This window comes from Nannobrachium achirus, assembly GCF_963921795.1.
Source record: "Nannobrachium achirus genome assembly, chromosome: 7".
NCBI lineage: Eukaryota > Metazoa > Chordata > Actinopteri > Myctophiformes > Myctophidae > Nannobrachium > Nannobrachium achirus.
In genome coordinates this window covers 17,468,008-17,540,096 of record NC_137816.1, presented here as the reverse complement: position 1 = coordinate 17,540,096, position 72,089 = coordinate 17,468,008, and the positions used below count along the sequence as shown (strand labels likewise).

Sequence of the window (72,089 nt, the reverse complement as noted above, 5' to 3'; positions counted from 1 at the left end):
TGGCTATTCAAAAATAGCTGATCTACAAGCTCACAGCGCCTTGCATTGTGATGTTGTGAGCTTGATTACAGGACTTTTACTTGTAATAAGTATAATTGTACCTCCACATTATGGTATTACTACTTTTACTCCAGTAAAGAATCAGAGTACTTCTTCCACTACTGCACTACAGAAATTATAATCCATGTGCTTTAGCTATACATGTACTGTACAGGACCCTCTGGGTCGTACAGGTGCAAATGTACCCCTATGGGTGGAGTTCAATTAAGATTCAGGGTTTTAATGTGTAGTCTGGCAAGTTCACTGAACTTGGTTTATTTACTGCCATCACCACAACTATATACAACAATAATTACTATAAATAATGACATTAATAAACAATAATACAATGAAAACAATATTAATCACTGGTAATAAGACAACAAAGAATGCATAATACAATACAACAATCAAATGTAATTATATACAGTATATACAAGTGTTTCAGTCAATTATTTGCTAATTCCGCCTGCTACTGCGGCTGGTCAGCCATTTCCACAGTGATCCATACAATCTCTGACCTGGTTGGCTGGAGTGTCGGGAGAAGAGCCAGGCCTGAGGCTGTAGATTGGCTATCTGTCCTGTCCTGTTCCTGGGAGGTTTGGACAGTGCTGGTGTGTCGTCCAGGTGAAGAGGTGACTTCATTCTGTCCTGGCTCACCTCCCAGATGTTACTCATCCACTTCTGTTTCTCTTTCACACTGGAGGCTTTAAGTAGAGTCTTGTGAAAGGGTGGAGTCCTTCCTGATCCTGCCCACAGAATGAACGTACCGGGGTCCCCTTCATTGTGCTCAGTCACCCATAAGTCACCAGTCAGTACTTTATTGCTGTACTGGTATCTGGTTCTGTCAGTGGAGTCTTTGATCTCCTTGCAGAAGATCAGTGACCTCTCAAAGAGGAACAGGTGGCGGTAGTGACTATTCCGCTTGAGAGACTTGCGGACGTTATGGAGGACAGAGTTGGGGTTCCACACCTGAAAACGGCCATGAAGCATCAAGTCCCCCTGGACATCCACATCATCACAACCCTCCAGCAAGGCGATGGTCATGGCATCATTTGCTTTCTTGAGAAAGCGCAACATCACCTCCAGGCCAGCCTTAATGTCTCCTCCCTCTCCCTCATCACAGCAACACAGTAGGTCCTTTAGGAGGAGCTGGTACTTGGTGAGCCTCTGTACTGGCTTGATGAGGAAGGTGTCAATAGAACTGGCCCGGCCCAGACCATGTTTCTGCTGGATGAGGTCAAAGTAGCTTCCAGCGTGTTCCCGAATAAGTTCACTGGAGTGAGGTTTGTTCATGAAGTAACTCACATACATGTTGAACTTGTCAGCCCAGGTCACAAAGCACTGTCCCACATCTTCCGGTAGCTGACAGTTGACCAACTCCTCCATGAAAATGTTGCTGTGGAAGTAACAGATATCCTGGATGTTGCCAAAGACAACCTGTTCCTTGTTGAGGATGCCAACAGGTATGTCCTCCAGCACTCCACTGGTCATCTCCCAAAAGTATGTATCCAGGCACTCCTGCAGGTCTCGGGTGTAGGCTTTCTCAGTTTCTAACAGTTCAGCCATGATGCTGTTCCATTCCAAGACAGACAGAATCGCCAGAGTTCATAACATACTCCAACGCCTACTAATCTTTAGGATCATTTTACACTTGACTGCCCCTTTCTTCTCTGCAACCCAGTCAGTTAAATCTACAGTGCTAAAAGCCATAGGCGGCTGCCCACTCTCACCTGGTCTGCAGTGCGGTTGTAGGCTACAGCTTTTGCTGGGTGGAGGTCAGCTCAGTGAGACGTTTTCTTTTTGTCTCCTCCAGTTGGTCTCCTCTAGCCTGTGGTGTGAACAGAAAACCAGGACATTTACTCATTTTAGTTACCAATGAAAGTCTGAGCCTGATCTACATTTTGGACTGTAAGGTAGTGCAGACAATAAAGTGGTTTTCAAAGTGTTCTCCGGGGACCCCCAGGAATCCTTGAAAGGGCTCCCCAGCTACATTAGTTGATATTAGCATCACAAACAGTTTAAATAGCTTTAACCCTAAATACATTGGCTGTTTGAAAATAACCGATCTACAAGCTCACACCACAACGTATTGTGAGCATAGATCTGCCGTTTTGAGAAAAGGTTATTTTTTTTAATAAATAAGTAAGTAAATGTATGGGGGTCCTTGGCAGAAATCTTTTCAGATGAGAGTTCGCAGCCAAATGCATACCAATTTGGAGGTCCTTGAAATGAAAAATACAATGTGCTGTTCCACTAAGCTTATACGTTGTTATGCATAATTGTAAACATTTATAACCAGTTATTTAAATGAGTGCATTATAGACCTTTAAGTAAAGTGTTACCTCAGTTTCCTTCACAGCAGAGCCCTGGTGGTCTGCACACCATCAACAATACTAAGGGAATATTGGTATAATGAGTCATATAACAGTTTATATAATAGTCCTTACATACCAGGCTCCATCTCTAATGGATTCTTTTGGAGGGGATACAACCTTGCACAACAGTTGTTGTGGCTGGCATCTCCTTGGACGTCTGCTGGAGTGCTTTGGTTTCTTGTGGTGATTTCTGTAACATGTTAGTTTTATCAATGGATTGCTCTTGGTCTGATCCCTAATACCCTTTGAGCTGTCCGGCATGATGGTAGCACCTGCCAGAAGCTTGGGTCATTGGGTCATTAGCTTCTCCGCCACTACACGGCGGCAATCCATCGGAGAAGTCCCAATTTAGTCGTTGTCAATTCCCAACTGTCCCCAAGTGTCCTTTCAGTCCTTGTTGCTGCACTAACACCTCCACAGCTGGGGATGTATAAACTACTGTGTGCATCCTCCCATATACACTTGCCAGTAGCTTCTGCAGTGCAGCAAAAAGAACGGTCACTTGATCCAGCCAGCTTTCCACCCCAATTTTAAGTTGCTCTGGGTTAAGAGCGTCTGCTAAATGCTCAATTGTAAATTGTCTAAACACGGCCAATTGTGTTTAGATTGATGGTGCGCCAGGCCAAGCTGGAGGCATCGCAGTTACTGCTGCGGTGGTGGGAAGAGTGCTTTTATCTCTACCACACCCAGGTGCTCCATAGACAGACAGGCTCAGGTGCAAGACGCTACCTAAAGCCTGGCCCCGCAAGACGCCAAGGCCAGTCACCATCACAGGGTTGAAGGGCGGCTCGAGCAAGCCCGCCAGGCCAACAGAGTGGTGATGACACATACTGCACGCAGGACAGACTCCCCAAAGGGAGAGGATGAAGCCACGTCAGTAGAAACCTGTGAAAATACATTAGATAGACAGACACTTTTTTTTGGTTAGTTTTAGTTTTGTGTTTTTTTAGTTTTAGTTTTGTACAACAACAACTAGTATACATATATTTCTAATACCTACAATTATTACTTGGAAGTTAAAAATCTAAACCCTATAAAGTGGTGAAATTCAGTGCTATAAAAATGATAATGAGATCTTAAACAATTATTTCTAATACCAAGTAGGCCTAGTCAGCCAACACAAAACATATTGTTAATATGACCATTACTACTTCATGTAAAACAAAACTATATAAGGTAACAGAAAACAGTAAATGTTCTTACCTCAGCTCAGGTTACACAAATAGCCTAGTGTTTTCTTGCAGCCACAGTACAGCCCATCTATGCCAACAGTCGTTCCCTTTCTGGATGCAAGTCCACACGCACCAGGAGCGATCAGGAGGGAGGCTCGACTGACCAACTTCAACTGGGGGGGACCTCCACCTCAAGTCCAGGGAAACTCCAGCACAGTCCACAACAAACAGACAGATTTTTGTTGATTTTTTCCCCTTATCTTCACAAAAACTATTTCTAATATATATGACAATTACTACTTCATGTTAAACTTTAAAAACCATATAAGGTAACATAAAAAAGTAAATGTTCTTACCTCAGCTAAGGTTACACAAATAGCCTGTGTTAGTCGTTCCCCTTCCTGGAAGCGCGTCCACACGCAACAGTAGCGATCAGGAGATAGGCTCGACTGACCAACTTTGACTGGGGGGACCCGACCTCCAGTCCGGGGAACCTCCTGTGTGGTACACGACTGACAAGACAGACAGATGCATTTATGTATGTGGTTTCTTACCCGTTCGCCACACACCGACCTCTGACCCTACATGGACATCAAGGAGGAAACTCCAGCAAGCCTCAACTCCACTAACCCGGTCTCAGCAGCTCCCGCTATCCAGACTCGGCTCCCCGCCGAGTCCTACACTCTTCAAAGACTTTGTATTTAAGCTCTGCCTTCACCCACATCCTGAGGGATCTTTCCCACAAACTAGCTGCATATTAAGAAATAGGATCTCCCTGGCGAGCCCAGAGCTGTCACCGGCTGGGTCTGCGTACGCAGCTGGTCAGCCATTTCCACAGCATCGGACGTGGACCTGGACGGCTGGACTGCAGCGAGGCCTGAGGCTGCAGGTGAAGAGGCTCCTTCAGGGGTGTCATTCTCTCCTGGATGTTCTTAACCCACTCCTGTTTGGCCTTCAAGCTGGATGCCGTAAGTACAGTATGGTTGTGAGAGGCGGGGGTCCTTCCTGCCCACAGAGCAAACTTACAGGGGTCCCCTCGAATGTGCTCTGTCACCCCCAACTCGGATGTCAGTACTTTATTCACATACCTGTACTTAGTTCTGCCAGCTGAGTCCCTGATCTCCTTGCTGAAGACCAGCGAGTTCTGGAACAGGAACACGTGGTGGTTGCGAACCTTCCGGATTAGAGTCTTGGGGTTCCACACCTGGAAACTGCCATGAACAATCAAGTCCCCCTGGACATCCATGTTGTCATCAAAACCGTCCAACATGGCGATGTTCATGGCATCATTCGCCTTCTTAGGCACACTCAGCATCAACTCAAGAGCATCCGCAAGCTCTCCTCCCTCTCCATCCTCACAGCAAGACAGCAAGTCCTTGAGCAGTAGCTGGTACTTGGTGATTCTCTGCACAGGCTTGATGAGGTAGGAGTCGATGGAACTAGCGAAGCCCAGGCCATGTTTCTGCCGGATGTCATCAAAGAAGGTTCCAGCGTGTTCCAGTAAGAGTTGACTGGAGTCAACTTTGTTCTTACAGTAGTTCACATACATGTGGAACCCATCAGCCCAGGTAGCAAAGCAGTGTCCCACATCCTCTGGTAGCTCACAGTTGGTCAACTCACTCAGGAAAATATTGCTATGAAAGTCATATATCTCCTGGATGTTACCAAAGATGATGTGTTGCTTGTTGCGGATGCCTGCAGGTACCTCCTCCTCAAGCCCACTGGCCATCTCCCACCAGTATGTCTCCAGACCACGCAGATCTCTCACGTAGGCCTTCTCTGACTGCAACATGATGAACTTCATCTTCCGGGCTGCCTTCCCCTTCCTCTCGTTGACCTCCATGTTGCAGTTGCGCAGCTCGACTTTCTGGTCGTCTGTCAGAAGAGGCTGGCATGGATGTTGTTCATGGAGCCTTGAGTAGGCGGCGACTGCGTCCTGTGGCTGGGTGTTCTTCATTGTCAAGTACTTCTTCAAAGTGCTTCTTCAAACCACAACAGTGTACTCAAACCAAAATATGGTTGAAAATGACCCACAACTGTTGCAAACAGGCCTCTGTGTAAATTAACGACAAACAAGCCCCTGTGTGTGTGTGTGTGTGTGTGTGTGTGTGTGTGTGTGTGTGTGTGTGTGTGTGTGTCGTTAACAAGAGCAAACTTACTTACCTGAGTTCAGTTGGTCAAGCTGAAGACTAGGGATCCAAAAAGAAGTGTTATCAAATGTTTGAAAATATCAAATTAAAAGTTGAAATGACCGGTGAAACAACAGCAACAGATGGACGACAGGCGTCGATGTAAACAAGCAGTCAGCAGTAGTTCGTCAGTAACGTCTCTGGTGGAGCCGCTAAGATGCACGTCTGTTCTCAATGAAGTCCAGATGAGCACTGACGTTCTAACGTTATCATCCGAAGAACACCTGTTTGAAACAGGAAGGATGCTCGAGCGCTGTCCCTATTGGTCCGCTGCCGAGCGCAGCGGACCAATAGGAACGCTGCGCGACGCTGAGGCATTTTCATTTGTAAACAACTCATCCTCGCGAGAAAGCCTGGTATCGCGAGGTTATATCCAAACGTGCAAGAGCGTACTTATTATTATTGTTATTATTTGTTCACAAAATGTCCTAGTAGATCTATACTATTTTCCAAAAACGTAACAATTATAATTAATAATTAATAATGTATTTTTGTAGGATTCTGCGCCAATCATTTGCTTCTTCCAGAGTAGTGACCACCGGTCAACAGTAGAGGGCGCTAGAAGCTTGAATGGTGAATGCTTTGTATAAGGTATTTTCCCCCCTTCATAACAACAGGTAGGTCGCGAATAACTTTTGGCGGATAAGTTTGATAATATATAGGAATGGTCCTAGAATATTGGGCTTCTAGTCAGAAATGCATAAAAATGCATTATGTTGAGATGGTTATGTTAGTTTTATTAGGGTTAAGAGAGGATTTGTTTAAGCCAGGTCTTGTGTACTATGGGAAAAGAGCACCTTATGTCCACAGAACAGTCAGTCAGCCTCTGTGACTGGACTCGCAATGGACATAAGGTTGCCTACTGGAAAATAACCATGAATGTAAGCAATCTATGACTTTCTGAAGAAACTTTCAGTGAATTAATTGAGTTTGGAAGTCGTTTTTGCGTGCCATGCACATATTACACACAATCACCACCATCAAGAACAGGGACGTGTGTGTTTAGTAGCCTAGTGTTTGTGTCGCATCATGTTTCCATCATGTGTAGGCTACATCACCTGACAACATTTTTAGGTAAAAACACGTAGGACTGCAATGTTTTTTTATGCACGTGTATTTATCACTGTGCGAGGAAGTTGAATTTATTGTTATTTGTTCACCTCTCTCTCTCATCTGCAGTGCTGCAGAGTATTTTAGATGTATACTAGACATCTGTTGGATCAAACAAGATCAACAGCAGTAAGCTGGTCTTCAAAAGGAGGTAGACTATTATTTACTGTATAGTGTAGCCTATAGAAACCCTTTTACTGTTTTCCTTGGAGTAGCCTAATTCTAATTTAAGGATTTCTCCTACACATTTGGAAGCAGGACAAGCAGAACAAAAAATTACATCACATTTCAAATGGCTATAGTGGATTCACAACACAGCATATATGCAGCCATCATTCACATTCTTATATAGAGGCGACACAGGCTGATCTGATGACCTCTCTCTTTTGTACACACATACCCTCTCTAATTCTTGTTCTCAGGCAGAAACCTTGTATTCAACGTGCTATGTTTTCATAAATGAATGCCCTACTTCAGTGGTTCTCAATCTTTTTTGGCTGGAGTAATCCCTTATACTGATTTCTGAAGCCATGTACCCCCTTCCCCTGACTACTGCAAAATTGACATCAAAAGTCCAGTTCCGATGCCAATATGTTCAAAATAAAACAGCATAATGGCAAATAAATGGCAAATAAATACTGCTTTCTATTAAATAACTGTTACTACTAGTAAAGGTATTGATGTTATTTGGTTTAGAAATGTACAGATGAGCAGGTTCACACAAACTCTGTCAATGTTTTATCATTAACCATAATAGTAAAGTACTAATTCCCATTTTCTAGTTTTTCTGACGTACTCCCTGCGGGGGTCCAACCTATGTTCCCCAGGTTCTATGTTCCCCAGGTTCTATGTTCCCCACTTTCTTACCACCTAACCCTAACCTCACTAAACTAATGCTGTTAGGTGGAATAGATAGAACCTGGGGAACATAGAACCTGGGGAACATAGGTACGGTCCCGCCCTGCGTACCCCTAGGGGTACACGTACCCCCATTTGAGAAACACTGCCCTACTTCATCATACAAGTGTTGCACAAAAGTAGTGAAAATAGCCTATCTACAAACTCACAATAAGGCACATTGTGAGCTTGTAGATAGGCTACTTTCTCTGTATTTTATATATATTTTTAAAGGTAATCAACAGACTGATTGCTCACTGCATTGTTCCCTGTCTCCCCCCACAGCCTTCCAGGGATGCACAGCGGCTGATGACAAGACTGCAGCAGTGGAGGGTTTTCTGCACTACCTGTATGGTGCCATGGTCCGTGATGCCATCTGGCAGTATACTAGCAAGGACCAGTTGCAAGATGTCCAGATGCCTATCGAACGCAGCATTATGAACCACATCTTCAAACTGGCCTTTTACCCCAACCAGGATGGGGATATTCTCAGAGGTAAGTCTAGACCAGCAGTGCCATGCTGATTCAGTCTGTCTCAATTAACAGTGATTCAGTTCCCTCTGCAACTCTTCCTGGCAGAAATGTGTAAAGGTAGCCACTTAAACCCACTAGACCAGGTGTAGGCAACCTTAGGCACAACAATGGCACAGGGGAGGGTGATCACTGGCACACTGCCAGAAGTGTGAGAGAGAGGGTTTTTATTTTAAAATCACATGTTTTTTTTTATGTGGTCAATTAAATTAAGTCACATAATTTGCACAAATTACATCCTGCACATAATTCTACATTCACTAAAACCCTGAACTCTCGAGATAGATGGGTTATTGCTTGAGTCTATAATGATCATTATAACAATTTCCTGACACTCAAAATGTGTCTGAATTTTTGATGGCGTGTCATTAAACATGTTGACATGGCACACTGACTATCTAGAAAATAAAAACATGGCACTTCATTTCAAAAAGATTGCTGACCCCTGCTCTAGACTTCCCTACATGGGCCGCTTTCTTCCATCTACACCAACTTTCTTTGCCTAAAATAGCACATATAAGTTCTCAACTTGTTGCATTGCAGCTCACTGTGAGCTTGTAGATCTGCCATTTTTAGTAATGTTCCCCCCAGAATAGGTGTGTTCAAGTGGTTTAGGCCATGGCTACACAGAGCTGGATATTTCTGAAGCTAGACATTTTTTGTGCTGTTGGGGCTGCAGCCACATTAAGCTGGATATTTCGGCCGCAAAGCTGGATATTCTCTGGATCTGTGTAGACACGGTACCCGGATATCTCTTAAGACTTAACTGTGTGTGTGCTTGTCCCCCAGTGGAGGTCTGGGGACTCAGATTATTTTAGACCTAGATATCTTTCTCGTGTGGACCTAGATATTTTTCTATCTGGATATCTGAAAAACCGGGATATATGAAAAATCCAGCTCCGTATAGCCATGGCCTAAATAGCAGGAGCTGTGTCCTGCATTATGTGTGAGAAAAAAAAATATTTTCAATACAGCTGCTTTTCTGTTTGAATGAATGGCTGTCAAGGGTTAGATATTAAAAATAGGATCTAAGAGTTGCACATTTACACATTTTATAGCTACACCTCTTTTAAGTTGAAATGTGAGAAAGATATTTTTTCCACGTTCATTAGAGGTATTGCCATTCTTTATTTTTGCATTAAATGTGTACTGATAATTCGATATATTATCACTGTAATAACTATTGAGTTTATTATATTATATTGTTGCTGTCGGGTGGAAGCATTTTAACTCCAGAATACTTACTTTTTAGGAAAGGAAAGAACCTGTGTTACAATGGATCCGGTGTACTTATTATTTAGTGTAGCGATGTTTTAAACTTGGAGATGTCAGTTAACAAGTATGCATGTCTTTTTTTAATGTCTTCAGACACACATGGAAAACCCCAGTGGTGACAGAGGAGAAGATCATCCATACTGTACGCCCCCAGAGAGCACACAGCCCTACAGATGATATGTCCCACTCCCAGAGACCTTACTAATTTCCTTCACAGGTCTTACCACGTACAGTACACTAATTAACCATTAAAACTGGTAAAGCATCTATGGGTGGAAACCTCATGTCCAAAACTTTTCAGGATTATAATTCTAAAGTAGCAGATCTAAAAGCTTGCAATCTGCTAATTTTATGGAAAACAAAACATAATATGGAGGTAAGGTTTCTGCCTAACAACGATACATAGCAACATAGGTTTTTTCTGAAAACCGTTTTATTAGGCTTTTGTAGAATCAACCTCACGTCTTAATAGAGTACTGACGTCACTGGTTCATCTCCTGGGTCACGGAAGTTCATTTTCTATGAGAATAACATTGGGTCATCTTAGAATCGTCTCATATAAGAATTGTGGTCCCATCGTTATTGTCAGGGAGGTGGCCCCACAAAACACCCACCAAACTGTGAAAAGATGATGACTCATCACTAAACCATCGTTTTGTGGGGCCATTTGTAGCCCAAGGAATGTTTTTTTTTGTGCAAAACAAAGGCTTGCAATGGATTCAGAATCATGACAAACCTCTAGTTAGAACCCTCACATCCTACTTAAAGCAGATTTTTTTCTGGGTATTTTCCTCCTGTATAGAAAGTCGATAGGAGCCCAACTTGATTTGGCCACTGTGGTGACCCCAAAGGTTGCAAACTCGGGCGCCCTAGCTAAATCATGAGCATGTACTACTGGGCTACATCTGTGCAAAATTGGGCACTTTTAGACTGATTTGCAGGAAATGTATATTTTCTCCCCTTAAGGCCCCCGACTATCTCAGGTTCTGTTCCATTTAGTGGTTCTCAAACATTTTAATTTCAAGGACCCCCATAACTCTTGAGTGTACCAATGGAACCAATTGTACCTGAGTTACACACCCGTAAGGGAAAGGGCCATATTTGAAACCTCCTAAAGGAACCATTAGTGTCCCTGAACTGAAGCCCTTTTCTTTCCAATATGGCTGCTGTGCATAGAGAATATTGTATTGTGCTTAAACAGCTGTTGCCTTGCGTGTTGATGGTTTGGAGAGAGACTGTCGTTTAAGCACACTTTCACTCTGCAAAGGTTTTTCCATTAGATTTTCTGTAGTACTTTCTTTCTATTTTTATCAACATTATTACATCATTTGGTTATCACATTTTAGTCCATGTCAGACATTTGTGGTGTCATTCTGTTGGGTTTTATATTCAGTCCATTTCTCCCTTTTCTCAAGGAACAGTTCTTCTTGTATCCTGAGTTTGTGTGTAAATCTCTCCATCACATATATTTCCTCCACAATGCACAGCCACTGCTCACAAGTTGGAGGGTCACTTTTATACCACAATCTTGTTGCTTTTTTGCTGGCTACCAGCAGCACTTTGGAAGGAAGTGTATCTGACTGTAGAACTATATCTTTACAGTATTAGCCCATATACATTTATACCAATACACACACATTATGAATGTCATGTCAATGTATATGGAACTGGAACTTTAACTTTACATTACAGGGTAAAAAAAGGTAAAAAAATAATCAGTATTATCCCCTGGTCTACATGGGGTTACTATAGCCCCTATGGAATCCTCAAGACTGAAATCAGTCCCCAGGACTGAGAACTTTAACCCCTGTACTATACAGCAAGGGGCAACTGTTGACTTCAGTCAAGACACGTGCATGATGAATTTAAGGTCCAGAGCTGTTGCATCATTTTGGATATGTCAATCCATTTATTTAACATATTACCTCTATGGAGGGCACACATTCTTAGGAGATACATCAAAGAGAGCATGTTGTAACAAACTCTTACCTTTGTCTCCTGCTGTGATTTAAAATAAAAAGTTGAACCGTTTCATAAACAAAGAATGTGTCAAGATGATTAGAGTGTAATAATGACAGCATACTTTCTGTACAAAACATGACTATACTGTTGAAATGCATTTAAAACAAAAGAGGAAAGCATTACTTACATTACTGTAAAATAAAGGGTGACTGGTTGTCTAAGACTAAGACCCATCTCGCAGTGGTGTCCGATAAGAACTTAACAAAAATATCTAAACCTTGTAGTGAAGTAAATAGGCTACTAATATTCTACTAAGTACCGGTATTCAAAAGTACAAATTACAAAGTACATTATCTTTTAAGACCAATGCATACCAAAACATTTAAAGAATCAAACTATATAAATAGTACATTTTCAGTCCCTTCCTAGAACTGTAAAAGTAAAACATTTCAGTTTAAATAGTGGAGTGAAAGAAGAGTGCAGGCAAAAAAAAATAATAATACTTGAGTACACAAGTAAGCATCCTTGGTTACTGTTCATCAATGCCAGTGTGGCTCAAAACAAAAGTATCGAAGTCCCGAGGTAGTTGGAGATTCTGGAGAGGCTGAGCGATGATTGAAGGAAGGCGCTTGGCAGACGACCTTCATCGTTGGCAGGGTCAAGGTCTCTTGGTGGCGAATGCGATGCAGGCAGAAGGTGGTCTCTGTGCCTGGAGAAGAAACACAGGTGTTAGTATCAATGTCCAGCCCTGTCTACACTACAATACATACATATCTTGCTAATTAAAAAAAACACATGAATAAAGCATACATAGAGTAAGTTATGTCTCGCCACAACTAAGATAGTTACATACTACGTATTCAAACAAAATAATTATTCATTTTATAACTACAACTCAACATTTAAGCTATTGTATACTTATTACATTATTATTTATTTTAATTTGATCAAGATGTGCAGATACAATACATAACAATAATACTTATGGCTATCACATCATGTTTTTTCTGGTGCCTGTATACTTCGGTAAGCTCTCTCCTTAATGAAATAAAAACAGAAAAAAATATCAAGGATAATATTTAATTTTGAATTGTAGTTATAAAATGAATAACAAATTAGACTATTTGGTGGTTTACACATTGTTGGAATACACCATTTGAGTACAATGTAACTATTAACTATGTTACTTATAGTGAACCCACATATCGTCACTGTCAAGCAGAAACCTCGTATCTCGAAGTTTAAAATGTGTTCATTTTTTCGCAAAGTAAAGCCCTACTTCATCATACAAGGCCGTCGCACAAAAGTAGTGAAAACAGTGAACTGTGAACAACAGTGAACTGTGAACAACGCCTCACACCGTGAGGCTGTGTGCTTGTAGATCTGCTATTTTCACTAGTTTAGTTCATTTTTAAAACGATAAATACAAAACAAAAGGTCTTGGACATACTGTACAAGGTTTCCACTCGACAACGATATGCACATGGAGGTTGGTGGTGGTAAATGTAGGCTACACACATATACCATATCACTGGTCAATCAGTTCACTTCAACAGACAACACCATTTTTGTGCGGTACTAACCGCTCCTATGTCTGGCTTTGTGTGGATGAATGAGTGTCCGTATTGAGTGTCCTGATGAGCACGGGGCAAGCTTTCGGGAAAAATAGAAATTATGCATGCTCACAACGCGTCACGTTGGGAACTTGTAGATTGGCTAATTTTGATGAAGAGATTTAATGCAGAGGGGGGAAAAAAAGAGATCTGGACCTGTAATAAATGTGTACTTACCAGAAAGTGGTGTTTGGCTGTTGGTGGCCTTTCCTGTTGGCAGGCATTCTCCTTTGCAGGTTTTTAGTTTTGGCCTCCCGTGCTCGCCCAACGCCGTACTTTGGCAGATGTATTGGAGGAAGCCTTGCATACTCCTGCAAGAAAGTGTGAGATGGGAATAAGCAAACTAAAGTTAAATAGTCACATAAATACAGTACAGAGAGAACAATGTAGTGCCTCAAAGAAATTCCAGGTAAAAACAACGAACCTAGGTTTGTTGTTTTGTCATCTATTTATACAACATGCTATCATATCTAATAAAACATTCTTAAACATTTGTGGTCAACAAAAATGTACTATGTATTAAAATAACAAACCCATGAGAACCATGAGAACAAGTGACAAGTGAGATGTATGTACATACTTCCACCACTCCATCATGGGTCCTCGCTCCTTCTTGGTGACGGTAACCTTCTTCTTGGTGGTGACCTGCACTGGGGAAGGCGAAAGAGAGGAGTCAGTTTGAATCGTCGGTCAAACACGGAAACCAACTCACCTGTGGCTGTTGGGATGCTTCTCCCGGTGAGGCATCCTTCACTGGCAGTCTGGCACCCTCCCCATGTCCCCAGTATCACCCAGGGATTCTGGGGGTCGTCGACCACGGTGCACGTCCAGTTTTCTTGAGTGTCCTGTGTAAGGAAATGTAGATTTCTAACTTGAGCTAATTTCCTTCAATAAATGAAACTGCAGGAAATTGAAGAATCACAGCAGTCACATTATTATTATACTCATTGATTAATTGATGCTGATTGATATTTTGATTTGTTGTTTGTTTAATAATAAAACTATTTTGTCAAAATTACACCGTAGCCGAAATATATCACAAAGTATTAGTATTGTGACCAACAAGTTTCAAATAATAAGTTTGAGTGAATTCAATAAGTGAATGAGAAATAATCTAATAAGTGGAAGATACTGTACCATCAAATATGGTACCTATTACACCACTACAATTACTTGACAGACAGCTTTACTAGTTGCTCTGCAGATTTAAATTATAATTAAAAAACATACCCAATTAAGGCCTATATTATACTTTGGCTATTCAAAAATAGCTGATCTACAAGCTCACAGCGCCTTGCATTGTGATGTTGTGAGCTTGATTACAGGACTTTTACTTGTAATAAGTATAATTGTACCTCCACATTATGGTATTACTACTTTTACTCCAGTAAAGAATCAGAGTACTTCTTCCACTACTGCACTACAGAAATTATAATCCATGTGCTTTAGCTATACATGTACTGTACAGGACCCTCTGGGTCGTACAGGTGCAAATGTACCCCTATGGGTGGAGTTCAATTAAGATTCAGGGTTTTAATGTGTAGTCTGGCAAGTTCACTGAACTTGGTTTATTTACTGCCATCACCACAACTATATACAACAATAATTACTATAAATAATGACATTAATAAACAATAATACAATGAAAACAATATTAATCACTGGTAATAAGACAACAAAGAATGCATAATACAATACAACAATCAAATGTAATTATATACAGTATATACAAGTGTTTCAGTCAATTATTTGCTAATTCCGCCTGCTACTGCGGCTGGTCAGCCATTTCCACAGTGATCCATACAATCTCTGACCTGGTTGGCTGGAGTGTCGGGAGAAGAGCCAGGCCTGAGGCTGTAGATTGGCTATCTGTCCTGTCCTGTTCCTGGGAGGTTTGGACAGTGCTGGTGTGTCGTCCAGGTGAAGAGGTGACTTCATTCTGTCCTGGCTCACCTCCCAGATGTTACTCATCCACTTCTGTTTCTCTTTCACACTGGAGGCTTTAAGTAGAGTCTTGTGAAAGGGTGGAGTCCTTCCTGATCCTGCCCACAGAATGAACGTACCGGGGTCCCCTTCATTGTGCTCAGTCACCCATAAGTCACCAGTCAGTACTTTATTGCTGTACTGGTATCTGGTTCTGTCAGTGGAGTCTTTGATCTCCTTGCAGAAGATCAGTGACCTCTCAAAGAGGAACAGGTGGCGGTAGTGACTATTCCGCTTGAGAGACTTGCGGACGTTATGGAGGACAGAGTTGGGGTTCCACACCTGAAAACGGCCATGAAGCATCAAGTCCCCCTGGACATCCACATCATCACAACCCTCCAGCAAGGCGATGGTCATGGCATCATTTGCTTTCTTGAGAAAGCGCAACATCACCTCCAGGCCAGCCTTAATGTCTCCTCCCTCTCCCTCATCACAGCAACACAGTAGGTCCTTTAGGAGGAGCTGGTACTTGGTGAGCCTCTGTACTGGCTTGATGAGGAAGGTGTCAATAGAACTGGCCCGGCCCAGACCATGTTTCTGCTGGATGAGGTCAAAGTAGCTTCCAGCGTGTTCCCGAATAAGTTCACTGGAGTGAGGTTTGTTCATGAAGTAACTCACATACATGTTGAACTTGTCAGCCCAGGTCACAAAGCACTGTCCCACATCTTCCGGTAGCTGACAGTTGACCAACTCCTCCATGAAAATGTTGCTGTGGAAGTAACAGATATCCTGGATGTTGCCAAAGACAACCTGTTCCTTGTTGAGGATGCCAACAGGTATGTCCTCCAGCACTCCACTGGTCATCTCCCAAAAGTATGTATCCAGGCACTCCTGCAGGTCTCGGGTGTAGGCTTTCTCAGTTTCTAACAGTTCAGCCATGATGCTGTTCCATTCCAAGACAGACAGAATCGCCAGAGTTCATAACATACTCCAACGCCTACTAATCTTTAGGATCATTTTACACTTGACTGCCCCTTTCTTCTCTGCAACCCAGTCAGTTAAATCTACAGTGCTAAAAGCCATAGGCGGCTGCCCACTCTCACCTGGTCTGCAGTGCGGTTGTAGGCTACAGCTTTTGCTGGGTGGAGGTCAGCTCAGTGAGACGTTTTCTTTTTGTCTCCTCCAGTTGGTCTCCTCTAGCCTGTGGTGTGAACAGAAAACCAGGACATTTACTCATTTTAGTTACCAATGAAAGTCTGAGCCTGATCTACATTTTGGACTGTAAGGTAGTGCAGACAATAAAGTGGTTTTCAAAGTGTTCTCCGGGGACCCCCAGGAATCCTTGAAAGGGCTCCCCAGCTACATTAGTTGATATTAGCATCACAAACAGTTTAAATAGCTTTAACCCTAAATACATTGGCTGTTTGAAAATAACCGATCTACAAGCTCACACCACAACGTATTGTGAGCATAGATCTGCCGTTTTGAGAAAAGGTTATTTTTTTTAATAAATAAGTAAGTAAATGTATGGGGGTCCTTGGCAGAAATCTTTTCAGATGAGAGTTCGCAGCCAAATGCATACCAATTTGGAGGTCCTTGAAATGAAAAATACAATGTGCTGTTCCACTAAGCTTATACGTTGTTATGCATAATTGTAAACATTTATAACCAGTTATTTAAATGAGTGCATTATAGACCTTTAAGTAAAGTGTTACCTCAGTTTCCTTCACAGCAGAGCCCTGGTGGTCTGCACACCATCAACAATACTAAGGGAATATTGGTATAATGAGTCATATAACAGTTTATATAATAGTCCTTACATACCAGGCTCCATCTCTAATGGATTCTTTTGGAGGGGATACAACCTTGCACAACAGTTGTTGTGGCTGGCATCTCCTTGGACGTCTGCTGGAGTGCTTTGGTTTCTTGTGGTGATTTCTGTAACATGTTAGTTTTATCAATGGATTGCTCTTGGTCTGATCCCTAATACCCTTTGAGCTGTCCGGCATGATGGTAGCACCTGCCAGAAGCTTGGGTCATTGGGTCATTAGCTTCTCCGCCACTACACGGCGGCAATCCATCGGAGAAGTCCCAATTTAGTCGTTGTCAATTCCCAACTGTCCCCAAGTGTCCTTTCAGTCCTTGTTGCTGCACTAACACCTCCACAGCTGGGGATGTATAAACTACTGTGTGCATCCTCCCATATACACTTGCCAGTAGCTTCTGCAGTGCAGCAAAAAGAACGGTCACTTGATCCAGCCAGCTTTCCACCCCAATTTTAAGTTGCTCTGGGTTAAGAGCGTCTGCTAAATGCTCAATTGTAAATTGTCTAAACACGGCCAATTGTGTTTAGATTGATGGTGCGCCAGGCCAAGCTGGAGGCATCGCAGTTACTGCTGCGGTGGTGGGAAGAGTGCTTTTATCTCTACCACACCCAGGTGCTCCATAGACAGACAGGCTCAGGTGCAAGACGCTACCTAAAGCCTGGCCCCGCAAGACGCCAAGGCCAGTCACCATCACAGGGTTGAAGGGCGGCTCGAGCAAGCCCGCCAGGCCAACAGAGTGGTGATGACACATACTGCACGCAGGACAGACTCCCCAAAGGGAGAGGATGAAGCCACGTCAGTAGAAACCTGTGAAAATACATTAGATAGACAGACACTTTTTTTTGGTTAGTTTTAGTTTTGTGTTTTTTTAGTTTTAGTTTTGTACAACAACAACTAGTATACATATATTTCTAATACCTACAATTATTACTTGGAAGTTAAAAATCTAAACCCTATAAAGTGGTGAAATTCAGTGCTATAAAAATGATAATGAGATCTTAAACAATTATTTCTAATACCAAGTAGGCCTAGTCAGCCAACACAAAACATATTGTTAATATGACCATTACTACTTCATGTAAAACAAAACTATATAAGGTAACAGAAAACAGTAAATGTTCTTACCTCAGCTCAGGTTACACAAATAGCCTAGTGTTTTCTTGCAGCCACAGTACAGCCCATCTATGCCAACAGTCGTTCCCTTTCTGGATGCAAGTCCACACGCACCAGGAGCGATCAGGAGGGAGGCTCGACTGACCAACTTCAACTGGGGGGGACCTCCACCTCAAGTCCAGGGAAACTCCAGCACAGTCCACAACAAACAGACAGATTTTTGTTGATTTTTTCCCCTTATCTTCACAAAAACTATTTCTAATATATATGACAATTACTACTTCATGTTAAACTTTAAAAACCATATAAGGTAACATAAAAAAGTAAATGTTCTTACCTCAGCTAAGGTTACACAAATAGCCTGTGTTAGTCGTTCCCCTTCCTGGAAGCGCGTCCACACGCAACAGTAGCGATCAGGAGATAGGCTCGACTGACCAACTTTGACTGGGGGGACCCGACCTCCAGTCCGGGGAACCTCCTGTGTGGTACACGACTGACAAGACAGACAGATGCATTTATGTATGTGGTTTCTTACCCGTTCGCCACACACCGACCTCTGACCCTACATGGACATCAAGGAGGAAACTCCAGCAAGCCTCAACTCCACTAACCCGGTCTCAGCAGCTCCCGCTATCCAGACTCGGCTCCCCGCCGAGTCCTACACTCTTCAAAGACTTTGTATTTAAGCTCTGCCTTCACCCACATCCTGAGGGATCTTTCCCACAAACTAGCTGCATATTAAGAAATAGGATCTCCCTGGCGAGCCCAGAGCTGTCACCGGCTGGGTCTGCGTACGCAGCTGGTCAGCCATTTCCACAGCATCGGACGTGGACCTGGACGGCTGGACTGCAGCGAGGCCTGAGGCTGCAGGTGAAGAGGCTCCTTCAGGGGTGTCATTCTCTCCTGGATGTTCTTAACCCACTCCTGTTTGGCCTTCAAGCTGGATGCCGTAAGTACAGTATGGTTGTGAGAGGCGGGGGTCCTTCCTGCCCACAGAGCAAACTTACAGGGGTCCCCTCGAATGTGCTCTGTCACCCCCAACTCGGATGTCAGTACTTTATTCACATACCTGTACTTAGTTCTGCCAGCTGAGTCCCTGATCTCCTTGCTGAAGACCAGCGAGTTCTGGAACAGGAACACGTGGTGGTTGCGAACCTTCCGGATTAGAGTCTTGGGGTTCCACACCTGGAAACTGCCATGAACAATCAAGTCCCCCTGGACATCCATGTTGTCATCAAAACCGTCCAACATGGCGATGTTCATGGCATCATTCGCCTTCTTAGGCACACTCAGCATCAACTCAAGAGCATCCGCAAGCTCTCCTCCCTCTCCATCCTCACAGCAAGACAGCAAGTCCTTGAGCAGTAGCTGGTACTTGGTGATTCTCTGCACAGGCTTGATGAGGTAGGAGTCGATGGAACTAGCGAAGCCCAGGCCATGTTTCTGCCGGATGTCATCAAAGAAGGTTCCAGCGTGTTCCAGTAAGAGTTGACTGGAGTCAACTTTGTTCTTACAGTAGTTCACATACATGTGGAACCCATCAGCCCAGGTAGCAAAGCAGTGTCCCACATCCTCTGGTAGCTCACAGTTGGTCAACTCACTCAGGAAAATATTGCTATGAAAGTCATATATCTCCTGGATGTTACCAAAGATGATGTGTTGCTTGTTGCGGATGCCTGCAGGTACCTCCTCCTCAAGCCCACTGGCCATCTCCCACCAGTATGTCTCCAGACCACGCAGATCTCTCACGTAGGCCTTCTCTGACTGCAACATGATGAACTTCATCTTCCGGGCTGCCTTCCCCTTCCTCTCGTTGACCTCCATGTTGCAGTTGCGCAGCTCGACTTTCTGGTCGTCTGTCAGAAGAGGCTGGCATGGATGTTGTTCATGGAGCCTTGAGTAGGCGGCGACTGCGTCCTGTGGCTGGGTGTTCTTCATTGTCAAGTACTTCTTCAAAGTGCTTCTTCAAACCACAACAGTGTACTCAAACCAAAATATGGTTGAAAATGACCCACAACTGTTGCAAACAGGCCTCTGTGTAAATTAACGACAAACAAGCCCCTGTGTGTGTGTGTGTGTGTGTGTGTGTGTGTGTGTGTGTGTGTGTGTGTGTGTGTCGTTAACAAGAGCAAACTTACTTACCTGAGTTCAGTTGGTCAAGCTGAAGACTAGGGATCCAAAAAGAAGTGTTATCAAATGTTTGAAAATATCAAATTAAAAGTTGAAATGACCGGTGAAACAACAGCAACAGATGGACGACAGGCGTCGATGTAAACAAGCAGTCAGCAGTAGTTCGTCAGTAACGTCTCTGGTGGAGCCGCTAAGATGCACGTCTGTTCTCAATGAAGTCCAGATGAGCACTGACGTTCTAACGTTATCATCCGAAGAACACCTGTTTGAAACAGGAAGGATGCTCGAGCGCTGTCCCTATTGGTCCGCTGCCGAGCGCAGCGGACCAATAGGAACGCTGCGCGACGCTGAGGCATTTTCATTTGTAAACAACTCATCCTCGCGAGAAAGCCTGGTATCGCGAGGTTATATCCAAACGTGCAAGAGCGTACTTATTATTATTGTTATTATTTGTTCACAAAATGTCCTAGTAGATCTATACTATTTTCCAAAAACGTAACAATTATAATTAATAATTAATAATGTATTTTTGTAGGATTCTGCGCCAATCATTTGCTTCTTCCAGAGTAGTGACCACCGGTCAACAGTAGAGGGCGCTAGAAGCTTGAATGGTGAATGCTTTGTATAAGGTATTTTCCCCCCTTCATAACAACAGGTAGGTCGCGAATAACTTTTGGCGGATAAGTTTGATAATATATAGGAATGGTCCTAGAATATTGGGCTTCTAGTCAGAAATGCATAAAAATGCATTATGTTGAGATGGTTATGTTAGTTTTATTAGGGTTAAGAGAGGATTTGTTTAAGCCAGGTCTTGTGTACTATGGGAAAAGAGCACCTTATGTCCACAGAACAGTCAGTCAGCCTCTGTGACTGGACTCGCAATGGACATAAGGTTGCCTACTGGAAAATAACCATGAATGTAAGCAATCTATGACTTTCTGAAGAAACTTTCAGTGAATTAATTGAGTTTGGAAGTCGTTTTTGCGTGCCATGCACATATTACACACAATCACCACCATCAAGAACAGGGACGTGTGTGTTTAGTAGCCTAGTGTTTGTGTCGCATCATGTTTCCATCATGTGTAGGCTACATCACCTGACAACATTTTTAGGTAAAAACACGTAGGACTGCAATGTTTTTTTATGCACGTGTATTTATCACTGTGCGAGGAAGTTGAATTTATTGTTATTTGTTCACCTCTCTCTCTCATCTGCAGTGCTGCAGAGTATTTTAGATGTATACTAGACATCTGTTGGATCAAACAAGATCAACAGCAGTAAGCTGGTCTTCAAAAGGAGGTAGACTATTATTTACTGTATAGTGTAGCCTATAGAAACCCTTTTACTGTTTTCCTTGGAGTAGCCTAATTCTAATTTAAGGATTTCTCCTACACATTTGGAAGCAGGACAAGCAGAACAAAAAATTACATCACATTTCAAATGGCTATAGTGGATTCACAACACAGCATATATGCAGCCATCATTCACATTCTTATATAGAGGCGACACAGGCTGATCTGATGACCTCTCTCTTTTGTACACACATACCCTCTCTAATTCTTGTTCTCAGGCAGAAACCTTGTATTCAACGTGCTATGTTTTCATAAATGAATGCCCTACTTCAGTGGTTCTCAATCTTTTTTGGCTGGAGTAATCCCTTATACTGATTTCTGAAGCCATGTACCCCCTTCCCCTGACTACTGCAAAATTGACATCAAAAGTCCAGTTCCGATGCCAATATGTTCAAAATAAAACAGCATAATGGCAAATAAATACTGCTTTCTATTAAATAACTGTTACTACTAGTAAAGGTATTGATGTTATTTGGTTTAGAAATGTACAGATGAGCAGGTTCACACAAACTCTGTCAATGTTTTATCATTAACCATAATAGTAAAGTACTAATTCCCATTTTCTAGTTTTTCTGACGTACTCCCTGCGGGGGTCCAACCTATGTTCCCCAGGTTCTATGTTCCCCAGGTTCTATGTTCCCCACCTAACAGCATTAGTTTAGTGAGGTTAGGGTTAGGTGGTAAGAAAGTGGGGAACATAGAACCTGGGGAACATAGAACCTGGGGAACATAGGTACGGTCCCGCCCTGCGTACCCCTAGGGGTACACGTACCCCCATTTGAGAAACACTGCCCTACTTCATCATACAAGTGTTGCACAAAAGTAGTGAAAATAGCCTATCTACAAACTCACAATAAGGCACATTGTGAGCTTGTAGATAGGCTACTTTCTCTGTATTTTATATATATTTTTAAAGGTAATCAACAGACTGATTGCTCACTGCATTGTTCCCTGTCTCCCCCCACAGCCTTCCAGGGATGCACAGCGGCTGATGACAAGACTGCAGCAGTGGAGGGTTTTCTGCACTACCTGTATGGTGCCATGGTCCGTGATGCCATCTGGCAGTATACTAGCAAGGACCAGTTGCAAGATGTCCAGATGCCTATCGAACGCAGCATTATGAACCACATCTTCAAACTGGCCTTTTACCCCAACCAGGATGGGGATATTCTCAGAGGTAAGTCTAGACCAGCAGTGCCATGCTGATTCAGTCTGTCTCAATTAACAGTGATTCAGTTCCCTCTGCAACTCTTCCTGGCAGAAATGTGTAAAGGTAGCCACTTAAACCCACTAGACCAGGGGTAGGCAACCTTAGGCACAACAATGGCACAGGGGAGGGTGATCACTGGCACACTGGCAGAAGTGTGAGAGAGAGGGTTTTTATTTTAAAATCACATGTTTTTTTTTATGTGGTCAATTAAATTAAGTCACATAATTTGCACAAATTACATCCTGCACATAATTCTACATTCACTAAAACCCTGAACTCTCGAGATAGATGGGTTATTGCTTGAGTCTATAATGATCATTATAACAATTTCCTGACACTCAAAATGTGTCTGAATTTTTGATGGCGTGTCATTAAACATGTTGACATGGCACACTGACTATCTAGAAAATAAAAACATGGCACTTCATTTCAAAAAGATTGCTGACCCCTGCTCTAGACTTCCCTACATGGGCCGCTTTCTTCCATCTACACCAACTTTCTTTGCCTAAAATAGCACATATAAGTTCTCAACTTGTTGCATTGCAGCTCACTGTGAGCTTGTAGATCTGCCATTTTTAGTAATGTTCCCCCCAGAATAGGTGTGTTCAAGTGGTTTAGGCCATGGCTACACAGAGCTGGATATTTCTGAAGCTAGACATTTTTTGTGCTGTTGGGGCTGCAGCCACATTAAGCTGGATATTTCGGCCGCAAAGCTGGATATTCTCTGGATCTGTGTAGACACGGTACCCGGATATCTCTTAAGACTTAACTGTGTGTGTGCTTGTCCCCCAGTGGAGGTCTGGGGACTCAGATTATTTTAGACCTAGATATCTTTCTCGTGTGGACCTAGATATTTTTCTATCTGGATATCTGAAAAACCGGGATATATGAAAAATCCAGCTCCGTATAGCCATGGCCTAAATAGCAGGAGCTGTGTCCTGCATTATGTGTGAGAAAAAAAAATATTTTCAATACAGCTGCTTTTCTGTTTGAATGAATGGCTGTCAAGGGTTAGATATTAAAAATAGGATCTAAGAGTTGCACATTTACACATTTTATAGCTACACCTCTTTTAAGTTGAAATGTGAGAAAGATATTTTTTCCACGTTCATTAGAGGTATTGCCATTCTTTATTTTTGCATTAAATGTGTACTGATAATTCGATATATTATCACTGTAATAACTATTGAGTTTATTATATTATATTGTTGCTGTCGGGTGGAAGCATTTTAACTCCAGAATACTTACTTTTTAGGAAAGGAAAGAACCTGTGTTACAATGGATCCGGTGTACTTATTATTTAGTGTAGCGATGTTTTAAACTTGGAGATGTCAGTTAACAAGTATGCATGTCTTTTTTTAATGTCTTCAGACACACATGGAAAACCCCAGTGGTGACAGAGGAGAAGATCATCCATACTGTACGCCCCCAGAGAGCACACAGCCCTACAGATGATATGTCCCACTCCCAGAGACCTTACTAATTTCCTTCACAGGTCTTACCACGTACAGTACACTAATTAACCATTAAAACTGGTAAAGCATCTATGGGTGGAAACCTCATGTCCAAAACTTTTCAGGATTATAATTCTAAAGTAGCAGATCTAAAAGCTTGCAATCTGCTAATTTTATGGAAAACAAAACATAATATGGAGGTAAGGTTTCTGCCTAACAACGATACATAGCAACATAGGTTTTTTCTGAAAACCGTTTTATTAGGCTTTTGTAGAATCAACCTCACGTCTTAATAGAGTACTGACGTCACTGGTTCATCTCCTGGGTCACGGAAGTTCATTTTCTATGAGAATAACATTGGGTCATCTTAGAATCGTCTCATATAAGAATTGTGGTCCCATCGTTATTGTCAGGGAGGTGGCCCCACAAAACACCCACCAAACTGTGAAAAGATGATGACTCATCACTAAACCATCGTTTTGTGGGGCCATTTGTAGCCCAAGGAATGTTCTTTTTTGTGCAAAACAAAGGCTTGCAATGGATTCAGAATCATGACAAACCTCTAGTTAGAACCCTCACATCCTACTTAAAGCAGATTTTTTTCTGGGTATTTTCCTCCTGTATAGAAAGTCGATAGGAGCCCAACTTGATTTGGCCACTGTGGTGACCCCAAAGGTTGCAAACTCGGGCGCCCTAGCTAAATCATGAGCATGTACTACTGGGCTACATCTGTGCAAAATTGGGCACTTTTAGACTGATTTGCAGGAAATGTATATTTTCTCCCCTTAAGGCCCCCGACTATCTCAGGTTCTGTTCCATTTAGTGGTTCTCAAACATTTTAATTTCAAGGACCCCCATAACTCTTGAGTGTACCAATGGAACCAATTGTACCTGAGTTACACACCCGTAAGGGTAAGGGCCATATTTGAAACCTCCTAAAGGAACCATTAGTGTCCCTGAACTGAAGCCCTTTTCTTTCCAATATGGCTGCTGTGCATAGAGAATATTGTATTGTGCTTAAACAGCTGTTGCCTTGCGTGTTGATGGTTTGGAGAGAGACTGTCGTTTAAGCACACTTTCACTCTGCAAAGGTTTTTCCATTAGATTTTCTGTAGTACTTTCTTTCTATTTTTATCAACATTATTACATCATTTGGTTATCACATTTTAGTCCATGTCAGACATTTGTGGTGTCATTCTGTTGGGTTTTATATTCAGTCCATTTGTATCCTGAGTTTGTGTGTAAATCTCTCCATCACATATATTTCCTCCACAATGCACAGCCACTGCTCACAAGTTGGAGGGTCACTTTTATACCACAATCTTGTTGCTTTTTTGCTGGCTACCAGCAGCACTTTGGAAGGAAGTGTATCTGACTGTAGAACTATATCTTTACAGTATTAGCCCATATACATTTATACCAATACACACACATTATGAATGTCATGTCAATGTATATGGAACTGGAACTTTAACTTTACATTACAGGGTAAAAAAAGGTAAAAAAATAATCAGTATTATCCCCTGGTCTACATGGGGTTACTATAGCCCCTATGGAATCCTCAAGACTGAAATCAGTCCCCAGGACTGAGAACTTTAACCCCTGTACTATACAGCAAGGGGCAACTGTTGACTTCAGTCAAGACACGTGCATGATGAATTTAAGGTCCAGAGCTGTTGCATCATTTTGGATATGTCAATCCATTTATGCCCATAGAGGTAATATGTTAAACATATTACCTCTATGGAGGGCACACATTCTTAGGAGATACATCAAAGAGAGCATGTTGTAACAAACTCTTACCTTTGTCTCCTGCTGTGATTTAAAATAAAAAGTTGAACCGTTTCATAAACAAAGAATGTGTCAAGATGATTAGAGTGTAATAATGACAGCATACTTTCTGTACAAAACATGACTATACTGTTGAAATGCATTTAAAACAAAAGAGGAAAGCATTACTTACATTACTGTAAAATAAAGGGTGACTGGTTGTCTAAGACTAAGACCCATCTCGCAGTGGTGTCCGATAAGAACTTAACAAAAATATCTAAACCTTGTAGTGAAGTAAATAGGCTACTAATATTCTACTAAGTACCGGTATTCAAAAGTACAAATTACAAAGTACATTATCTTTTAAGACCAATGCATACCAAAACATTTAAAGAATCAAACTATATAAATAGTACATTTTCAGTCCCTTCCTAGAACTGTAAAAGTAAAACATTTCAGTTTAAATAGTGGAGTGAAAGAAGAGTGCAGGCAAAAAATAATAATAATACTTGAGTACACAAGTAAGCATCCTTGGTTACTGTTCATCAATGCCAGTGTGGCTCAAAACAAAAGTATCGAAGTCCCGAGGTAGTTGGAGATTCTGGAGAGGCTGAGCGATGATTGAAGGAAGGCGCTTGGCAGACGACCTTCATCGTTGGCAGGGTCAAGGTCTCTTGGTGGCGAATGCGATGCAGGCAGAAGGTGGTCTCTGTGCCTGGAGAAGAAACACAGGTGTTAGTATCAATGTCCAGCCCTGTCTACACTACAATACATACATATCTTGCTAATTAAAAAAAACACATGAATAAAGCATACATAGAGTAAGTTATGTCTCGCCACAACTAAGATAGTTACATACTACGTATTCAAACAAAATAATTATTCATTTTATAACTACAACTCAACATTTAAGCTATTGTATACTTATTACATTATTATTTATTTTAATTTGATCAAGATGTGCAGATACAATACATAACAATAATACTTATGGCTATCACATCATGTTTTTTCTGGTGCCTGTATACTTCGGTAAGCTCTCTCCTTAATGAAATAAAAACAGAAAAAAATATCAAGGATAATATTTAATTTTGAATTGTAGTTATAAAATGAATAACAAATTAGACTATTTGGTGGTTTACACATTGTTGGAATACACCATTTGAGTACAATGTAACTATTAACTATGTTACTTATAGTGAACCCACATATCGTCACTGTCAAGCAGAAACCTCGTATCTCGAAGTTTAAAATGTGTTCATTTTTTCGCAAAGTAAAGCCCTACTTCATCATACAAGGCCGTCGCACAAAAGTAGTGAAAACAGTGAACTGTGAACAACAGTGAACTGTGAACAACGCCTCACACCGTGAGGCTGTGTGCTTGTAGATCTGCTATTTTCACTAGTTTAGTTCATTTTTAAAACGATAAATACAAAACAAAAGGTCTTGGACATACTGTACAAGGTTTCCACTCGACAACGATATGCACATGGAGGTTGGTGGTGGTAAATGTAGGCTACACACATATACCATATCACTGGTCAATCAGTTCACTTCAACAGACAACACCATTTTTGTGCGGTACTAACCGCTCCTATGTCTGGCTTTGTGTGGATGAATGAGTGTCCGTATTGAGTGTCCTGATGAGCACGGGGCAAGCTTTCGGGAAAAATAGAAATTATGCATGCTCACAACGCGTCACGTTGGGAACTTGTAGATTGGCTAATTTTGATGAAGAGATTTAATGCAGAGGGGGGAAAAAAAGAGATCTGGACCTGTAATAAATGTGTACTTACCAGAAAGTGGTGTTTGGCTGTTGGTGGCCTTTCCTGTTGGCAGGCATTCTCCTTTGCAGGTTTTTAGTTTTGGCCTCCCGTGCTCGCCCAACGCCGTACTTTGGCAGATGTATTGGAGGAAGCCTTGCATACTCCTGCAAGAAAGTGTGAGATGGGAATAAGCAAACTAAAGTTAAATAGTCACATAAATACAGTACAGAGAGAACAATGTAGTGCCTCAAAGAAATTCCAGGTAAAAACAACGAACCTAGGTTTGTTGTTTTGTCATCTATTTATACAACATGCTATCATATCTAATAAAACATTCTTAAACATTTGTGGTCAACAAAAATGTACTATGTATTAAAATAACAAACCCATGAGAACCATGAGAACAAGTGACAAGTGAGATGTATGTACATACTTCCACCACTCCATCATGGGTCCTCGCTCCTTCTTGGTGACGGTAACCTTCTTCTTGGTGGTGACCTGCACTGGGGAAGGCGAAAGAGAGGAGTCAGTTTGAATCGTCGGTCAAACACGGAAACCAACTCACCTGTGGCTGTTGGGATGCTTCTCCCGGTGAGGCATCCTTCACTGGCAGTCTGGCACCCTCCCCATGTCCCCAGTATCACCCAGGGATTCTGGGGGTCGTCGACCACGGTGCACGTCCAGTTTTCTTGAGTGTCCTGTGTAAGGAAATGTAGATTTCTAACTTGAGCTAATTTCCTTCAATAAATGAAACTGCAGGAAATTGAAGAATCACAGCAGTCACATTATTATTATACTCATTGATTAATTGATGCTGATTGATATTTTGATTTGTTGTTTGTTTAATAATAAAACTATTTTGTCAAAATTACACCGTAGCCGAAATATATCACAAAGTATTAGTATTGTGACAAGTATTGTGATAATAAGTTTGAGTGAATTCAATAAGTGAATGAGAAATAATCTAATAAGTGGAAGATACTGTACCATCAAATATGGTACCTATTACACCACTACAATTACTTGACAGACAGCTTTACTAGTTGCTCTGCAGATTTAAATTATAATTAAAAAACATACCCAATTAAGGCCTATATTATACTTTGGCTATTCAAAAATAGCTGATCTACAAGCTCACAGCGCCTTGCATTGTGATGTTGTGAGCTTGATTACAGGACTTTTACTTGTAATAAGTATAATTGTACCTCCACATTATGGTATTACTACTTTTACTCCAGTAAAGAATCAGAGTACTTCTTCCACTACTGCACTACAGAAATTATAATCCATGTGCTTTAGCTATACATGTACTGTACAGGACCCTCTGGGTCGTACAGGTGCAAATGTACCCCTATGGGTGGAGTTCAATTAAGATTCAGGGTTTTAATGTGTAGTCTGGCAAGTTCACTGAACTTGGTTTATTTACTGCCATCACCACAACTATATACAACAATAATTACTATAAATAATGACATTAATAAACAATAATACAATGAAAACAATATTAATCACTGGTAATAAGACAACAAAGAATGCATAATACAATACAACAATCAAATGTAATTATATACAGTATATACAAGTGTTTCAGTCAATTATTTGCTAATTCTGCCTGCTACTGCGGCTGGTCAGCCATTTCCACAGTGATCCATACAATCTCTGACCTGGTTGGCTGGAGTGTCGGGAGAAGAGCCAGGCCTGAGGCTGTAGATTGGCTATCTGTCCTGTCCTGTTCCTGGGAGGTTTGGACAGTGCTGGTGTGTCGTCCAGGTGAAGAGGTGACTTCATTCTGTCCTGGCTCACCTCCCAGATGTTACTCATCCACTTCTGTTTCTCTTTCACACTGGAGGCTTTAAGTAGAGTCTTGTGAAAGGGTGGAGTCCTTCCTGATCCTGCCCACAGAATGAACGTACCGGGGTCCCCTTCATTGTGCTCACTGCTCAGTCACCCATAAGTCACCAGTCAGTACTTTATTGCTGTACTGGTATCTGGTTCTGTCAGTGGAGTCTTTGATCTCCTTGCAGAAGATCAGTGACCTCTCAAAGAGGAACAGGTGGCGGTAGTGACTATTCCGCTTGAGAGACTTGCGGACGTTATGGAGGACAGAGTTGGGGTTCCACACCTGAAAACGGCCATGAAGCATCAAGTCCCCCTGGACATCCACATCATCACAACCCTCCAGCAAGGCGATGGTCATGGCATCATTTGCTTTCTTGAGAAAGCGCAACATCACCTCCAGGCCAGCCTTAATGTCTCCTCCCTCTCCCTCATCACAGCAACACAGTAGGTCCTTTAGGAGGAGCTGGTACTTGGTGAGCCTCTGTACTGGCTTGATGAGGAAGGTGTCAATAGAACTGGCCCGGCCCAGACCATGTTTCTGCTGGATGAGGTCAAAGTAGCTTCCAGCGTGTTCCCGAATAAGTTCACTGGAGTGAGGTTTGTTCATGAAGTAACTCACATACATGTTGAACTTGTCAGCCCAGGTCACAAAGCACTGTCCCACATCTTCCGGTAGCTGACAGTTGACCAACTCCTCCATGAAAATGTTGCTGTGGAAGTAACAGATATCCTGGATGTTGCCAAAGACAACCTGTTCCTTGTTGAGGATGCCAACAGGTATGTCCTCCAGCACTCCACTGGTCATCTCCCAAAAGTATGTATCCAGGCACTCCTGCAGGTCTCGGGTGTAGGCTTTCTCAGTTTCTAACAGTTCAGCCATGATGCTGTTCCATTCCAAGACAGACAGAATCGCCAGAGTTCATAACATACTCCAACGCCTACTAATCTTTAGGATCATTTTACACTTGACTGCCCCTTTCTTCTCTGCAACCCAGTCAGTTAAATCTACAGTGCTAAAAGCCATAGGCGGCTGCCCACTCTCACCTGGTCTGCAGTGCGGTTGTAGGCTACAGCTTTTGCTGGGTGGAGGTCAGCTCAGTGAGACGTTTTCTTTTTGTCTCCTCCAGTTGGTCTCCTCTAGCCTGTGGTGTGAACAGAAAACCAGGACATTTACTCATTTTAGTTACCAATGAAAGTCTGAGCCTGATCTACATTTTGGACTGTAAGGTAGTGCAGACAATAAAGTGGTTTTCAAAGTGTTCTCCGGGGACCCCCAGGAATCCTTGAAAGGGCTCCCCAGCTACATTAGTTGATATTAGCATCACAAACAGTTTAAATAGCTTTAACCCTAAATACATTGGCTGTTTGAAAATAACCGATCTACAAGCTCACACCACAACGTATTGTGAGCATAGATCTGCCGTTTTGAGAAAAGGTTATTTTTTTTAATAAATAAGTAAGTAAATGTATGGGGGTCCTTGGCAGAAATCTTTTCAGATGAGAGTTCGCAGCCAAATGCATACCAATTTGGAGGTCCTTGAAATGAAAAATACAATGTGCTGTTCCACTAAGCTTATACGTTGTTATGCATAATTGTAAACATTTATAACCAGTTATTTAAATGAGTGCATTATAGACCTTTAAGTAAAGTGTTACCTCAGTTTCCTTCACAGCAGAGCCCTGGTGGTCTGCACACCATCAACAATACTAAGGGAATATTGGTATAATGAGTCATATAACAGTTTATATAATAGTCCTTACATACCAGGCTCCATCTCTAATGGATTCTTTTGGAGGGGATACAACCTTGCACAACAGTTGTTGTGGCTGGCATCTCCTTGGACGTCTGCTGGAGTGCTTTGGTTTCTTGTGGTGATTTCTGTAACATGTTAGTTTTATCAATGGATTGCTCTTGGTCTGATCCCTAATACCCTTTGAGCTGTCCGGCATGATGGTAGCACCTGCCAGAAGCTTGGGTCATTGGGTCATTAGCTTCTCCGCCACTACACGGCAGCAATCCATCGGAGAAGTCCCAATTTAGTCGTTGTCAATTCCCAACTGTCCCCAAGTGTCCTTTCAGTCCTTGTTGCTGCACTAACACCTCCACAGCTGGGGATGTATAAACTACTGTGTGCATCCTCCCATATACACTTGCCAGTAGCTTCTGCAGTGCAGCAAAAAGAACGGTCACTTGATCCAGCCAGCTTTCCACCCCAATTTTAAGTTGCTCTGGGTTAAGAGCGTCTGCTAAATGCTCAATTGTAAATTGTCTAAACACGGCCAATTGTGTTTAGATTGATGGTGCGCCAGGCCAAGCTGGAGGCATCGCAGTTACTGCTGCGGTGGTGGGAAGAGTGCTTTTATCTCTACCACACCCAGGTGCTCCATAGACAGACAGGCTCAGGTGCAAGACGCTACCTAAAGCCTGGCCCCGCAAGACGCCAAGGCCAGTCACCATCACAGGGTTGAAGGGCGGCTCGAGCAAGCCCGCCAGGCCAACAGAGTGGTGATGACACATACTGCACGCAGGACAGACTCCCCAAAGGGAGAGGATGAAGCCACGTCAGTAGAAACCTGTGAAAATACATTAGATAGACAGACACTTTTTTTTGGTTAGTTTTAGTTTTGTGTTTTTTTAGTTTTAGTTTTGTACAACAACTAGTATACATATATTTCTAATACCTACAATTATTACTTGGAAGTTAAAAATCTAAACCCTATAAAGTGGTGAAATTCAGTGCTATAAAAATGATAATGAGATCTTAAACAATTATTTCTAATACCAAGTAGGCCTAGTCAGCCAACACAAAACATATTGTTAATATGACCATTACTACTTCATGTAAAACAAAACTATATAAGGTAACAGAAAACAGTAAATGTTCTTACCTCAGCTCAGGTTACACAAATAGCCTAGTGTTTTCTTGCAGCCACAGTACAGCCCATCTATGCCAACAGTCGTTCCCTTTCTGGATGCAAGTCCACACGCACCAGGAGCGATCAGGAGGGAGGCTCGACTGACCAACTTCAACTGGGGGGGACCTCCACCTCAAGTCCAGGGAAACTCCAGCACAGTCCACAACAAACAGACAGATTTTTGTTGATTTTTTCCCCTTATCTTCACAAAAACTATTTCTAATATATATGACAATTACTACTTCATGTTAAACTTTAAAAACCATATAAGGTAACATAAAAAAGTAAATGTTCTTACCTCAGCTAAGGTTACACAAATAGCCTGTGTTAGTCGTTCCCCTTCCTGGAAGCGCGTCCACACGCAACAGTAGCGATCAGGAGATAGGCTCGACTGACCAACTTTGACTGGGGGGACCCGACCTCCAGTCCGGGGAACCTCCTGTGTGGTACACGACTGACAAGACAGACAGATGCATTTATGTATGTGGTTTCTTACCCGTTCGCCACACACCGACCTCTGACCCTACATGGACATCAAGGAGGAAACTCCAGCAAGCCTCAACTCCACTAACCCGGTCTCCCGCTATCCAGACTCGGCTCCCCGCCGAGTCCTACACTCTTCAAAGACTTTGTATTTAAGCTCTGCCTTCACCCACATCCTGAGGGATCTTTCCCACAAACTAGCTGCATATTAAGAAATAGGATCTCCCTGGCGAGCCCAGAGCTGTCACCGGCTGGGTCTGCGTACGCAGCTGGTCAGCCATTTCCACAGCATCGGACGTGGACCTGGACGGCTGGACTGCAGCGAGGCCTGAGGCTGCAGGTGAAGAGGCTCCTTCAGGGGTGTCATTCTCTCCTGGATGTTCTTAACCCACTCCTGTTTGGCCTTCAAGCTGGATGCCGTAAGTACAGTATGGTTGTGAGAGGCGGGGGTCCTTCCTGCCCACAGAGCAAACTTACAGGGGTCCCCTCGAATGTGCTCTGTCACCCCCAACTCGGATGTCAGTACTTTATTCACATACCTGTACTTAGTTCTGCCAGCTGAGTCCCTGATCTCCTTGCTGAAGACCAGCGAGTTCTGGAACAGGAACACGTGGTGGTTGCGAACCTTCCGGATTAGAGTCTTGGGGTTCCACACCTGGAAACTGCCATGAACAATCAAGTCCCCCTGGACATCCATGTTGTCATCAAAACCGTCCAACATGGCGATGTTCATGGCATCATTCGCCTTCTTAGGCACACTCAGCATCAACTCAAGAGCATCCGCAAGCTCTCCTCCCTCTCCATCCTCACAGCAAGACAGCAAGTCCTTGAGCAGTAGCTGGTACTTGGTGATTCTCTGCACAGGCTTGATGAGGTAGGAGTCGATGGAACTAGCGAAGCCCAGGCCATGTTTCTGCCGGATGTCATCAAAGAAGGTTCCAGCGTGTTCCAGTAAGAGTTGACTGGAGTCAACTTTGTTCTTACAGTAGTTCACATACATGTGGAACCCATCAGCCCAGGTAGCAAAGCAGTGTCCCACATCCTCTGGTAGCTCACAGTTGGTCAACTCACTCAGGAAAATATTGCTATGAAAGTCATATATCTCCTGGATGTTACCAAAGATGATGTGTTGCTTGTTGCGGATGCCTGCAGGTACCTCCTCCTCAAGCCCACTGGCCATCTCCCACCAGTATGTCTCCAGACCACGCAGATCTCTCACGTAGGCCTTCTCTGACTGCAACAACTCGGCCATGATGAACTTCATCTTCCGGGCTGCCTTCCCCTTCCTCTCGTTGACCTCCATGTTGCAGTTGCGGTTGCGCAGCTCGACTTTCTGGTCGTCTGTCAGAAGAGGCTGGCATGGATGTTGTTCATGGAGCCTTGAGTAGGCGGCGACTGCGTCCTGTGGCTGGGTGTTCTTCATTGTCAAGTACTTCTTCAAAGTGCTTCTTCAAACCACAACAGTGTACTCAAACCAAAATATGGTTGAAAATGACCCACAACTGTTGCAAACAGGCCTCTGTGTAAATTAACGACAAACAAGCCCCTGTGTGTGTGTGTGTGTGTGTGTGTGTGTGTGTGTGTGTGTGTGTGTGTGTGTCGTTAACAAGAGCAAACTTACTTACCTGAGTTCAGTTGGTCAAGCTGAAGACTAGGGATCCAAAAAGAAGTGTTATCAAATGTTTGAAAATATCAAATTAAAAGTTGAAATGACCGGTGAAACAACAGCAACAGATGGACGACAGGCGTCGATGTAAACAAGCAGTCAGCAGTAGGTCAGTAACGTCTCTGGTGGAGCCGCTAAGATGCACGTCTGTTCTCAATGAAGTCCAGATGAGCACTGACGTTCTAACGTTATCATCCGAAGAACACCTGTTTGAAACAGGAAGGATGCTCGAGCGCTGTCCCTATTGGTCCGCTGCCGAGCGCAGCGGACCAATAGGAACGCTGCGCGACGCTGAGGCATTTTCATTTGTAAACAACTCATCCTCGCGAGAAAGCCTGGTATCGCGAGGTTATATCCAAACGTGCAAGAGCGTACTTATTATTATTGTTATTATTTGTTCACAAAATGTCCTAGTAGATCTATACTATTTTCCAAAAACGTAACAATTATAATTAATAATTAATAATGTATTTTTGTAGGATTCTGCGCCAATCATTTGCTTCTTCCAGAGTAGTGACCACCGGTCAACAGTAGAGGGCGCTAGAAGCTTGAATGGTGAATGCTTTGTATAAGGTATTTTCCCCCCTTCATAACAACAGGTAGGTCGCGAATAACTTTTGGCGGATAAGTTTGATAATATATAGGAATGGTCCTAGAATATTGGGCTTCTAGTCAGAAATGCATAAAAATGCATTATGTTGAGATGGTTATGTTAGTTTTATTAGGGTTAAGAGAGGATTTGTTTAAGCCAGGTCTTGTGTACTATGGGAAAAGAGCACCTTATGTCCACAGAACAGTCAGTCAGCCTCTGTGACTGGACTCGCAATGGACATAAGGTTGCCTACTGGAAAGGGACACCGCGGTGAAGTTGGTTTGACGTTGGATATTCACCCAGTTGGATATTCGAAAATCTTAGGGACCATCTACAAAGTGCAGGCGGCAATAAAAAAAAAATGCAATATCTCCTAGACAAAAACGTGCATCATGTAGAAATGCCTGCCAGACAACGTGAACAAAGATTTGGGTGTCAAAGTCACTTAAACGTAATGTTATTACAATTCTAAGATTTCAAAAATTCATTAAAAATAGGGTTTGACATATTTTTTCAAAGTAAAAGGTGTGCATCATGTAGAAATGCCTGCCAGACAATCTGAACAAAGATGTGGCTATCAAAGTCATGTAACCCCAATGTTATTACAATTCTAAGATTTCTAAAATTCATTTAAAATAAGCTTTTACCTGTTTTTTCAAAATAAAAGGTGTGCATCATGTAGAAATGCCTGCCAGACAATCTGAACAAAGATTTGGCTATCAAAGTCATGTAACCCCAATGTTATTACAATTCTAAGATTTCTAAAATTCATTAAAAATAGGTTTTGACACATTTTTTCAAAATAAAGGGTGTGCATCGTGTAGGCATGGGCAAAGAACATTAGAGTGAATTTTGGCCTTTCTAGGTGTTTTTGTCTAGGAGATATTGCATTTTTTTTAAATTGCCGCCTGCACTTTGTAGACGGTCCCTAAGATTTTCGAATATCCAACTGGATGAATATCCAACGTCAAACCAACTTCACCGCGGTTTAATTGTGTGTACTTAATCACACAAGAAATGTGTCCTGCAATATGTAGGGGTGAAACTGGCAATTCCATCTGAACCAGATTAGCACATACACCATAGGTACCTGGATTGTGCAGCACTTCACACATCACGGTCTGCAATCAATAGAAGTGTCTAGACTCTAGTGCCACTCTTCTGGGTGCCCACGTACCCCAGTCCATAGTTTTCCCAGTGCACTGCCCACTCTGTTTTGGTGCCCATATTTCCCTAGTGTCCAATTACCAACCTGGGTTGCATCTTGGAGGCAAATCTCTCCAGTGACAAAATGGCAAGTACAGTAATCAAAAATGTCAACGAAAGTAAGAAGTTAGAAAACTAGTAAGACGCCTCAGGGCGACATGCAAGGGTGAGGTCACACCAATTCTTTGCCATCTGGCCAGTAATGTATATCAGACCAGTTACCCATATATGGAGACCCCTGGTACCCATATATGGAGATCCTTGTACTGTATATGGATATATGTGAGAGCCCAAACAAGCTTACTCAGTTATTCATTATGTGAAAGTCCTATGATGTCTGACATCTGACATCATACCCTTTTATGCCCATACATGGAGATTCCTGTCTGTAGAACCAGCCACACAGATACGTATGGGCTGTCTTGGCCATATATGGATTCTGTTAATGTGGTATGTGGCCAATATGGCCTCCATATATGCATTCCCATATGATATGTTAGATATGGTCTTAACTCATTTAATGCCAGCCTATCACCACTAGAGGGCGCCCAGTAACCAGAGAATAATAGAGATATGCTGGTAATGCATGCCCAAGCCCTGGAGCCATGACTTGCCAGAACACTTTCCTTTGTGCATGTACAGGAAGAGGATGAAGTTAGCTTGAAGTTAGCTATTGGCTACCAAGCATTTTAGATTTAGATTTGCGTCAACTTAGCCATGATTAAACCTTGCACACCTCATGCATTGGAGAAAAAACAGAGAAAATGAGCTCTAAAGATCCTGGATTGCATTGGAGTGGATGGTAAATATCAGCAAATATCTGCAAATATCGTCCTCTGTAAACAGAGGACAAAAAAAAATGTTTTGAAAAAAAAAAATGTTTTTTTCAATTTCTTTTTTTTATTAAAAAGCCGAACTAGTTCGGGATTGGCACTCTGGGATGCGATAATAAAGCCGAACTAGTTCGGGATAGGCACAAGGGTCATCATGCTGCATCATATAATGCAAAATGCATCATCATTCATGCTGAAATACTAAAATATCTCAAAACACAGATTGAACACAAAAAATAACTGAGGATTGTGTTGATCTTGTCTCAAACAACAATACAATAAGATATGGTTGTCCCAGAGGTGAACTGGCCCTTTAATATTGATGACATCAGGGAACTCCATATATGGGCATAAAAGGGATTCTGTTAGTGTGACATCACAGTGAAGCCAGAGGCCCAGAGCGTGATGTCAGAGTGGCAAACCCATTCTGTTAAGAGTGGTTCCCCTCACATCACAGTGATGTCAGAGCTAGAGTTCTCAAATTCTACCGTGTTCGGGCCGGGTAGGGCCTAAAATGTATGCTAACTAGTCGGGCCGGCCCTTAATTTTCAGGCCTGTTGAGAACTCTAGTCAGAGCGACAAACCCATAGACCTGTGATGTCACAGTGATGTGTCAGGGGCACCACAGTCACAGTGTCAGTGACCTACAGAGATATGCGGACAAGATGTGCCGGTTTTCATAGTTAACTGCGACCTACGGTCGCAATTATGAGGACAAGGTAGACTATGGAGATAAATAGAAATACCATAGTCCATAGTAGACCCCCGCCCCCAGGGGACCTTGGTCAATGAAGTAACAAGTAAAGTTCAGCAGAATATTTATATGCCTCCTTACGAAATAAATTGATGTGAATCCTGACAAGATCAAATTATTTTTAAAATAAAAATATTTTGTTTTCCTACAGTTCTGTTGCACTCACCACTTCACTGAATTCCATTTGATTCTGTAGTGTAAGCCATTAAGCTTACATAGCTATGACTGACTACAGTGGATAAACATAAGATCAACTTGACTGTCATTTAAATGACATGCAAATAGAAAACCAGTCATGACTCATGATCTACTGTATAGTTAATAACCACCTCAGACGGTTAAATTATGTCACAGATCATTGTTCAAAAATATTCAGTATAAATTTTCTTTATTGATTCATTTTAGCTATATATTTGGGCTGGGGGTATATACAGAAATCAGTCACAAGTCAAATGCAGATGGGACAGTACTATAAAGATTAACATGCAGTGGGTAACATGGGGTTGATGTGTGTCTTTCTTCCCCATTACCTTAAAGTTTAGATGTTTATAAACCAAACTGAAAAACTGCGTCTGTAAGAAAGCTGTACATTGTGTAATGTTCAGAAAGGGAAAAATAATTTTGACACAAAGAAAAACATAACAGCAAATTAAGAAAAGGTGTAAAATAAAAAAGGCAAGCATAGTTTACATAAGAAAAAAAGTGTCATCTTCAGGTAATGAAAACAATACCCAGAACAAATATGCCAGCTTTGGTTGAACAATTACACAGACAGTGTTGAAATATTACACTTACGTCATAACCAAATAAGTAGTAATATACAGTATATATTATATATACGTGCTAGTATAGTCATCATTACAGACGTGATATTTCTGAGGTGTACAGTAGTTGTCCTTGAGTGTTAAGGTATCATCTTCTCTGACCATTTCCTCAACATAACCAATAGAGGGGGAAAGTGCAAAACTGACCACAAATCAGCATTTAAGGGCTAATTCACCCTACACGGTCATGTGATGTGTGTGTGTGTGTGTGTGTGTGTGTGTGTGTGTGTGTGTGTGTGTGTGTGTATATATATATATATTTTTTTTTTTACTTCTTCAAAGCAGGAGTTTAACCAGTGGTCAGAACATCACAGTGAAATATTGCTGGATTTAATATGACAGTATATGTTTTAGACAGTGCAGCCCCAAAGGATGCTTGCTTATAGTAATAAAGTTGAGCAATACAAAAGTCTAATTGTAACACGCTCAAAATACACCATGTCATCTTGTTCTATGGATTGACCATGACATGGACAAAAGGTGTACAATAACAGTACATCAATCACAGCTGGGGTGAGTTAACTTTCCATTCAAATGATTCCAAATCCAAATAGAAACTGCTGTTCCTTAGCATTCATTAGCATTATTTCATACGGTAGGTTGGACCTACATTTCTCAACCTGGCAAAAGCAATAGTTTAACTGAACCTTAAAATAATTGCCTTGAAATGGATACAAAACTGTAGTGGCCTGATAAACTTGAACAGCAGTGATCACTGCAAACAATATGAATCTAAACCCAATATATAATATTTCAATGTTGTGTGGAGTATTATTTTTCAGGTGAAAATAATCAACCAATGAGCCAGTTTATTTCCTGAAATGGGTTACTACATCTTGGAAGTAAGGAAAATCACTGCATTTAAGATGTTTTAAATTATCTTCCTTTTTTATTCACTGATATCTAATATCACCAAATGCTTGGTGGACAGGCCTTAAATGATTATGCTTTAGTGAAAGAAATGAGATGAGAATATGGCGTCTCTTCTGTTGGATTTTTCTCTTCACTTTTTAAGTAAAACGTTTTTAAGACTGAACACGTGTTTTAATTGTTCAGATGCACTTTTCTTTGCACTGCACTTCAGCAAGGACCCACAGGTGAAAAGGCCTCACAGTTAGCACTGCCATTATCACTCAAGCATGCGCAAGACAACAATAACTGGGCAGTTTCTGAGCTCTGTGCTATGAGGACAAACGAGAACACGGTCATGTGGTCACAGATGCTTTAACTGGGGGTCACAAACATTCACACCAAGCATTGTGTTCCAACCACCCAGATTGGACAGGGATTTCACTGTTCAGTAAATAAAAAAAATATAATCATCCACAATCAAAGTGATCTTGAATATTTGACTGGCCCCGAGCGGGCTGTAACAAGTGCCTTCGTTCATAGGGAGGTAAAAGAGAGTGGCCCGAAAACTGACTGCTGTGCAGGATGACAGATGGAAGCTCCTGTTGCAGTGCTTTGACATAAGAGAGGAGAGAAGAAAGCTAGTGTGCATTGTCTGTAGTCATTTCTACTCTTTTCTCCCTTTCACTCCAGTTTTATTGTTGCATTCAGCACACTGGAATTCTATAACTGTCCCATTTGTGTATGTGTGTGTGCGCGTGTATTCTCAATATAGTCAATATATAATCAAACAGAACAGATTGTGTATTGTCAATTTCCCTGGTTATTATGTCAAGTACATTTGCAACCCGCTGCCCTTCGCTACCCCTGACGCCCTTCCTTCTTGAGCTCATGTTTTGGATTTGCATTCAGCAGCCTTGAATTTTATAATTCCATGACTTGACATGCGTGTGTGTGTGTGTGTGTGTGTGTGTGTGTGTGTGTGTGTGTGTGTGTGTGTGTGTGTGTGTGTGTGTGTGTGTGTGTGTGTGTGTGTGTGTGTGTGTGTGTGCCCAAACTTCTGCGTGTGTATGCGTTTTCAGTTGACAGGAGGCAAGAGAGAGTGTATGGGTGTTGAGGTGGTCGGGTCCCCTACAATATTATTTCAGGCTGTTCAGCGGGTCGGGTGTTTATGTGTGTATGTATGTAAGTATGTGCATGTCTACAAATATTTCTCAGTCCAGGGGTGGACAGGAGGGTAGCTCACATCTGTCTGTTTAGCAGTGAGGAGTCTGGGTGTTTCTGTGTGTATTTTCAGTCCAACAGGGCGTCCCTCACATTTCTGGCTGTTCTGCAGTAACTGGTTGGGGTCGTGGCTCGGGAGACTCGTAGCGTTGGTGGAAATTCCTTTTCCTCAGCTTCTCTGGGGCTTTCCTCCACAAGACAATCTCCTAAGTAGAGGGACAGAGAGGAAATCAAACAAAGGGCCATACTCAGAATCTCAAAGGGAACTCTTGTGGCGAGTCCACAGAGGCCCTCTATGAGAAAGAAAGAAAGAAGAACATGATATAGAAATGAATGCAGAAATCTAGAAATGTATACTATACTATACACAAGGATCAGCCATCATATTTCAGAACTACGTTAAGCCAGGTAAAAAGAAAACTAGTCTGCTTGTCACAGATAGAGCTGCCTGTGCAACCATTCGATAACCTACACAACATTTAAATATTTCTGCCTATTACCTGCTGTTTGAAGTATCTCCTGTCCTCTTCGTCCACCAGCACCAGATTAAGGAAGTAACGAACAGAAAACTTCTTGTTGACATCCCTCATTGTGGCTGTGAGATCATATCCTGTCAACAGAGGGAGCAAAAACACAATCACACAACACATCCTTCCCCGTTTGTTACAGAAACACTTCTCTCAAAGGTGATGACTGGAAACCCCTAAACGCAACTATAGCTTTCAATCCGGCAACCCCTTTTGGGGTAGTTGTTGCTATGTACAGTATAAAGAGGTATCATTATATTTTTATTTTTGAATACGTTTTTCAGAAAAAGGCGGTTTTAGAATCGGCCTCAGTTCTTAAAATGACCGCTTTTTAAAGAGCTCTGAGTCTTACTGTAAAACAAACAAAAAAACAACTGTTTTTATGTTATACTCTACATGGCGAGTCAGATTCTAATACCTAAAATCAGGCATGTCCTTTCAAGTACGGGCAATGTAAAAAGTAATAATAAATACATTTTGATGGTACCATGGCAGGGGAGGAGTGCAAATAAGAGAAATTCCTACCTGCCAGAAACAGCCTGATGGGTATGGATTCTCCTTTAACTGGAGCTCCATCCATGATTTCATACTTAGCAACCGTTTCAGTCTCTGTGGTAGTGCTGGGACCTGGACAAAATGACAAAAATTTGATCAAGAGTAAACAGAGCAAGTCTTCATCCCATGATCTTCCCACTCATCAACCCCAACGGATAAGCTCTGATCAGAGGGGCTAGGGAAACCAGGGCCAGGGGGTCTTGGACACCAATTATCAGGGTTCCCACGGTCATGAAATTCCTGGAAATATTTTGAAATTAGAAAAATATTTTTCCAGTACTGGAAAAGTTTTGGAATTTATCAAGGGTCCTGGAAGGTCCTGGAAAAAATAGCTATGCATTGTCTTTGGTTATTGATTTTTGTTAATACCTCAAATTAAACATGGGCCAAATTGTCAAATATTAGAGGCAGAAATTGTGAAAATAGCCGATCTACATGCTCACAACGCCTCGCAATGGGTCCCCAGTTAAAACATGATTATTTCGGGGGTCATGGCCTGAAAAGGTTGAGAACCACTGGCATACACTACCTGTCTTTGGGCATTGCGCATAGGAGTAAGCGACCTGTTATTGAGCTGAATTATTGTTATATAGTCCTGGAAATTGGGTTAAATATTCTGGAAAGGTTTGGGAAAGGTTTGGGAAATGAATTGGTAAAAATGTGTGGGAACCACCAATTATGCTCTGGGAACATACAGGTCTTTTGGAAACACAAAACCGGTAAATGACATCACTGCAATTACCCTGCCCGCATCAATGCAGGGCATGCACTCCTGTGTATAACTGTGGACAAAATCAATCAATATTCAGGTAGCCTAGAAGAGTTGACATCTTCACAAGCTTATTATCCTGCAACCAAACAGCATCACTACAAGTGGCTGTGCACTCAAAATGTCTCTGCTTCTTATTGGTCTTCTTTGCATGTAAGCAATTGAAGCAATACCATCCCCACTGCTTCATATAAATAATTGCAATGCTGGCAAGGAATTCAATGTGTGTGGCGGGCTGGTGTAGAGCATTGACCACATGCATGTTCCAATTCTATCTCGATACCTACTGTGTTGTCTTTCCCACAGATATAAAGAGCTAGATGCCTCGTTCGCCTCTGCAGTTCATTGGAGCGACGTGCAACAGTTGTAGTCCGGACATCCTGGAAAAACTAAGGGAACGCTGTCAGTCAAAGTGACTACTGTCCAATCACAGCGCGACTTTTCCCGGGACTTATCCAAGGACTACAATTCAATTCAACAGAGCCAGTTCCGATGTTGCGCGGCAACATCCTACCTCTGATTGGCCTAGCAACTTCCCTATGTGTGACGCATGTGGAAGCAATGCACACGTGATTCCCTTAGTCCCTCGATGCACATGCATCAGAGTCGAAGGAGGCGTCTACCTTTCTATGTCTATGGTCTTTCCCCTCTCTCTTCACTCTTCCTCTTCTTTCGGCTAAAGGGTCGCCATAGTGGAACACCTGTTTCTGTTCTCTGCATCTTCCTCAGTCATCTGCATGTCTTGTCCTCTCTCACCTCATCCATAAAACGGTAAACCTCTTTGGCATCCCTCTTATCCTCTTGCCTGGCCAAGGACCCTTCGACATTCACTCAGGGGGAGCCCGGATTCGAACTGGGAACCCTTCGTGCTCTAATAACGGTTTCTCTACCCCTGAGCTATGCCGCCCCCAGATTGCTGGTAAACAGCCAGTTTCTCTGTCTGTCCAAGTCTAATATCTGTCAGAGGCCATATTATAAAGTCTAAAGAATGGCGCTGCACTCTAGTTCCGATGCAAAGTTTATTTGAAAGTAAGGTCAACGATCCGTATACAAGCTGTCAAAGGTCAAAGGTGAATACATAAGCTTAAGTGTACACAGTGCAACTTCTCCAGCCTGCCCCGTGATCTTATTGCTTCATTTCTTTGTAGTTTTAACTGCTTAAGTTCTTCCCCTTTTCCCTCACCAGTTCCCTTGTGGAGTATGTGCAGTGAGAAATATCACCCTCCCGCCCCCCTCAACTGAACATGGGCAATTGTGTTCGTGTAGACGCTCGCCAAGCCGGAGACACCAAGGTGGATTCCTGACTCTGTAGTGGTGGGCTGGTACTTTAGCCCTCCACCACTCCAGTGCCCAATGTTTATTTTGTTGACTGATCGTTTCAGCAGTACCAGATTGGTGTAATCGTATCCGTAGCAGGACGGCTATTCCAGTAATCTGTTATAATGATTAATGATGTAATGATTAACTTAATGTTAAAAGTTTGACATATAGGCCTACAGCTATCTTAAGTCTTACCTATACCAGTAATCTCCTTCTTAATGAGCTGCAGTTCCATGTGTTGGATTTTGATCCGGACCAGCAGGAAATAGATCTTTCCTACGATCACATCCTTAAGATGATACCTGGAAAACAGACAATTAACACTTTTAACACCTAATACATTTTTCCAAAACATTGTTTTTTTTACGATTCTTTTTTCTTCAAAAACAGCCCAAACTCGGGGAAACTCGGGATTGGCACCAAACAGGTTAAGAGAAAACCAGTTCAAAATAGAAATCCTTCAGCTCAGACTAAGGATTCGCTGGATCCAATTACATTTGTTTACAATTAGATTTGGTGAGCAAGATATGAAATGACTCTTTCTTGGAGTAAAGCAATACTTACTTTGACTTGTTGTATTCAAACTCAATATGCAGACAGTCTTCTATGCCAACCTCCATCTTGATGGAGTTGTTGACGTCTGGGTAGGTGGCCAACTGGTGGACGATCAACTCATATTCCTTCACTAGGTCAGACAGACGACGAACTATTGTCACCCTTAGGAAATACCTGGAGGAGAAACACATACAGAAGCAGAAACCTACGTTATTTGTCTATGTCACACATTATGCCAAGGACGGACATTCTTTCCTGGTGCAAAATGTCTTACAGAACATACTGTACGTTACGGTGAAATTATTTAAGATCATTTTTAAAAACACTTTCATCTAAGTTTTGTATGACACATGGTGCTGAGAAACATCTGTGTGGTTGACTATACTTTACCTTAGTCGGACATTAGCTCCAGTATAGGACTCATAGGGCTTCTCCACCTGCATGAACTCAAAGTCATAGCTCCTGTTCTGGGCCAGCTCACCAGGCAGAGCTAGTTCCTTCACCAGGTCCACAAACTCATGGGTGTTGCTTTTATCAGAGAACAGCTCTGCAACAAAGGAAAGCATTTTTTTGTTTTCATTTTTTTCAAAGTGGGAAGCATTTCCATAAAAAAAAATCCAACACCACTAAAGAAATGTTAACTCCTTAAAGGTGATACACCATGCATTTAAAAAGTATTTATGTCATATTGTTTATGTCCCAAAAACGTTTTTCAAAAGGTTTGAGGCTAAATTACCACTCCTGAATAGAGAGTCTCTCATTTTTCAATGGCTCTCAGAGCATTTTCAGCTGCAGTACCACCTTTGGCCTGAAATGTTGCAGTGTTCAATGTGATTTTGTACACACAGTACCACATTAGAAGTAGAACCTAGACCAAATGTCTAGACCAAACTTGTTTTGTACATCATTTCTGGAGTCTCGATCTCAAGACACTGGATCAGATCAAAAAGCATGACATCTTATTAGAGCTTAAACAAATCCTAACAGACTTAGAAGCAAGGTTTCTGAGTCTGTTAGGGGGTCTGTCTTTCATGGTCTTTCTATTCATCGCTAATGCAGATTTCCCATGCAGTAATTCTAGCAGAAAGTGGATTTAGCTGTACTGTGGCAAGCTGCAGGCTGCACATGACAAGCACATGTTCTATCAAACAAGAGTAACTACAAGAGGTAACTCATGCATGTTGCTGAGTTTTTCAGCCATGAAGTACAGTGCAAAAATGCATGCCAAAACATCTACTGTAGTTAAAAAGTCAGATGGCACTGAGCCTGAGGTGGAAACCTTTAACATAAAACATATCTTTCCCAGTTAACATTATGGCTGTAACAAATTATAACAATATTTCCTCTAATCATTAAACCGTTACGTGTACTATAATGTAGCTATAGCCTCTGTTAAGTTGACAAAACAACAAACACGTTAAACAACATTTTAAGATGTTCCATACAATTATAGAAATAAAATGAATGACTGCCTATTAAAAGCATGCCTATAAGCAATAAAGGGACATTCAAACGATCAATGTTGATATGGTGACCTGTTCATTACGATAGTGTTCAAGGATGTACAACAACTGGTTGTCAAAGCTACATATTTTGTCTTTAAGAGCTCGCATTTTGTACTTGCAGTAGGGCTGGGCAGTGTGCAATATCCATATCCATCCATATTTAATTGTAATACATTCTTATGACTTCTCCACACAATGATCTCTTCAAGACATGCACACTTCAATTTCACTGCATTTTGTACCTCTGCTGACACAGAGAGCCTGGGAATGAGGTCAGTGGACAATAGACCGTATGATCCACTATTAGAATGCAAACTGTCACTGCAGAGGAAAGAGAAGGTGGCAGTGGCTCAGGACGTAGCCTAAGAATCAGAGGTTGTGTGTCAAAGTGTCCTTGAGAAGACGCTTACTATAGCTGCTCCTGATTAGCAGCTTGGTGCCTTGCATGGTTTTCTCCGCTGTCCGTATCCGTATGTGAATGGTAATGTACATAACCTGGCATAGCCAGCCTATATACTAATGCAGCCAAGTAACTGCAGCACATGGGTGGATTGTTTAGCTGTGCTAGGCTATAATGTACTAGCCTCGCAATCCATCCCGAGCTACGTAATCACCAATGTGCTTCCTTTCTCGGTCTGGTGTCCCTCCCATCGAGCCTCTTTATTAGAACTTGGGTTTCTAATGTCCAATCAAAAGGCTGCATTTTGAGCGAACCCGCCTCACACCGCTCCTGATTGGTCGAGCGGCTGCTACAGCTCTCGCATTTTGTAAACAAACATGGCGGACCCCATGTCCGACGCGAGTTCACAAATCGCAAATAAAAGCTGTATTAAGCGAAGTTTTATCTGAAATCAACTGCATCTCATAACTTAAAAACGAACAACAGTTTGCACCTTTGGAATTTCTGTCTGGAAAAGACGTATTTGATGTTCTCCCGAAATGTTTTGATGCGCTGATGACTACGGACTGGACCCGTCAGTCAAAGTGAGTAACTACGTCATCGCGTAATGCGTTGTCTATGGAGAACTCCCCAGACTCTCCCCTGGGAGAGACTGGCTGTTGCAAGGCTAATAATGTACATGCTTTGGAGAAAGGCATTTTATGCAGCATTTGTCCAGTGAACATTTATTTATTTATTTTATTTGTCAACATTTGCTATGCATAAACATGCATGTGTAAACATTCACACCTCTAGTTAACACAGAGTTCTTCTGGCACTTTCTGTGTAGTAAGAGTCAACTTTAATGTCTCTAGGCTGAATGCATGGTGTAAACTCACCAATCTGTCCAACAAACTCGATACGGATGCCTTGGTGCTCCAGTCTCTTTCCACCCTGCTTCACATTCAGATTCACCTGCGAGGACAACAGAAACACTGACCTATACACTCAAAATACCTGTCTTTGAAAACAAGGATATCACTCCTTTTTGTCACACAAACAGCTAATATAACCATGTCTGATTAGGATTTCTCAAAAACTCAGTAGAGACTTGGGTTGTGTAGTTACATTGCCAGGCTGTAATTCCAAAGGTGGACAAGAAATCAAAAATAATTGCTCCACTGATTATAAATTCAGACCACCCATTTTCAATATTGAAATAAGTTCTAGGCAACACAGAAGAGGGGGGACTTTTTTTCTATTTCCACACAACTCCTCTAAGGTATATTAATGACATATTTCAATATTGAAAATGGGTGGTCTTCCCCTTTAAACTTAAACTAGTATTTAGTAAAAGATTAGTAGCGAGTAGCGACAGCACCATTTAATAGACTAGTGACTAGTCCACAAGCCGTGCAGATCATTGCACTGTCATTGGCCCTGTATTTATGTGGCAGACAGTGTGAACAGATCCAGTAGAACTAAAAGACATTTTATTGCACTCGGGGTTTAAAGGACAACTTTTTACAACAAAGGTTCATATTTTAGATTGTAATTAGAGAAAAGAAAAGATGAGTGTTAAAATGTTTTCATTTAATGCTTTCTATCGTCATTTCAGCAATTTTGATTTCAGTGTACAAGTGGCTAAATAGATGCCTTAATGGTCCATGTCACACTGATAAGAAACAGTATGCGTGCGCAAGTGGGCACCAAATGAACCCCACCACCCATGATGATAAGTGGTCACTGCACTCACGTTTAAAAATGCATTCCATCAAAATTCAGACACCGTTTTTCTCCCAGTGTGGAGGAAGAATGTTTAGGATTTTTATTGTGATTTCTCACTCTTGAAATATGTAATCCTTGGTTTCTGTTGATTTTAAACAATAATAGCAATTCAAAACAGTTGCCCTTCAGACCCCACCTCCATTCACCGTCATCAGAACTGAGGGAGCGCTACTCCAGAGCAGCTACTGCTCGCCCAGCTGCAGTCCATGAAGCCTAATTTTTGCTCCGTCCTGCGACGGTGTCACACGCAGAGCCGCAGACCTCCAAGCTCAGAACGGTTGAATTGGTGATGCGATGTGAGCTTGTATATCAGCTACTCTTGACGCGGAATACCGTTGTGCAATGAAGTATACAGGTATATGTCTCGATAAGTCGCACCCATGGGCGCACCTCACTAGCATACAAGAGGAGGTTGAATAACCAGCGCTCCCCAAAACAATAGGTTTGGGGATCTGTTGGGAATTGATTACATGATACAGTCACATGTGCATTGTTTGTAAACAAATAATTGGTCTATGTCTTTTTAGACACAATAAGATGGCGATGTCTTTATTAATATTTACAGTAACACTACTAGCTCCCATAAATCACATCTTCTCATGAAGGATTGCAGTGCATCTTGGCTGTGGGTTTATTGTGTCTAAAAAAACATATTTAGCCACTTGTACGCACGCCCCCACACACTGAAATAAAAATAATTAAAAGGGCTAAATGATAGAAAGCAGTAAATGAAAACATTCTTTTCTCTACCGGTAATTACAATCTAAAATATGAACCCTTGTTGTAAAAAAAACAAAGTTGTGCATTAAGCTCCAAAAATAGCAGATCTTTGTGAGCTTGTAGATCAGATATTTTCAGCATGCAACAAGTGTAAAATCTGCCATTACGATGCCATCAAGGCCTGCCAAAATAATATTGTAGATTTACTGTAGATCTTATTATATTTACTAAAACTAGACTAAAACTTTTCAGGTTACTAAAATATGACTAAAACTAAATTTAAATTTGATGTCAAAATGAACACTGGTAAGAGCCAACATATTTTACCTTCCCAGACACCGACTCTCCGTCATAGAACAGATAGTGTTTCTCCACTTTCCCCTCTTCTGTCTTGAGCTCAGCTGTCTTCCTGTTTTCAGCATCATTCAGCAGCACATCTATCTCACATACCGGCCCAAACAAACCCCCCAGGAAACTCTGGAAGAATAGAAAAGAATAGAATATTCACAAAATTCACAATCCTCCTTACTGGAACAAATAAGACACCTCAAGACACACACAAAATATGTACCCCCCCCCCCCCCCCCAACACACACACACACACACACACACACACACACACACACACACACACACACACACACACACACACACACACACACACACACACACACACACACACACACACACACACACACACACACACACACACACACACACACACTTTACAAGATAAAAACTGAGATTGTTGTCTCCACCAGCCGAAGGCTGAGGGAGAGTATGTTTTCCCCTCCGTCCGTCCGTCCGTCCGTCCGTCCGTGCGTCCTCACAGTTTGTGAGCAGCTAATCTCAGTCACCGTTGGCCCGATCGCTGCCAAACTGAGCACACACACTCCCTGGATGCCAATCTAGAACCTCTGCCCCACATTTTTCAAATCAGCCTCATGGTGGCGCTATAACAGGCCGATTTGTGTGGCCTGGTTGTTACCAGCTAATCTCCGGTGCCGTTGGCCCGATCGCTGCCAAACTGAGCACACACACTCCCTGGATGCTAATTCAGAACCTCTGCCCCACATTTTTTAAATCAGCCTCATGGTGGCGCTATAACAGGCCGATTTGTGTGGCCTGGTGGAGACCTGTGCTCGGAAGAGTACTGCTTCTAGTTGCCTCTGAGTCGTGTCAGTCTGAGTCGCCAACAGCATAATGTTGAGTCATACACCCTGCCCAAGCCAGTTATTATAATAATTCTTACTGTCTATCTCGACTGTTTGCCAGACTGTATACTAATATGAAAATCACCTCCATGCCCACGTTATTTGTTCTGGGGGGGAGGCTCTCTCCATTCCGACATGTCGCCACTCCGAAATTGTTAGGGTTAGAGATAGGGTTAGTGTCGGAATGGAGACATGTCGGAAAGGAGACATGTCGGAGTGGAGAGATGCACTCGTTCTGGGGATAGGCTGACAACACATGCATGCTCAAACTAGCAGGACAATACTTAGATGAATTACTTTACTTGAATGAATCACACATGACAGAGTCACAGAGTTCACCCTCTAAATATCCAGTTTTCCACAATGAATTCTTTCAAATGCCCAGTATCGGTTAGACATTTTATATAAAAAAATATATACACTACTTATTAGAGGCAATATTTTCATTATGGGGGCTTTGGATGGATGGATGGATGGGGGGGGGGGGGGGGGGGGTCTGACATTGTGCTAGTCATTTTGTGTAAACTATAGCAGGTTCTTCTGGGGGAGACAAGAGGGTCCTTATTTATATAATTTGGTTTGTGGGACGAAAAAGAAAATAGCTACAATATTTAGAAAAAGGGTAATTGAAGAAAACCAACTATATTATGTAGGTGACCCCCAAATGATTGCCACTGGGTTTGCATAGTGGTGTCAGTGCCATCACTGCCATGCTTTAAAATACAGTGAATGAAACTCTTCAGAATCGCACAACAATACAATTTAGGATGTTGTGTGGGCTTAGAGTATAATATCGATTAGTCGTGATCTGAGTTACTGCGACAATTAATAATCGATCAGCATAAGAAATAGCCAACTCAGCCATCAGCCCACATTCTGTACATTGTTGTAATCATAGAAAGAACAGCTGTCGCACATCATGAGCTACTGTGACAGCTTCATTAGCCAAGTGACTAAGCCCAGACAGTCAACTGCACAACACATTAATTTGCTGTTGTGTGTGACTATTTGCAACTCTTAACTAGCATTGAGGATTATGCCAAGATGGAATATTACAATTAAGACATCCATTTACTAACTCTACTCTTACTAAAAAGAGGGATTAGTGCATTGATGACAGGCCTGTGTGGCTCTGTGACTGTGTATGTGTGTGTGCTAGCTGTCTTTGCTATTGGAACATTATAAGACGCCCACCACAGGGCGTGTTATTGTTATAAACACAACCAGGTTAAAGTCATAACTACTAGTGTCAAGAATAGAACAGAATAAAAACGAACTGCTCTGGTTATTGTGTATTGTTTGTTCGTAGACTCACCATGTCGGCCGTCCAGACAGTTGAAGGAAGCTAACAGTTAGCCTCCCCGTTAGCCCAGTGTGTTGCTGTCTGACAAACAGTAGTGAGATTTACTCTCATGTGACCTCAGTCATATGAGAGGGCGGCACTGAGGCTCTGAGGCTGAGCAACAGCACAACTTCAGGGACACAGCGGCTCTCAGTCGTGGCTCGTGGGGAGGTCCTTGGGGGGTTCCCCCCAAAACATATTATGAAATATATAGCATCAAAATCACCTTTACTTTAGCACTTTAAACATATTTAATATTTTGGCGATTCTTCTTCTTTTTATTCTGAATTGAGTACAAAAATTAAGGACCCCAATGCAAACAAGCCATTTTGCGCTTTCTTGTGGTTTAAATCATTTATTTTTAGTAGACCTTGTATGAATCTGAACTGTAGGCTGTCCTGTAGTAGGCCCATAGAGTTATAATAAGAAAGTAGGCCTACCTTAGGCCTACCTTTACTCTTCCTGTGCTAACTTCTAATTAAGTCTTCGATCAATCAATCAATCAATCAATCAATCAATTCTTTACCTTTTTCTGTCTCGCAGACACAAATATTTAAACACAAAAAAATACTAGGCCTATATTTTTGATAGGTATTTATTTCAAGTGATTTTTTAAAGTTAGCCTATATTGTTGTGCTTGTAGAGCAGCTATGTTGGTCTTAAAGGGGAAGACCACCCATTTTCAATATTGAAATATGTCATTAATATACCTTAGAGGAGTTGTGTGGAAATAGAAAAAAAGTTCCCCCCTTTCTGTGTTGCCTAGAACTGGAGGATTGATTTTGGGGTTTGTATTGTAAATTACAACTTGATGACATCACACATTGTACTTTACAATACAAACCCCAAAATCAATCCTCCAGTTCTAGGCAACACAGAAGGGGGGGAACTTTTTTTCTATTTCCACACAACTCCTCTAAGGTATATTAATGACATATTTCAATATTGAAAATGGGTGGTCTTCCCCTTTAAGTGGTTTATCACAATAGTAATCATAATCATAACAACAATAGGCCTAATAATAAGGGCTTCATTAGCCTATTATTATTATTATTAGGCCTATTATATATAGTACTATAAGTGTAGGCTACACTTGCAAGTATCTTTAGAATTCTCAACTCTTGGACTGACTGGACACATTCTGTGTAGGCCTACCTTTGTTTGATAACTACAGTAGCCTACAGTGAGCATCAATTGTAGACTCAGGAACCCACTGACTTTCCTCTAGCGCCACCCTCAGGCCAATACTTGTTTTCTGGTCTTTCTGGTCTACAGATTATTTTTTTGTCTTTTTATTTAGTGTTTTGACTTTATTGCATTTCACTTTTTCCCCCGCTTTTGTTGTTATTTACAGTATGTGTACCCATTGTAGCATAATCATTTTATTAATCTTCTATTTTAGACCCATTTGATTCTATAGCAGCATGCTAATGCTGTGTAGGCGCTGGAGTCTTTCTTCTACATGCATTTGTTTTGTCCCATTCATCCCTCTGCTGAAATACATTTTGTCCAAATTATTTCTCAAATATCACCAATAATATTTATATATATATATATATATATATATATATATATATATGAGTAATAATATTATTATTCTTGGCAAATAATATAAAAAGGTCCACACCACTAGCCTGTAGCCTAATAAAAGGACTGTGATATAGGCTGTGATCATGGATGAGATAAAAGCGCTTGTGGTATAGCTGTGATAAGAGAAACAGGAAGTCTTAAAACTGCACGCAGTAGCAAACACCCTGTCAGCACAACATGTAGGCCTACCATAAAGTGTGAAACAACAACTGCATTTGTGAAAAACGTTGTTAGCATAATGCACTAAACAGGCCGTCATCTCAGACAACATTGTGTGCACGTGTTGTGTTCCTTAACATCATAGACAATGTCTATTTTTCAAAACCCAAATGACATAGAGTAGTAAGTAAGTTGTAGAGCAGTGTACAAAGGTTATGATCTGACCGCCGGCCCGACCTTTGTCTATCTCTCTCTTTGTCATTTATAGGCTAAATATTTGGTTGAATTACCATTAAACATTTTAAATAACATTTTAAATAAATTATGTTGTCACTTTTATCCCATATTTTACCTGAACTGTACCGTTTTGTTGTGTATGATTGTAAACACAATTATGGAGTACACAAGAAACCCATTGAAACCTAAAATCTACTACAGTTAAGAGGATGAAAATAGTTTTTTTTATTGCATTATCGATCACATACTCCTTTCTATTCAGAATCTACAAAGAGGTGCAGGATGATAATTTGTCAAACTGATGAAATACCGGTAATTCTACTTGATAAGATCCTGCAGTGTTTAAAGTATTATTATATTTCTTATACATTGAACTTGCATGGCAAACACATTCCCTTTATTTTGGAAAAATAGATTACACAATCCATTTATCAATAATAAGTTCTGCAATAAAAACATTTCTACTTTCCATAAATGTACATGTACAAAGCACTGGGCTACAATATGAAAGCCACAATTCCAAGCTAACCACTCACATTCAAACAGGTTTAAAACTGTAGTCTGTGGGCACATAAGGGCCAATTCCAAATTCAAATCCAATTAGCAATTCACAGACTGGAGCATTTTTTCAATGAAATATTCCTTGATATCAATCACAGCATCCTGACACGTCACACAACTCAACACCTTGTGAGGTTGTAGATCGGCTATTTTGATGACAACTAAATAATATACCGGTATACAATATATATATATATATATATATATAAAATCTTATTTTTTAGGGTTTGAGTTCTCATGTAAAAAGGCATTAAAAAGCATTCTAACCACTTAAGCCCTATAGGCTATACTTAGTCATTGGACAAATTGTGAAAATGGCCGAAATCCAAGCTCACAAGCTGGTGTTTTTGCCTATAATGGACTCAATGGATTCACAGGGGGTTTGCCTATAATGGCATGCCCAAAATAGGGACAGGAGGTTAAAAGTGGCCTTTAGTTGACTGAATTATCACTGAAATGCATTTGTCAGGAAGGCAGCATTTTCAAGCCCATTTCCTCTGGAGTAAATCTACAGTACATTACATTTCATTTGCTGACCATGTAGCATATCCAGAAGGTAAGTTATAAAACATGGTCTCATCCACCTATGTGGGAGAGCCAATGTGATTGCTCAAATAATATAAAGGGTTATCTGGGATAGGGTGGTGCAGGGGGCTCTTCTGAAAATAATAGCTGGAAGCCACTGCTGCACACAGTGAGCAAAGGTATAGAAAAAGGCACATTGTTTTATTGCACAGGTCAAAGTATATTCCAAAACTTGTATTATAAAATGAATATTCCATTATATTCTTTATACAACATTCACCAATGGTGAAAGAGAATACAGGTAACAACTCAAAATTCAATATCTACATAAAGTGTATCACTTTGTTTTTGCAGGTACAGGCAGAGTTGGATGGGGGGGAATCCATGCCTCTGCTTTTGACATACCCCCCTCTGGTCATTCTTTATTATCACCAGTGGGGATATGCTTTATCTCTGCTTTTGGCAAATGTAGACTGTCTGATATATTTGTTTGATAATGTCACAATTTAACAAATTAAATTGACTTTTGAGGCAAATTTGCCCAAATTCTTTCTTTAATTGTTTTTTTTAACAATTGCATATTATGCATAAATAGCAGATCTACAAGCACACAACGATTTGCATCGCAACACTATGTGAGCTTGTAGATCAGCTATTTGTCGTACAAACAATATAGGGCTTAAGTGGTTACAAAATGACACCCCCCCCCCCATCTTCTTTTCTTTTTCTTTTACAAATCTAACCCTGGTTAATTACTTTCTATGGGTCTTTATGTTCCTCTGCTCCTAAAGAGCGTTTCCCCCATAGTCTCACAAACTACAACAATTTATATAAGAAATGTGACCTGCCGCACATAGCAATTGCCCATGGCAATTTATATTGTTTATACTCAGTAAAGACCTCAGTATTAATTGATCTGCTTGTAACTCTGAGCATGTACATTGCTACATGTACATGTACAACACTGGAGGTGTCTCTGGGGGAAGTGTATTATTTCTTATTTTTTTCAAAAATGTCTTACTTCACTCCATGAACTGTGTGTGTGTGTGTGTGTGTGTGTGTGTGTGTGTGTGTGTGTGTGTGTGTGTGTGTGTGTGTGTGTGTGTGTGTGTGTGTGTGTGTGTGTGTGTGTGTGTGTTGTTTCATGCATATCTCTCTACAGCAGCAGGTTCTCCTCCCTCAGTTCCTGGGCTGCTGGCATTAATGCTGGCATTGCTGTGGAAAGCAAGGAGTGGTATTTTAACTCTGAGCAAATGTCAGAGTAACACATGGATAAATGAACACTGAGCACTTTACTGTGCACTACAGTATACCATATATATATATTTAACAGTCCAGGTCAAGCAACATCATACTGTAGTAGCAGACACATTAGATTAATCAACATCGAAAGGTTGTTTGTTGTCAATTCATTCTTGCATCATAAATGACATTCTGTCTGGTGTAGATGATGTGAGAATGTAGAAGATAGTGTGAACATAGACAATTGACAATAATCTGATTCATTCACCGTCAAGGACCTACCAGAACCAGCGTCAGGTGCCTTGTCTGCCATCCATGGATATCCATCAGAAGAACCCTCAACTCCACCAGAACCTTCCCATGGCTCGGTCATCTGGGTTTCTGTCACTGGCCCTTCATCCTCCTCCACAGGCTCTGCCTCTCTAGAATCAAAATAATTGAGTATAAAGTGTAAACAGGGATACCCATCTAAATCTATTTGTAATTATAACCTGTGTTTCCAGTGATTAATGATGTTCTTCACCAGTCACTGAGGTTTTGGCAGGCAGTGTATGAGCGATACACTGCATTTGCATACTTCATTTGGTAGGACTGAATGTTTGTTATGACTCAGCTGACACAGCCTGTTTCTCATATAGTGTTGTAATAGACTGATTTGGTTGAAATGGAATGTTCCAAAATGAGGGGACCACAAGGGAATCTCTAATGGGTCTAAAGCCCTATTCTGACATTTTTCCGAGCGACAACTAAGATAGCCTACACTACAGCATCATTACAGACTGTTCTGTGTTTATGGGAGGGTCCACAGGAGGAAAACAGAGGAGGTCATATAAGTCCAAGGGAGTCCAGGGGAGGGTTATACTGTATACATTTGATTTGATAAAATTCTAAACATATGTATACATATAAACAATAAAGACTGAAGAACGTGATTCTAACCCACCACTTTGTCATGCCTGTCCAAAAGGACAACCGCTGCAGCCTGTCTGCTGAAGAAAGCCTCTTGAAAAGTCAAAAGGTACTTGGAGTAAAAGAAAAACAAATACAAATTGAGACTGGAATCCAAAAAATATACTGTTTATGTTTATCGTTATTTGGTTTGACTGTCTGTCTGTCTGTTTGTATGTACAGGTATGTACTGTATCTGCCTGTGTGTCTCTTTGTGTCCGGAGCTAATGTTGCAAACTGCTGGATCGATCAGCGCCACGTTTTTTCAATCACTTGGGAAGGGCCATGAAAAATATATGTATCACCTCACAGTGATGCTTTTTTCCCCAGAGCATTTCAAAATCCTCCAGTGACCCCTCATTCTAAACATTGAACGATCCCTTACTAACATAGAATTTTAGACTTTATTGTCCCCAAGGAGAAATTCATTTCCACTGCATTATAACAGACAATACATACAACAGCTAACAATAACAATAATAACAGACGGCAGTATACTTTCAGCAAGGCCTATTGTTTAAGGTGGGTATGGCAGTGGGTGGCTTTTCCCAGCGATCTCATGTACACATTTTGAATGGAAGGGATTACAATCGCTGGGAGTGAGAGGTGGGAGTGGCTAGTCTCTGGATGTGAGTGCCTTCCCCATCTATCTGCCCTTGGTTTCTTTACTATCACATCTCAATGAAACAAACACTGACTAAAGAAATATCAAAGTAGGCTACTCCTGGATTTGATGAAAAACAGTATGTAATTTACTTTGCAATTTTTAGACAAGACAAAGGGTTTAAAGTTATACTGTGTAACTTTTTTTACTATGCAGCTTTAATACACCATTTCAAGAGTAAGATATCACATTTGCCAATGTTTGGTATTTGAATTATGTATCCCTAGCTGTTCATATTATGTTCATTCTCAGCCTGGGAATAGGGCTAGTAGTCTACAGTTAATTTTACAGACGCAGGTCACAGAACAGAACAATGGACCAGTGCAACAGGCCATGAGCCGTCACATCCCACTTCCTCTCAATACTTCCATCTGGCTTCCTGTTTCATGGCAGGCTACAATTTAGAGGAGTGCTACTGTTGAAAGTCTGGAGTTTTTAATCATGTATAATGTGGGAGGAGGTCTTATACGGTGTGGGTTTAACATGTTGCAATTACATTAAAGAGAGGGGAGGGAGGCAAATTTCAATAACTCACGCTGAACACACACTGATCGGCACAATAACCCCGGAAATGCCAGGAAAGCTGATAACGTTTTCTGCTTTTATCTGATAAAGCAGATAATCTTTAGAAAGGTATTTTTTTTACAATATGCTGTGAGGTGGAGGAGTGTGATAGAAGACTACATGCCTGGGAAATTCCTCTCGTTGTTTTTTGTGTTTTGACACAAGAGAAAATGTCAGTGTTGCTGTAAAACCTTGTAACTCACAAACAAAGGGACAGGAGCGCACACCAGCAGTGAGGAGGTGCTGACCACGGGAGATACAAATGTAGACAAGAAACAGAGGTCGCACAACTCGCAGCCACAATGCAATGCACTTTTTTTATTTATAAATTACCCACGTTTTGACATTATGCTGAAGAAGACTTGATGTCTAATCGTAATTTATAAATAAAAAAGGTTTATTGCATCATTGATGCAGGCTGTGCGACCACTGTTTCTTTTCTACAAAACCTTACTCAAAATGTGTTTTCTTAAAAAAAGAAAAAAAGCAATCTCATACGCGTACATACGATACAACAAATTGTGAGCTTTTAGATTGGCTATTTTTGCCATTTCCCGTTTGTGTGGATAATTATTAACAAGTAACTTCTTGAAGATATACGTTTGAAATCTGATGGCAACAGTGTTTGCAATGTCTACTGACATTTTAAAAGGAAACTGAGGTAAAACATGTGATAGTACACAGGCTTCCTCAGTATCTCTCTCTCTCTCTCTCACACACATACACACACACACACACACACACGCACACGCACACGCACACGCACACGCGCACGCGCACACACACACACACACACACACACACACACACACACACACACACACACACACACACACACTCACACACACACACACACACACACACACACACACACACACACACACACACACACACACACACACACAGTGAGAGAGAGAGAGAGAGAGAGAGAGAGAGAGAGAGAGAGAGAGAGAGAGAGAGAGAGAGAGAGAAGAGAGAGAGGGAGATGGAGAGGCAGTGACAAGGCTTGTCAGCCACGTTTGAATCCACATCATCAGGAAAATTTACTGTATGGTTTTCGTCTGTCAGACTGGAGTCCTCAACCTGGGCTAAATTCAGATCTAAATATAGTTTGTTGCTGGCTCTGTTCCTTAAGAGTGAAGTTACACTTGAGATGATGTATTTTACTTGCACATGAGACACTGCTTTATATTATTATTAATACACACTTCATTTACGGTAACTGATAGATTATTTTGATACCCTCCTTTTCTTATTGTTTAAGTAACTGCAATTGCTATACACTTGTAACCTTGTGATGTTACAAATAGTGAAGAGAAATTTAAGTTGAGTCGAAGATTATCAAACCCTTTCTCTTTCACCATTACCTCGTAACTACACAGTGAAACTTGCGTAGGATATTGCAAAACTGTCTGAAAGGGCATCATGGGAAGAAAAAATGTTTTTCCTTTTAAAACATATAATAACAAGATCATGACTGGTGCGTTTGCGTTATCACCTTTTAATCTGCACATCTGATAAAAAAAATGCGACAAACGTAAACATAGACCTTGAGTGACTGAAGATCTCCGCATGCACGCACGCACGTACACACACAAAAAAACTCTCTCTCTCTCTCTCTCTCTCTCTCTCTCTCTCACACACACACACACACACACACACACACACACACACACACACACACACACACACACACACACACACACACACACACACACACACACACACAGCAAGGATCTAACTAAACAGAGGTTGTGTAGTCAGATCCTTGCTGACCAAGGTGTCAACTCCAGACAGTGCAACGTCAGTGTCATTTTGTTCTGTGGGTGGCTGGCTGTGTGCTTTCATCTGAATATATACTGTACTCCCTAAAGTAGATGTTTTGCTTTTCTGGACTCGTTGTAACAATGATTGGTGAGATCTGAGACAAATACTGCCAAGACGCGCAACCAAGCCAATTGTCAGTGCACTGTAAAACTCTCAGCATTCGTTTAACTTTGAGAGTGTAACAACTGTCCCAACCTGGACCCAGAGCCTGATTTATTGCGACCGTAAGTCACAAGTTTACAATGAGAAACGCCACAGCTTGTCCGTGTCTGTGTAGACGTGTACACATTTCTACTGTCTATGGGTTTGCCGCTCTGACATCATGCTCTGATGTCACTGTGATGTCCGGCACATCTTGTCCACGTATCCGTGTATCTCTGAAGGTCACACCTGACACTGTGGTTCCCCTGACATATCACTGTGACATCACAGGTGATATCACAGATGACATCACCTATGTAAAAGTCAATGTATGGGTATTCCCCAGAATCCCTTTTATGCCCATCAATGAAGATCCCTGATGTCATCGATATATATATCACTGGCCAGATGACCATGACATGGTCCCTATCTGTGTGGCTGGTTCAGATAGGGATCTCCATGTATGGGCATAAAATATATTGTATGTTGTGACTCTAACAGAATCCCTTGTATGCCCATATATGGAGCTCATATCTAACAGGACTTCATATGGGAATGCCCATATATGGAGGATAACAACCCATATATGTGTTGCTGGTTCAGACAGGGATCTCCATGTATGGGCATAAAAGGGATGTACTATATACAGTACATGGATCTCCATATATGGGTACCACTAGTCTCCATATATGGGTAACTGGTCGCAACTAGTACACAGTAGTTGTTGTACACTGATGTCTCATACGTGCAAAAAAAGAATAAACCAGGGACTACTAAGTTTACTGATTATACTTAGTTACTAATGCCCCATTTCCACTGGCATGGCACCACACCACACAGCCTACTTGTGCCAGGGCCAAAGCAGTGTCTTATAACGCTGCTTCTACTGATTAGTTGGAGAATCCTATACAGTTGTGTCTGTCAACACAACAACTTGTTGGGTCCGATTTTAGTTTGCGAGTCTATGCTATTTTTATATTTGTATTTTTGTATCTGTGAGGATGTGTTTTGTTGTTGATGTTAGAAATGTGTGTCCATGTGGGTGCTGGGGGCGTGTTTCTCCCTCCGCATCAGCAGCGCCCACACCCTAGGTGTGGTCGGCGATAGGGCCTTTCTGGGAGGAGTTTGCATGTTCTCCCCGTGTCTCCTAGGGTTGATACCCTCACAAAAACATGCAGTAATCCTGGTCTCAATAATGCCTCCCCCTGGCCAGCCGGGGCGCTTGATGGAGGGGAAAGGAACTGGTTGGAATAACGTGTTCCTTCCACACGCTATGTCCATCCGGGGGAAATCCCCCCTGTCAGGTGAAAAGAAACAACTTGGACTACTCATGCATTGAAGGAAGCATGAGGTCAGTCCGTTGTCTCCCCAGGCGCGGCGGAGGGAGAGCAGAGCCCAGTGATTACATAGGCAATTGGCACTAGGTGAAAATGGGTTGCAAAATCGTGGGATAAAAATTATATATTAAAAAAAAAAAGAAATGTGTGTCCATTAGAGTTTTTTACTGCACTATATCCCTGAAAAGGACCTTCTAGGCGAACTTTGGGTGTGAAAGGCCGCTAAGTATACTAAAAGTACAGTATGAATTAAGCACTAAAGGAAGCAGCATCAGGCAGACACCTACTGTGCACCAGGCCAAGCTTTTTCCATCACAGGTATCCATGCACACATACTACAGTACCGTACATATACTCAGACACACACAAGTACATACATGTAATCTGCAGCAGCAGCAGGCAGTCTGGCTGGCAGGTCTGGGCTCAGTTCCATCTCTGGACTTCTGTGCTTGACACAGTTGGCATAACCCTGACCGGGGTTGCACCTCAAAAACATATACCTGCCCGTAGGAGCTCCTAAGAGACGGCGAGAAAGAGAGAGAGAGACAGACAGATAGATAAAGTTCAGTTCCGTTTACTTTCTTTGCTCTATTTGTGGTTTGAGTCATGCAACTATCCGTCGAACTTACCAACTCTGAAGAAATGTTCTTGGGAAAGACGTTACCATGTCCACACACACACATGCACGAATGCAAGCACGCACACTCACATGATAGTTCAAATACAAATGTCCTGGAAACTCTTTTTCTCCTAATTCAGGTAGTGTATTCCTGTGACTAACAGCATTGTGGACATTGGGCCAAATCAAGACACAAATGACTGTAAAATGATTGCTGCAACAATGCAAGTTTGATGAAATTTTAAGTTTTTATGATTTTGTATAAATTGGATACTTATTTACGTACTACTCCTTACTATGAGTAGCATATTAGTCATCACTCCCTGACCACTCCCCTGAAGGCTGCTAGTTTGATTCCCCTCTTTGAACAGTTTTAGACATATTCAGTCTTGGGATAATTCAAGGTTTGCCTCACATAGCCAGACAATACCGTATATCACTGGGGCATTTTTTAGAATGTGCTGTGAATGTGATGCTCTACGTTTCATTTGTAGGCGAGAAAGAATTTCCATACAGCGCTTAAGTAAACTCTTATCTCCCCCGCTCACTCTTGTAGGCTGCATGAAAACCACCAGCGAATTACGACAATTATGAAATGAAAGAATATTTGAACAATTCTAATAAACATCAAGTCATGACAAAGCTGAGGATTAAACTGTGAAACAAGTCTGTGAAATCAATATATGTGCTTACTTAATTTTGCCTATTTGGCAATGAACTTTCATAAAAGACATGGTGTAAACAAAGTAACTTAAGTACATTTACTAAAGTAAGTACAATTTTGAGGTAGGCCTATTTGTTGCCTACTTTACTAGATTTTTTTCTAATTTCTATAACATTTTTACTTTTACTCCACTACTCGGATCCAAATATACTTTTACTCCACTGTATTCATTTGAAACTTAGGCTATAGATACTTTGTAGATTTTCATTATCACAAAACATAGGTCTACATTAACCCCCTCAGCCCTATATAGCTACATTTCGACCCTTTGGAATGTATTTTTATACATTAGAAAACTTGTGAAAAGTGGGACTGCATAATGAGTAGACCTACTTTTTACTTTTGTACTTTTAATTTCTATATTGCAGTATTGATACTTTACAGTAAGTCAAACATTTTAGTACTTTTATCACCACTGATATTTCAACACACACAAAAAAAGAAAAATGCCTATAGCTGGCTGCGTCACTAGCCTATTCTCCCATAGCCCTATACTTTCACATCCAAGTGTTGATATGGCCAAAAGCCAAAAACTCAAACAGTACAAAATGTCCAAGAAGAAATGTTCAAGAACAAACTGAGTTTTAAACAACAGCAACAAAAAAATCCTAGGGCTGCTATAGACTTTTCTGTATAAAATTGACTTGTGATTGTGTGATTAAACGATCGTTCATCTTCATGACGCACCAACAGCACCAACAGTTAATAGCCCCCTACATGTGAAAAAGAAAAACAAAAGAGAAAAGAAAGTAAAACAAAAAAGTAAAAGAAAAACTTTAAGATTCGCTTCAAAACATTTTCTTGAACTATTTCTGCAGGCTAATATTTCTATGGAACACACCCCACATAACCGGAACGTGTCGTTAATGCGCGTGTTCATGACTTACCCAGACCGTTATCCAAGACGAGGCACAAGACAACGAGTGACAAAATCATCTTCATTTTAGACATGGTTTTGATTCCAAAAGGGAGCAAACGAGAATATAGACCTATACACGCAAAAACAATAAAACCCCCTCCTCTGATCGATGTTTTCCCTTCTGTTGTGAGGTGAAATATGCTTCAGCCTACAGCACAAAGTAGGACTCCCCCTAAAAAGCTCAGCCCCTCTAATGCGTCAGTGTTTCCTGAAATCGTCTTGGGTAGAAAGTGTTAGAAGAACATCCGTTTGTGGAAATTTTTATACCGCCCCTGTCAGGTGGAACACTTTGTGTCGGAGAGTTATCGTATTGCGTAATGAAGATCCTCTCAAGAAATGATAAATGTAGCCTACACCAGTGGTTCTCAAAATGGGGTCCAGGGACCCCCAGGGGTCCTTGAGGGAGTCCCACGGGGTCGCCAGCTAAATGATAGTTAGGTTAGGAACCAAATGGACCCAATATGGGTATGTAACTCAGACTACTCTCAGACTGTACAAATGGAACCAAAGGCACCTTATTAAAAGGTCCATTTGGTTCCATTAGTAGGCTACACTTTTGGAGGGGGGGGGGGGGGGTGTTCTCAGCTTAAATCATGTCAAACTGGGGGTCAGATAAATTACAATGTTTGGGAATCACTGCTACAAAGCCATAAAAACCCTCTCTTATGGCGGTCCCTGGCATATCTTTTCAATTGGGGGGTCCGTGGGCCAATAAGTGTCAATTTGGGGGTCCTTGACATGAAAAGGTTTGAGAACCACTGACCTACACAAATGAGTAGTCAATAATTTGGGTGTCAAATAGTAGATATATTTTAATTGTCTGTGGCTCATTTTCCTCACCTTTAGCACATTTTTCTATTTAAGGCTTATATAAAACAATTTGTAGGCATATGCTTCAAAATTGTTTCTTTGGCTTGTAGGAACCACCTTTGGTGCCATATAGCCTACAACATGTTATGCAAATAATATTCTTAACATTTGTGATCAAGAAAACATACATGTGAACAATAACCAGCATCTGCATACCGGTATATCAACTTGTCATTGTCAATTCAATTTAAAGGAGCTTTATTGGCATGAATAAACGTACATTTACTTTGCCAAAGCAAGTGTCAAAATATTATAAAAACAGTTGAAAAGGGGGAACATAATATATATTTGGAGAGGTTACATCATTGTGTAAACATGAGCTATGTCACATTTTGGCATACCGGTATGTACATGTTAGGTTGCTTTTTGGAACAAATAGCAGTAGTCATTTGCAGTCGCTTTGGGACAGAAAAGCAGCATTTTTTCTCAAAACGATTTTATGTAATACAGAAAAAAGCCTCAGATTTAAATCAGCAGCATCTATCAAAAAGGTGAAGGTATACAAGAAGGGATAGACTACATGACTCTTCAACTGAAAGAAGAGAACATAAAAACGAACGATGCTGCTGAACCACTTGATGTGTATGTCAGCTGATCTGTGTGACAAAAAGGAAAACACTGCACCTCACACCTCAAGCACAGTCAGAAGTTTGCCAGTAATCCACATTAGGCTATAGTCACTCAACTCAAAAACTCACTGACTGTGAGTTGGTGAGGTGATGTGTCACTTTAAACTCTGTTCCCACTTCACCGTTAGGCCTACTGGATATGGTATTACATGTTGGCGTCTTGTGGGAACAGGCACCTGATTCCGAATGCATTCTATTTCATACAGTCAATATCTCCTCACCCTACAGTACCTTTTGCCTACATTGTTATCCTCACCGTGAATGAAAAATGTCATTTTACTGGTATTAGGATTTTAGGAAGTAAAATATGATAATTCTATGTTCTATGCTGAACAAAGCTGTGCATGTGCGTGTGCAACTGTGTGTGTGTGTGTGTGTGTGTGTGTGTGTGTGTGCGTGCAGACGTGCGTGCGTGCGTGCGTGCGTACGTGTGTGTGTGTGTGTGCGTGAATGCTTGTGTGGTTGTGTTTGTGTGTGAGAGACAGACAGACAGACAGACAGACAGACAGACAGACAGACAGACAGACAGACAGACAGACCAATCTGTTGGTTGGTGTGGGAAATCAGGATGAGCTGGTTAACAAGTTGAGACAGTTCTAGTAGGCCTATGTGTGTCTGGTACCGTATGCCCCCATGTTAGATGCAATATAATATAATTAATATCATGACAGGTGGATCAGAAAAAAATCTGGTTGCAAATGATTATTGGCTGTTTGGAGTTGGCATAAGATAAAGGTATAGGGTTTGATTGATCCTGGCTTGTGCAAAGATAGTAATGATTTCGTAATTATTACGGTATATAATATTATAATAGAGGCTATGCGCGTGACATCACTGTTGCTGGAAGTTATGTGGGAATGCCTGCTGAGTGACAAAAAGCTAATTCCTGCCATTGACAGCCCATACATCTAAACAGAAAAGTCCTATCTGATTGTATTAAACAAAGTTAAACTCACCAACATTGCGGCTGTACTAAAAGCTTGAATTATCCTCTTTCTATCTGCAAAGTTTTTGTTTCATAAAATTCCACCATAGGCATGTTATGAGCTTCTTTCTGTCAAGACATTCTGTGCAGGTTTTTATTTTTCCAAGTGTCAGAGTTAGGAAACGCTCATTTTCAACAACACAACATCCTGCTGCCTCCTGCATTATGTGCAATTTAGAAACAGGTGGTATGCAGGACCGTTGAGTGATTTGCAACTAGCACTTCCAAACTCCAATGCTCCTTGCTGCTCAATGTTTTGCCACTCAGTCTAGATTAGGGTGGCGGGTCCCAGTGGACGTGCATACCCTCTATTGGTAGGGCCTATACTTTCGGCTTATTTGCGTATACTTTGGTATGTCCATGCTAGTATCTATCTATCTTGTAGTGACTGGTGAGACTAGACTCGATTCTGCATTTATGTGGGGGAACATTGACATTGTTATGTAGCCCGACTGGATACACTTATACACATACACAAACACACACACACACACGCGCGCGCCCCACACACGCACGCACGCACGCACGCACGCCATACACACACACACACACACACACACACACACACACACACACACACACACACACACACACACACACACACACACACACACACACACACACACACACACACACACACACACAGTTGGTAGTGACAGAGTTTATGAGTCTGTGATTTGTGATGTTTGGACTGTCTACCTCAACATAATGGTGGAACCATCTGACCCAATGGCCTGTGTATGTGACGTGTGTGTGTGTGTGTGTGTGTGTGTGTGTGTGTGTGTGTGCCTACATTGTTATCCTGTCACTATGAACGAAAAGTGTCAGTTTACCGGTACCATTAGGAAGTATGAAAAGATGTGTGTGTGCATGGCATGCGTGCATGCATGTGTGTGGCTTTGTGTGTGTGTGTGTGTGTGTGTGTGTGTGTGTGTGTGTGTGTGTGTGTGTGTGTGTGTATGTGTGACAGGCTTATAGCAGCTCTCTGTCAAATATTTGTTCTTGTAAGACACAAGCAGCTCTTTCTATCTTTCTCTGTCTCCCCTTTTTCTTCACTTTGACTCTTTACTGTTTCTCTCTCTCCTCCACGCTCATGCTGGCATAAGTCACTCATGTCTTCTGTTAGAATAGTGCATCACTGCATGCCTGGCTTACATCTCACAATCAATGTCTTCCCATCACTTCAAGTTCAATGCAGACAAGACTGACCCACTCATTGTCTTCTCAGGTTCCCGCAGGTTCTTTCCATTTCCAACGACAGCTGCCTGGTGGCTTCTGTTCCAACTGCCAAGAGCCTATGTGTTGTCCTGGACAGTCAGCTGTCCTTCAAGGTAATCACTTGATCCTGTAGGTTTACACTTTACAATATCTTAAGAGTACGCCCAGTTCCATATCCAGGCGTCTGTCATCTCCAGGCTTGACTGTTGCAACTCCCTCCTTATTGGCTGACCGGCATGCTCACTGGAGCCAATGGTGAACATCATAGTTACAGTTATCCTTATAGTTATGTGAACGGCCCTTAAAACACCCTGGACAACGCTTCTCACACCCTCTTCTACTTTCTGGCTCCCAAACAAACTACCCCGTGCAGCCAGAACGGCAATTTCTGCTGTAGTCTGAAGACTCACCTCTTCAACCTCAACCTCACCCCCTCCCTTCTTGTCTCCCTAAATATCATTGTTGTCCCTGGTTACAGTTTTTTTGTTATTTAGTCTTTACCACAAATGTTAAGAATGTCATTTATAGATAGCATGTTGTTTGGACAGATGCTACAGTAGGTTCCATGTTTACCAGGTAACATAGTATATTTGAGACACTATATAGAGCATCGCAGCGGAAGTGGATTCCTGGGGTCACTTAATATTCCCCATTCATTTTCGCCATAGACTTTTACAAAAATATTTATAACAATTATGTTAAGCCTCGAACCAAGCCATCCAGGACGGAGGTGAATCATGACCCTTTTTTTCTATGAAAAGAACATTTTGAAAATCGCTAAACAAAGGGTAGTTATTAAATGTAGTATATCAAATAATGTAATATTAAAATATGTTTTCACATAGGATCAAAGGTTATATGATCATGATTCACCTCCATCCTGGATGGCTTGGTTCGAAGCTTAACATAATTGTTACACATATATTTGTAAAAGTCTATGGCGAAAATGAATGGGGAATATTAAGTGACCCCAGGAATCCACTTCCGCTGCGACGCTCTATTGTTCTCTATGCACTCTACTTGTGTGACCATTTACCGTATATTGTTTGTTGACAGTGTTGACATTTTCTTTCTTTCTTAGCTATTTCTGGTGCAATACTTTTAGTGTGCATTGTCCCTTTGCAAAAAAAGAAAGAAAGAAATATTTCTTTCTTTCTTTTTGCAAAGGGACAATGCACACTAAAAGTATTGCACCAGAGATAGCTAAGAGCTCATTCACATCTGTAGTCCCTGGGTGGGTGTAATCGGTGGCACATAACAACAGAAACATATAAAACATGTCAACAGAATCCTAGCAGACAAGAAAATCACATAAAATGTTTCAAATAAAACGACACTCATAAAAATAACCTACACTGCAAAATAGGCCTCCAATGTTCTCAGTAGCACCCATTTAGACTAGAATCAAAGGCACATGAATAAAATGTGATCAATAAATCAATTTACAAAACAAACAATGCTTGATCTCCTTCCTACTCCAATCTTGCTCGTTTAAGTTTCTCTCAATAAGAGCATCTGCTAAATCCTGTAATTGTACAGTAAATAGCAAATTGCAAAATGTGGATGCAAATCATCTCAAATGCAAAATGCCTAAAATCCTAATTATTGGTCCAGACCATCTTATCCACACAAAACCTTTACTCAATACTGATGGCTCCATCATTAACCCCTCCAGTCCTGTTCTTAACCTGTGTCATCCTTGACCCCACCATCTCCTTCTTCTCCCATGCCAACCAACCAAAACTGCCTTTTTCCATCTCAGAAACATTAATAATAATAGGGGTAATAATAATAATAATAATAATACATCAAACTTATACCGGTATAGCGCTTTTCATGGTACTCAAAGTCGCTTTACAAAACAAAATAAAAACAGCTTCATTAGGACAATAATTAAAAAGGCTAAAAGCTAAAAAAAAGTACATTAGCAGGGACGCAAAAAGATTAAAAGCTGAAGGGAGAGTAGAGTATAGTTACTGTGGGTAGGGAAAGCAAGTCTGAGAAGGTGGGTTTTGAGGGAGGCTTTGAACACGGCAAGGGCACACACATTGTGTGCCTCCGACCAAAACTGTCATTTACAACTGCATTCTTTCATGTTTTTATCACGCTATTATTATACTGTATACATGTTGAAACAGATAGAATGGAGAATTATGAAGATGAAGCAGAGAGGAATTGGGACAGTGGTGTGTTTAGCAGCTGACACATCTCTGAGAGGCTCCAGGATGTGGTCATGTCACTCACAGCTATCTTCTCCCAGGAAATGACACGTTGGCTACCCACACACGCACACACACACACACACACGCGCACGCGCACACACGCACACACACACACACACACACACACACACACACACACACACACACACACACACACACACACACACAGCTTCACTTAATTAAAGGAAGCTTGAGTGTCTCAACAGCGTGTGTCAAAGTGTCTCAATATTGAATGTAAAAGCATTTTAGTAGAGACTGTCTCATTAGTGTGTAAAAGTGTTTCATGATCTTTGGCTCAATCGGCCCCTCATATACCGGTATGTGTGCTCCTCTGTGTGTGTGTGTGTGTGTGTGTGTGTGTGTGTGTGTGTGTGTGCGTGTGCGTGCACGCGCGCGTCTCTCTCTATCTCTTCCCCTCTATCTTTTCAGAAATTGTAAACATTAACAAGAACAAGACTTGAACACAAAAATAAACTAATAGCCTAATAAGGATTCTGTCACAAAGCACAGACAATTAGCCAATATTGGCAGAGTTTGAATGTCAAAAGCCAAATATCCTTGAACTTCTCCTGAAGTCTATCTGCACTTTAGTCACGTCAACAGTGAACAGCTTCATTAAAACAAACCAGTCGTGAACTTTCGGGACCCAAGCTATAACTCTCTCTACCTGGGAACCTGGTGTATTCATTATGTGGGGGAGACAATTTTGGGTCCTGACATATCTCCAACACGCATGACAACACTGTTCCATCTGAAAGCCATCAAAGTAGAGCAGTGTGTTCCAATGTTTTATGAGTTATCCACAAAATGAGATGAGACTTTTTTTTAAAGGGAGTCTGCTGAAGTATGCTCCCACCCCATAAAAAGCGGCTTCTTTAATTATGTTTAATAGGGCATTTTAAAAGCACTAGAGTTTCGGGCCGCTAACGTGGCCTACCTACGTCTGAGTAGGTGGCTTGTCAGAGTATTTGTACCCGTCTGTCTGTGTCCCTTTTGTGCCCATATATAGAGATCTCTGTATTTGTCTGTCTGCCTGTGTCCCTTTTATCCCGGGCCCCACACTCCCTCGAGTCCTTGTCCATGAAGCATGTGCCGAGTTTGAAGTTGGTGGCCTGAATAGCCAGAAACGCCACAATAGAGGTGCATATCTCCAACAAGCATGACAACACTGTTCCATGTGATTGCCATCGAACCTCAGAATGGTGAAGTAGAGTAGTGTGCTCCAATGTTTTATAGAACCAGGGTCTCCAAACATTTATCCACAAAATGAGATAGCCTTTTTTTTAAGGGGAGTCTGCTGAAGTATGCTCCCACCCCATGAAAAGAGGCTTCTTTAATTATGGACTGCATGGTTTTCCATTCCCAACACTGTTTCATGGTGGGGAACTCTAGTCTATTGTCTGAGTAAAAGTTTATGGCAATGTGAAAGAGAAAGTCAACCTCACACCCAGAATAAAGCGCACACACTCATTAACACTTTGCAAGAGAAGTACCGATATGTATGTGCAAGAGAAGTATACATAATTATGTGCAAGTTGACTATTCAATTCTGGCCTAAACGGCTTCTCAACTTCTATATTACACTCATATTAAGTGACATACTGATTGTAACTTATGAGCAGACACTTGCTATTGTATGGGCACATATCCTAATAATGATGACACACTCATCCAGTCAACCTGGTACACTTTCCCTTCTTAAGATTCTAAATCTTTTCTGTGGAATTTCTTGACCTCCGACTTCTCAGGCCAGAACCTGACAACATTGACGCGTCATCATAGGTCACCAGGTCATTTAGTGTGCTGTTTCTAAATGCATAGTTAGGGACAACATGTATATTGCCTTCAGGGACCCCGTGTATTCAAAACGCCAATGAATGTTTCAGTACTGTCCAATGTGTCCATCTCAAATGAGGTAAAGAACAGGCATCTAGAATTCAGTAGAAGCTGTTTTCAAAGTTGTGTGAATAAAAATGTTCTTTTTTACAGGCCCCTGTGACACTGGAACACCAGCATGTTCCCTTCTTGAGGGTAATCAATCCAGATACTAAAAGTCTTTCAAAGGCAATAGAGGCATGTATGGCACTATGTTTAACATGAGTGACAGCATGATCACAGCTAGTTAGATGTAACGTCCACACGTTCATCACACCTCCGTCACCATTACCATCGACCGAAAGGTTAGACATTAGGTTACAGTATGAGTTTTTAATACATACAGTACATCGTAGAAAGTGGGTACTGAGTGGTTTCTTCCTGTGAAAAGTATAGAGGTATGTTTTATGGCATTTAAAAGCTCCCAGCTTTCCTACATGACACATCATAACAAAAGCAAAGGACTGACCATTCTCCACACAGTATGTGTTCTCGTCGTTGTACCCAGGGTGCCTGAATGGCAACGCAGGCACACACACGCACACACACACACACACACACACACACACACACACACACACACACACACACACACAAGCATGTGGGCAAAATGTAATTTCTTCTACACCAAATTGGGAAGGTTGCTTGTCAAGAATACTTGTG

The 72,089-nt window shown here is 41.6% G+C and overlaps 2 protein-coding genes and 2 long non-coding RNA genes across 4 annotated transcripts; 2 read left to right on the top strand and 2 right to left on the bottom strand.

Annotated features, from left to right (window-relative positions):
* The first annotated feature begins 6,611 nt into the window (after positions 1–6,611).
* Positions 6,612–10,619, top strand: LOC308288430. The gene is made up of 3 exons (XR_013962192.1): positions 6,612–6,659; positions 8,071–8,280; positions 9,685–10,619. It is a non-coding gene; the product is annotated as an uncharacterized lncRNA (long non-coding RNA).
* Positions 10,620–21,029: 10,410 nt separating this feature from the next.
* Positions 21,030–25,815, top strand: LOC308289168. Its single transcript, XR_013962223.1, has 3 exons — positions 21,030–21,077; positions 22,478–22,687; positions 24,092–25,815. It is a non-coding gene; the product is annotated as an uncharacterized lncRNA (long non-coding RNA).
* A 12,397-nt stretch (positions 25,816–38,212) lies between these two features.
* On the bottom strand, positions 38,213–51,600 carry vps26a (VPS26, retromer complex component A). The gene is made up of 9 exons (XM_080729756.1): positions 51,544–51,600; positions 49,342–49,491; positions 47,406–47,481; positions 45,013–45,169; positions 44,632–44,796; positions 44,263–44,369; positions 41,949–42,050; positions 41,397–41,506; positions 38,213–41,102 (listed from the first exon to the last, which is right to left on the bottom strand). The coding sequence occupies exons 1-9, from the start codon at positions 51,544–51,546 to the stop codon at positions 40,986–40,988; spliced, it is 987 nt and encodes a 328-aa protein (XP_080585882.1). The 5' UTR covers positions 51,547–51,600; the 3' UTR covers positions 38,213–40,985.
* Positions 51,601–53,809: 2,209 nt separating this feature from the next.
* Positions 53,810–63,803, bottom strand: LOC308288124 (uncharacterized protein). The gene is made up of 4 exons (XM_080729469.1): positions 63,596–63,803; positions 61,743–61,881; positions 56,167–56,306; positions 53,810–55,857 (listed from the first exon to the last, which is right to left on the bottom strand). Exons 1-4 carry the CDS (start codon positions 63,657–63,659, stop codon positions 55,799–55,801), a joined length of 402 nt encoding a protein of 133 aa, XP_080585595.1. The 5' UTR covers positions 63,660–63,803; the 3' UTR covers positions 53,810–55,798.
* Between the last annotated feature and the right edge of the window lie 8,286 nt (positions 63,804–72,089).

Bases quoted from the DNA above. Each gene is read 5' to 3' on its own strand.
- vps26a (XM_080729756.1), bottom strand. The intron at 45,170-47,405 runs GTGAGTTTACAC...CCTTTGTTGCAG, and splicing joins CGAGTTTGTTGGACAGATTG to AGCTGTTCTCTGATAAAAGC. The intron at 44,370-44,631 runs GTAAGTATTGCT...TCTGTTTTCCAG, and splicing joins TTTGAATACAACAAGTCAAA to GTATCATCTTAAGGATGTGA.
- LOC308288124 (XM_080729469.1), bottom strand. From the start codon at position 63,659: ATGTCTAAAATGAAGATGATTTTGTCACTCGTTGTCTTGTGCCTCGTC. The intron at 61,882-63,595 runs GTAAGTCATGAA...GCCGTCTCTTAG, and splicing joins CGTCTTGGATAACGGTCTGG to GAGCTCCTACGGGCAGGTAT. The intron at 56,307-61,742 runs GTATGTACTTGT...TTTTGATTCTAG, and splicing joins GCTGCTGCTGCAGATTACAT to AGAGGCAGAGCCTGTGGAGG.